General features: G+C 39.3%; 1 protein-coding gene across 1 annotated transcript; it reads left to right on the plus strand.

Moving 5' to 3' along the window:
* Positions 1 to 16,127: 16,127 nt before the first annotated feature.
* On the plus strand, positions 16,128 to 59,475 carry LOC108705433 (complement C1q tumor necrosis factor-related protein 3-like). The gene is made up of 6 exons (XM_041580601.1): positions 16,128 to 16,538; positions 23,736 to 23,841; positions 27,726 to 27,880; positions 47,328 to 47,457; positions 48,521 to 48,620; positions 59,174 to 59,475. Exons 1-6 carry the CDS (start codon positions 16,257 to 16,259, stop codon positions 59,331 to 59,333), a joined length of 933 nt encoding a protein of 310 aa, XP_041436535.1. The 5' UTR covers positions 16,128 to 16,256; the 3' UTR covers positions 59,334 to 59,475.
* The last annotated feature ends 8,274 nt before the right edge of the window (positions 59,476 to 67,749 follow it).

Below are 67,749 nucleotides of genomic sequence, written 5' to 3' on the forward strand. Positions count from 1 at the left end.
ACTTCCAAAAAGTCAGCAGTGTGGGATTTTTTTTAATGTGTGTGCCTCTGACAAAAGCATTGTAATTTGCAATGAGTGCAGTCAGAAACTGAGCCTTGGTAAGCCCAACAGCCACATAGGTACAACTTCTATGCGAAGGCACATGAGCGGCAAGCACAAAGCACTTTGGGAGCAACACCTCAAAGGCAACAGGCAAACTAAAAGCCACACTCCTTCTGGTCCAGCATCTTACTGCTCTACCTCTGCTCTCCTTGACCCGTCTGAACCACCCTCCACTCCGCCTTCCACCTTGACCACCTGTTCCCATTCCCAGTCATCTGCCACCAGCCAAGTTTCTGTGAAGGCCATGTTTGAGCGTAAGAAGCCAATGTCTGACTGTCACCCCCTTGCCCGGCGTCTGACAGCTGGCTTGTCTGCACTCTTAGCCCGCCAGCTTTTACCATACCAGCTGGTGGACTCTGAGGCCTTCCGCAAATTTGTAGCAATTGGGACACCGCAGTGGAAGGTACCCAGCCGCAATTTTTTTTCTAAAAAGGGAATACCACACCTGTACCAACATGTGCAGAGCCAAGTTACCGCATCTCTGTCACTTAGTGTTGGGCCAAAGGTCCATATGACTACTGACGCATGGTCCTCCAAGCATGGTCAGGGCAGGTATGTCACCTACACTGCCCACTGGGTGAACTTGGTAATGGCTGGGAAGCAGGGAATGGGTAGCTCAACAACAACAGTGGAGTTGGTGTCACCGCCACGGATTGCACGCGGTTCTGCCACCACCTCTACTCCTCCATCGCTCTCTACCTCGTCTTCTTCTTCTTCTTACTCTGCTGCTGGGTCCTCCTTCTCCTCCTCCACACCTGTGCACCCCCAGCTCCCCTAGGCTATTCGACGTGCCAGGTACGCCGTTGTCACGCTGTCTTGGGGATGACGTGCCTGGAAAGCAAAAACCATACCGGATCTGTACTCCTGTCATCTCTGCAGTCACAGGCCGATCGGTGGCTGACCCCACACCAACTGCAGATCGGAAAAGTGGTGTGTGACAATGGAAGCAATCTGTTGGCAGCGTTGAGACTAGGCAATTTAACACATGTGCCCTGCATGGCACATGTGTTAAATTTAATAGTCCAACGTTTTGTCTCCAAGTACCCAGGATTCCAGGACGTTCTCACCCAGTCCAGAAAGGTGTCGGCCCATTTCAGACGTTCCTACACAGCCATGGCACGCCTTGCTGACATTCAGCAGCGCTACAACATGCCAGTCAGGCGTTTGATTTCTGACAGCCAGACTCGCTGGAATTCAACGCTCCTTATGTTGGAACGTCTGCTGCAACAACAAAGGGCCGTCAACGAGTACCTTTTTGAACTGGGTGGTAGGACTGGATCTGCACAGCTGGGGATTTTTTTCCCCCGTTACTGGGTGCTTATGCGCGATGCCTGCAGGCTCATGCGACCTTTTGAAGAGGTGACAAATATGGTCAGTCGCACCGAAGGCACCATCAGCGACCTAATACCCTTCGCTTTCTTCCTGGAGCGTGCCGTGCGACGAGTGACAGATGAGGCTGTAGACCAGCGTGACGAGGAGCTGGAAGCGCACGATTTCTGGTCGGAATCACCAGAACGAACCCAGGCACCTGCTGCAACGCAGGGAGAGGTGCCAGAAGTGGAGTCAGAGGAGGAAGGTGGCTTTGTGGAGGAGGAGGAGGAGGACCAACAGGAGCAGGCTTCCCAGGGGGCTAGTGGTGACCTTTTGGGGACCCCTGGTCTTGTACGTGGCTGGGGGGAGGAGACCGTGGATGATGCAGTCCTTGATAATGAGGAAGCGGAGATGGATAGCTCTGCATCCAACCTTGTGAGAATGGGGTCTTTCATGCTGTCATGCCTGTTGAAGGACCCCCGTATCAAGAGGCTTAAGGAGAAGGACCTGTACTGGGTCGCAACGCTACTAGACCCTCGGTACAAGCATAAAGTGTCAGAAATGTTACCAACATACCACAAGTCCGAAAAGATGCGGCATTTACAAACCAGCCTGCAAAACATGTTGTACAATGCTTTTAAGGGTGATGTCACTTCAGGAACTCATCAACATTCCAGGGGCAGAGGTGCCAGTAATCCTGCCACGAGCACACCTGCAAGGACAAAGCCCTTTGGCCAGTCTGTAACGTCAGACATGCAAATGTTTTTCTGTCCAAGGCAGCGCCACAACCCTTCTGGATCCACCCTCAAAGAACGCCTCGACCGGCAGGTAGCGGACTACCTGGCATTAACTGCAGATATCGACACTCTGAGGAGCGATGAACCCCTGGACTACTGGGTGCGCAGGCTTGATCTGTGGCCAGAGCTGTCACAATTTGCCATGAACCTCTTGTCTTGCCCAGCCTCAAGTGTGCTCTCAGAAAGGACCTTCAGTGCAGCAGGAGGGATTGTAACTGAGAAGAGAACTCGCCTAGGTCACAAAAGTGTCGATTACCTGACCTTTATTAAAATGAATGAGGGGTGGATCTCGGAGGGTTACTGCACGCCGGAAGACTTGTTCTGACTTCTATGCAGCTGTCCTTCTCTTCAAGCCTCATGACTCCACACACAGCTGTCCTTTAGCGTCCTCCTCCTCCCTCCGCCACCGTTACAAACTAGGGTGCAAACCCTACTGGTTTAATTTTTTCTGGCCTCTGTGCTTCAGTGGCTGCAACCAAAAAAACTGGGCAAACAATGTCTACAAGGTCAACGTATGGCAAAAAATGACTATTTTCAGCATTTATATGGCATATTTTTTCTGGCAACTGTGCTTCAGTGGCTGCGTCCAAAAAAATGCATATTTTCTGCATTTATATGGCATAATTTTTCTGGCAACTGTGCTTCAGTGGCTGCGACCAAAAAAATGCATATTTTCTGCATTTATATGGCATAATTTTTCTGGCCTCTGTGCTTCAGTGGCTGCAACCAAAAAAATTTATATTTTCAGCATTTATATGGCATAATTTTTCTGGCCTCTGTGCTTCAGTGGCTGCAACCAAAAAAATTTATATTTTCAGCATTTATATGGCATAATTTTTCTGGCAACTGTGCTTCAGTGGCTGCGACCAAAAAAATTACTATTTTCAGCATTTATATGGCATATTTTTTCTGGCCTCTGTGCTTCAGTGGCTGCGGCCAAAAAAACTGGGCAAACAATGCCTACAAGGTCAACGACGTTGACCTTGTAGGCATTGTTTGCCCAGTTTTTTTGGCCGCAGCCACTGAAGCACAGAGGCCAGAAAAAATATGCCATATAAATGCTGAAAATAGTAATTTTTTGCCATACGTTGACTCAACGTATATGGCAAAAAATGACTATTTTCAGCATTTATATGGCATATTTTTTCTGGCAACTGTGCTTCAGTGGCTGCGACCAAAAAAATGCATATTTTCTGCATTTATATGGCATAATTTTTCTGGCCTCTGTGCTTCAGTGGCTGCAACCAAAAAAATTTATATTTTCAGCATTTATATGGCATAATTTTTCTGGCAACTGTGCTTCAGTGGCTGCGACCAAAAAAATGCATATTTTCTGCATTTATATGGCATAATTTTTCTGGCCTCTGTGCTTCAGTGGCTGCAACCAAAAAAATTTATATTTTCAGCATTTATATGGCATAATTTTTCTGGCAACTGTGCTTCAGTGGCTGCGTCCAAAAAAACTGGGCAAACAATGTCTACAAGGTCAACGTATGGCGAAAAATTACTATTTTCAGCATTTATATGGCATATTTTTTCTGGCAACTGTGCTTCAGTGGCTGCGTCCAAAAAAACTGGGCAAACAATGCCTACAAGGTCAACGTATGGCAGTTGTTTAAAGAGAACAGTAGATTACTAGCCAGCAAAGCTACCTAAGCTAAAATGTCCGTCAAATCCCTGCAGACTTCTGTCCCTCCAATACAGAGCAGTATCAAGCAGATTACTAGCCAGCAAGCTTACTATCATCTGTCCCTGAAATCACTAACAGCTCTCCCCCTACACTATCTCTTCCAAGCACACACAGGCAGATTTTTCAGATACATTTTTGCCCTTGATCCCCCTCTGGCATGCCACTGTCCAGGTCGTTGCACCCTTTAAACAACTTTAAAATCATTTTTCTGGCCAGAAATGTCTTTTCTAGATGTTAAAGTTCGCCTTCCCATTGAAGTCTATGGGGTTCGCGAACCGTTCGCGAACCGCTCGCATTTTTGCGCAAGTTCGCGAATATGTTCGCGAACTTTTTTTCCGACGTTCGCTACATCCCTATTGTGTATTAGATTGCCCAAGTTTTTTCACTACTGTTTATATAAAATTTATATCTGTTTCATTTGCAAACAATGGGGCTCATTTATCAACATTTGGCAAATTTGCCCATGGGCAGTTATCTATAGCAACCAATCAGTGATTAGCTGTAAATACCAGTTCCCAGTACTTTTCATATGCAAAAGAAACTCAGGGCCCCTGATTTGCCATGGGTTATTTCTATTTTCTAATTTGGTTACTGTCTATTTATACAGTAACCAAATTAGGGTTAAAACATCACAAGCCTTCTTCTCCCTCCTTCTCAGTTCAAGTTGCCACATCTAATCAAACCTCCCCTAGTTCTTACACCATTTATTTATCCCTCATACATGTATTCTTCCTCCATTCCAGTTAATTTGCAGTTTCCCATATATCTTCAGCCACTACTCACCAGAACCAGGTACAGAATTCATAGCAAAGTCAGAAAATAATCTCAAATGTGGATAAATTTATACTAGTGTTCTTCCATGTCTCACACTCCTATTGAGCTCAGTTTTGTTGTGCATTCAATGGCCACACAGGCAATATGTTTAATTTTCAATTCCCTATGCACACTTCTCAGAAGCCAATCGTGTGGGCTGTTTAGCTTGTAAGGGCAAGGGGAGCTTTGTATTAAGATTTAATCTGAAATAGCATTGGGTGGGCCATGGAAGTTGGTGCCTGTTCCAAATTTGTTGGTGAGACACAGTCCTGTTCTTCTACAGGTGTATTTCTGGTCATGCTTCTACATGTATGCATATGAGAATTTATTTTCCATATTTCCCCTCAACTAGGCCATCCTATGCACATGCAGTACACCCAAGCACTCCCAGCCCACTTTTGGGTTTGCCATACAGGAAACAATCACTTGGATGGAAAAAAGTGGAAAGCGATTGGTGAATTAACACAGAGTTAAACTTGAGGCAAATATAATGTGTTCTTGCTTAAAGGAGAAGGAAAGGTTAAAACTAAGTAAGCCTTATCAGAAAGGTCCATTTAAATATACCAGTAAATCCCCAAAGTAATGTTGCTCTGAGTCCCCTGTCAAAAGAAACACTGCATTTCTTTCCTTCTATTGTGTACACATGGGCTTCTGTATCAGACTTCCTGCCTTCAGCTTAAACCTCATTGCCCTGGGCAAGGGCATGCTCAGTTTGCTTCTCTCCCCCCCTCCCCTCCCTTCTCTACTGTAATCTGAGCCCAGAGCAGGGAGAGACTCAGGCAGGAAGTGATATCACACCACATTAATACTGCAGCTCCTATCCTAAACAAACAGAGAGTTTCTAGAGCTTTTTACTCAGGTATGGTAAAATATTCTACAGAATAAATATAGCATTCTAGCTTGCACTATTGCAGCTAATCTATTGGCAATAAAATGCCTCAGTAGCTTTCCTTCTCCTTTAAAACCAAAATAGAATAGTAATTCATTAATTATACTGCAAAACTAATTTTAACAGAAAGCTGATCATTACACAGTGTTCTTTAGACAGCACAAACTCTGTTATTGTGTTGATTATTCTCTGGATGGAATCCTGAAGTCTTAAGGTTCTATTATAATCTGCTAATGGGGACACAATAGGTGGTTACACTTGTTCTACTGTTGAAAAACGCCATGGTTTCATTGATGACATTACGCTAGTTACTTCTTATGTGTCAAGCTGTGGGGCTCCGAATACATAACACAAGAGGCTTGCTGACACACATATTGATCACTGCAATGAAATAGAAGGCTTTCTACGCCCATAAACTCAGCAATTCATTGCTGTACTGAATGTTTATTTACTCTAGCACATTCAAAATTCCTTCTTCAGCTACTTCTGCCAGGAGACTTCCAACAGTACAAAGTAGTTGAATTGCAATATAATTAATGACTGAATTTTATTTCTCTAATAAGATTTTGTCTTATAGGGCATATACAGGTAAATAACCATAGGAACCCAGAGGAAGGGTATATACAGGTACATAACCATAGGAAGACAGAGGAAGGGTATATACAGGTACACAACCATAGGAAGCCAGAGGAAAAGTATATACAGGTGCATAACCATAGGAAGCCAGAGGAAGGGTATATACACGTACATAACCATAGGAAGCCAGAGGAAGGGTATATACACGTACATAACCATAGGAAGCCAGAGGAAGGGTATATACACGTACATAACCATAGGAAGCCAGAGGAAGGGTATATACACGTACATAACCATAGGAAGCCAGAGGAAAAGTATATACAGGTGCATAACCATAGGAAGCCAGAGGAAGGGTATATACAGGTATATAACCATAGGAAGCCAGAGGAAGGGTATATACAGTTAAATACAGTAACCATAGGAAACCAGAGGTACGGTATACTCAGGTACAGAGGAAGGGTATATACAGGTATATAACCATAGGAAACCAGAGGAAGGGTATATACAGGTATATAACCATAGAAAACCAGAGGAAGGGTATATACAGGTATATAACCATAGGAAACCAGAGGAAGGGTATATAGAGATACCATTTTACCATTTAATTTTATTATTTTAATATTAGCTTCAGCATACTGAAATAAGAAACTTTCTAAAATACATTCAATTAAAAATGTACCGTTTCTGAAAGTTCACCTTCACAATACTTCTCTCAACATCTGTTTCTCTTCATTCTGTCTTCATTCAGCAGTTGGGTGTCAGATGAATAATCCAATATACCGTATAGGGGGCTCCTTTTGCCTAGAAGATGTATTAGAGCTCACTCTATTAAAATCACCAGACATCATGTCTCTCTACATGCAGGATTTGTGCAAAAGGCAGTTGTTTTGTTAGATTTTATCTGTACTGGAATCAGTTATTTGAGTTAGCTCTAATACATCTGCTAGGAAAGGAGCCCCCCTATAAGATATATTGGATCATTCATCTGACACCCAACTGCTGCATGAAGACAGAATGAGGAGAAACAGATGCTAATTATATTTATTTACTTGAGTATGAGAAAGCTTATATTAAATTTTAATTTTCGCGATAGTTCCCCTTTAACATCCCCTCACAAAGGACTGTAGTTCTCCTTATGCTACAGGTACCCACACATTTGACCATATTACTCCCTGGGTGATCACTGAACACAAGAATACTGGAAGCCAACATCTCATTTAAAAACCTTAAGTAAACATTTGGCATGGATTTCTGCAGCTTAGTTATCATGAAGTACAGGGCTGTATCTTATTACCCCAAATAAGTAAAAAATGAAGAAATGTTGGTTTAGATCAGACTCTATGACAATTGCCATCACTAACACAATGTTTACATTTATAGTCATAAACAGGTGTCTTTACTAATTCTTGAAACTGAATGCATGCATCCAAACAAATGGAAGTAAAATAATTTTTCTATTTTACTGCAATTTGAGGTACAGACAATGTAAATTAAAGGGATACGCTCATTGGAAAACATGTTTTTTTTCAAAATGCATCAGTTTATAGTGCTGCACCTGCAGAATTCTGCACTCAAATCTGTTTTTCAAAAGAGCAAACTGATTTTTTTTACATTTTTAAATCTGACATGGGGATAGACATATTGTTAATTTCCCAGGTGCCCCAGTCATGTGTCTTGAGCTCTGATACATTTCAGTCACTCTTTACTGTTGCACTGCATGTTGGAGTGATATTCCCTCCCTTCTACCCCTCAGCAGATCATCAGCAGACCAATGGGAAGGTAACCAGATGGTAGATATAGCTGCCTGGTAAATATAAGAACAGCAAAATCCATGTCCCACTGCGACTCCTTCAGTAACATTGAGTAGGTAGAAACAACAGCCTGCCAGAAAGCAGTTCCATCCTAAAGTGCTGGCTCTTTCTGAAAGCACATGAACAGGCAAAATAACTTAGAAAAACACAAATCACCCCACTGTCCCTTTGTTTTTATCCTTCTGCTTCAAGCAGAGGTCTGACTGCAGTCAGTATTTCAAAATTTCACAATATCAGGAAGGATAGAAAAGAACCCCCACTTGATCAGTTAGACTAAGGCAGTCACAATATAATTTTACCACACTTATTAATTGTCAGTTAAGTTGTAAGCACTTAGATAAACACCACTAATTAGTGCATAAAGTTGAATATATCACTTAGTAATAAGTTATAAAGTGCTGTGCAATAAGTTATAAAGTGCGGTGCAATAAGTTAATTAAAAAGAGCTCTGAAATCCAAAGGGATCTATATTACCTTAAACCATATAATTCGGACGGAATCCCTTCACACAGATTTATATCCTACCAATGTAAACTATAGTATTGAGCCAATTGATTAAGTGCTACCCCAAATGATCACTAATTCCTAATTAATTGTTTACAATGCTATAAATTGAATTGATTAATGTAGAGAATTACTAAGTTGAGAAATTTTAATTCATTAAATATAAAGTGCTACAGTGCTGTATAAATTAGTACACCTACGTGAATAGTAAGGTTCAATTGATAAAATTAAATAGACTGCCATTTGATAGGATAAAAACTAAAATCAATGTATTTCTGGTCATGCTTCTACATGTATGCATATGAGAATTTATTTTCCATATTTCCCCTCAACTAGGCCATCCTATGCACATGCAGTACACCCAAGCACTCCCAGCCCACTTTTGGGTTTGCCATACAGGAAACAATCACTTGGATGGAAAAAAGTGGAAAGCGATTGGTGAATTAACACAGAGTTAAACTTGAGGCAAATATAATGTGTTCTTGCTTAAAACCAAAATAGAATAGTAATTCATTAATTATACTGCAAAACTAATTTTAACAGAAAGCTGATCATTACACAGTGTTCTTTAGACAGCACAAACTCTGTTATTTTGTTGATTATTCTCTGGATGGAATCCTGAAGTCTTAAGGTTCTATTATAATCTGCTAATGGGGACACAATAGGTGGTTACACTTGTTCTACTGTTGAAAAACGCCATGGTTTCATTGATGACATTACGCTAGTTACTTCTTATGTGTCAAGCTGTGGGGCTCCGAATACATAACACAAGAGGCTTGCTGACACACATATTGATCACTGCAATGAAATAGAAGGCTTTCTACGCCCATAAACTCAGCAATTCATTGCTGTACTGAATGTTTATTTACTCTAGCACATTCAAAATTCCTTCTTCAGCTACTTCTGCCAGGAGACTTCCAACAGTACAAAGTAGTTGAATTGCAATATAATTAATGACTGAATTTTATTTCTCTAATAAGATTTTGTCTTATAGGGCATATACAGGTAAATAACCATAGGAACCCAGAGGAAGGGTATATACAGGTACATAACCATAGGAAGACAGAGGAAGGGTATATACACGTACATAACCATAGGAAGCCAGAGGAAAAGTATATACAGGTGCATAACCATAGGAAGCCAGAGGAAGGGTATATACAGGTATATAACCATAGGAAGCCAGAGGAAGGGTATATACAGTTAAATACAGTAACCATAGGAAACCAGAGGTACGGTATACTCAGGTACAGAGGAAGGGTATATACAGGTATATAACCATAGGAAACCAGAGGAAGGGTATATACAGGTATATAACCATAGGAAACCAGAGGAAGGGTATATAGAGGTACCATTTTACCATTTAATTTTATTATTTTAATATTAGCTTCAGCATACTGAAATAAGAAACTTTCTAAAATACATTCAATTATTAGTGCATAACCACTAATTAGTGCATAAAGTTGAATATATCACTTAGTAATAAGTTATAAAGTGCTGTGCAATAAGTTATAAAGTGCGGTGCAATAAGTTAATTAAAAAGAGCTCTGAAATCCAAAGGGATCTATATTACCTTAAACCATATAATTCGGACGGAATCCCTTCACACAGATTTATATCCTACCAATGTAAACTATAGTATTGAGCCAATTGATTAAGTGCTACCCCAAATGATCACTAATTCCTAATTAATTGTTTACAATGCTATAAATTGAATTGATTAATGTAGAGAATTACTAAGTTGAGAAATTTTAATTCATTAAATATAAAGTGCTACAGTGCTGTATAAATTAGTACACCTACGTGAATAGTAAGGTTCAATTGATAAAATTAAATAGACTGCCATTTGATAGGATAAAAACTAAAATCAATGCTCAAATTCATGAAAAAAGGAGGAAAATGAAATAAGAGGAGGTGGAGTTGTCCCAAAACTGCTGCCTGAATTTTTTCTATCCCTGGGACACCACAAAGATGGAGAAGGCAGAGTAACCGGGACTGTGGTCTCGTAGTTAGCTGAGCCCTAAGCTGGTTTGAGAGGCTAATATATCCTATAAAACCACAATTCCACGGTCTCCTGGGAGTTTAGTATACAGAGAAGGAGAAGGAGCTGAACCGAGCACCACCCCCAACGAAAATTGTTTAAGCCAAGGTTTTTAAATAAATTAAAAATAGCCAAAGATCAGGGAAAAGAACACCGACGCGCGTTTCGCAATGTTTGCTTTTTCAAGGCGCCTTTGCTTTTTTTTTTAGTTACGCCTTGACAAAGCAAACATTGCGAAACGCGCGTCTGCGTTCTTTTATATCTATCAGGGAGCTGTTATATGGTTAACTTCACATTGTTCTGCTGATGGGTTGCTGGGGGGGAGAGGGGGTGATACCACTCCAACTTGCAGTGCTGCAGTAAAGAGTGACTGAAGTTTATAAGAGCACAAGTCACATGACTGGGGCATCTGGGAAACTGGCAATATGTCTACCTCCATGTCAGATTTCAAAATTAAATATAAAAAAATCAGTTTGCTCTTTTGAAAAACAAATTTCAGTGCAGATGTCTGCTAGAGCAGCACTATTAATGCATTTTGGGGAAAAAAAAGTTTTCCCATGACAATATCCCTTTAAATTCACGGTGCATCATTGAATTTCCTCCATAACAAGAGAACAAGATTACCAGCCAGGCTGTCCTAAGCACTCCCACCTTTCCTCCTCTTTCTCACCTGGTGCACAAAGTCTTAGGGCAAACATCATGTTGGGATGTTATTAACTGTATCCTGATGCTGTAAATACAAAGGACACCTTGACTCGCCTTGTTTCATGTTATATCTGCCCTTTACATAAGGGAAATACCAACTTTCCCTGATGGGGAATTACGTGCTGTATATCTCCTGCACCCTTGGATTGATATATATATCATATTAATGATTTATGCAGTGGGAGCAATCACATTAACTTACAGTATATGAGAACTGTAAATTTATTACATTATGCACGTGTTTGTTCATGTGTGGGTATGATATAATACTTTATTGCTATAATATGGTAATGCAGTTGAATTGCCTTCTGTGTTTGATTTATTGAATTATTTGAATAGTGTAGAAATGTTGACTTTTTTTTTTTAACCTTCCTGACAGATCCCCAAGGAGTCCCCAGAGTTGTGTGGTTTGCTCTCCCTATAGTAATGCCACTGTTAATGGTGCTGCTGTTACCATTTTAGACTGTAGTAACCAATTATCAGCATATTTAGCTACTTTACCTGTTATCCCCTTACTCTTTGGGGGTTATTTACTAAACTCCGAATTCAAAAATCATGAAAATACCCGAAGTTTTCAGGCAAAAAAGGTTAAGAAACCTGAGTTTTCAGGTGAAAAAGCAAATTTTTGAGAAAACATAATAAAAAATTGATGGAGTTTGTAAGATTTGATGGAGTTTGAAGCAGAAAATGTTGCGATAAAATCGGACTTTGATGAATAACCCCCTTAGCTTCAGAGACACTGTGGGGGTTATTTATCAAACTCCGAATCCAAAAATCACAAAAGATTCCGATTTTTTTTGACCAAAAAAGTCAGTGGCAAAAGGTTCCATGGACCGCACCATCTAAAAATCTGTTTTTTTTTCTGATTTTGGCGGGAAAATTGAACTTTTTGGCTGGAAAACCCAATTTTTTTTGAAGGTCCAATCGCCAATTCAGATTTGGTTGGACTGTTTTAATAGAAATAATAAGATACATTCAGATAAAAAAAAACCCTGTGTGTGTGATCCAAATGTGAAGTGACATATTTGCTGGGTGCCTTAGGGAGACTGTGCTGATCCGTAAAACACTTCAGTTATCATAGTATAAAATCTGAGCTTTCATCTCCTTAGGCAGTCATTAGGAGATTCGTACTAGGACTATTATATTTTACAGCAGAAGGACGTGTTAGGACTAAATGTACATTAAATTCCCCCCCCTAAAAATGTCATATTTGCATTAAGATTATTAACAACCGCCTCATCGTTGTGACGTTATGCTGTGACAGTTTTGGGGAGGAAGAGGTTAGTGTCAGACCGAGGGTTTAGAAGACACAAACCAGCGAGACATGACAAATAATGTTATTGGAACGCAAGAGTTGATTTTCAGTGTCTAAAAACTGCAGTGGAGTAAAAACGCCCTGCTGATGTGTAAGGGCAGTAATGCGTGAGGGCACTCAATTAGCTCACTATGGACTTCATTTAATATATATAAATACATTTAAATAGGCAGACTCTGGGTTCAGGCTATAAATATCTGTAAAATGTAATGGAATGTAAAATGTAACCGTATTTCATAATTAACTATAAATCCAGATGATGGCACAAAAGTCATGTTAGATGCCAGGAGGAGGGCTCATGGCTCACACGTTTCCTGGGTTCCCATATGAATCACCCATGCAGAAACCCTCTTGGCATTTGGTAGGACCCTTTATATTTCTTAAGAAATTGTCAGTTTTCTTCAGAAGTCTGGTTTTTGTTTCCAGTTATTCAGATAATTAGATTCTTAAAATGCTTTAATAATATTCTGACCCTTAAAGGAGAAGGAAAGGCTAGGAGCAGTTGGGGGTGCCAAATGTTAGACACCCCAAGTGATTGTATCGACTTACCTGTAACCCCGGGCCGGTGCTCCTATCAGCAGAAAACTGCACCAGCCCGGGGTTATACCAGTGAGCACCACGGAACGATCCACTTCCGTCTTCTTCTTTCTTCGAATTTTCCGGGGAAACCACATGCGCAGTAGAACAAAATAGCAGACTTTTTAGTTAAAGTTCGGCTTTTCGGTCTACTGTGCATGTGCGAAAGACAGAAGTAGATCGCTCCGTGGTGCTCACTGGTATAACTCCGGGCCGGTGCAGTTTTCTGCTGATAGGAGCACTGGCCCGAGGTTTCAGGTAAGTCGAATAAATTTGCAAACTGCAGCGAAAATTTGGCGGGGTCAAAAAATTTTGGACACGTGTCGGAAAAGTCGATCGCGTCAAAACTGTTGCGCATCAACAGTATTACGCCAGTGTCAGAATTGACGCGTGAAACGCGACAAATTCGCCCATCACTAGTGCCAAATTACCTCCAAACAGTGTGGAATCCTTAACTGCGCATCTTACTATTTATTGATTTCTTCTTCTTGATTTTGCTATTAACACAGCTGATAACATCCTGAACCTGCCAGGTTATTGTTGACTTTGTGACTGCAAGTTCTACCAGAGTATTTTTGATCCTTGCATTTAACATTTTTTTCTCACCACTATTTTTTTATAATTATCAATTCAATTTTTTATTTAATATAGAGTTGGGACAATTTTTAACACATTTTATGTGTTCAAGGCCTAATTTAGTGGGAGATGTTGTGTGTTGAACTTCCAATTTATGTCTAGGGTAAAGAATTCCGGAAAACAGGCCAATTCCACTTGGTAAACGTGGGATCCATGTTTTTCACTGACCAACCATCAGAAGCTAAATTGAAATCCCTGGATATGAAACTCACAATGAAATCATCCTTGTAATTCTGAAAAAAAACATAAAAGACTTGCTACTTCGTTAAATGAATTAATTGTAATATGTATTCCTTCTCTTTTATATTTTTATTATGGGCTTTGAGTCTACCTAAGGGAAGAACATTGTGTTTAATATTATTTATATTCTGAACCTATAAATAATTAAATATTGTTTTATTTCACTACTTTACAACTGTCTCTTTTTTTTGGCAGCCCTCAGTCACAGTCACAACTAAACAAATTTGTTCCTAACAGGCTGCTGCATTGTGAGATTCTCTACGGATAGTTGCTGTCTGCATTGGAAGTCTGTTTCTTGACCTTGATTGAGTACAGGGCTTCCTGAAACATAAATAAAGCCCTCTACGATACCCACATTTGATTTGTGGAAGACTCAGAGAAAAGTTTTTGTTGGAGCCAAAAATCCAACAAAATACTAAGGACATTTATTAAAATTTGAGATTGCATGGTTTCCTCAGTTCAAAAATTTTTTTTATAAGTTTTAAAAAAGTTTTCTGACTGTCAATTTTTATGAAGTGTCGGGTTTATGAATAAAAAAAAAAAACCTCAAAAATGTTTTGCAACTAAAACTTGACAAACTGCTGAAGAAGTCAATGGGATGAGTATTTTGTATGTTCATCGTTATTTTTGAGATTGATTCATAAAAAAATAATTAAAAAATATGCTAGTTATCAAGAAGAAATCGAATTTCCAAAATAAAGTCATATCTAGTTTAATGGCATTTTTTTAATTAAAATTTGATCACAATTTGAGTTGTCTTGAATTTGAAAATGAATATTTTTTTTAAACAATATGCATTGAATTTCTAAAAAACAATTCGATTAAGTTTTACCAGAACTTTATTAATCTAATTAAAAATATATAAAATGCCCTTTAAATGGGTTTTAAATGAAAGAATTTACTCCATTTATTATTAACTTTATTATTAGGTATTAATTATTAAAAATCATATGTTGTGGATAGAGTTGTGTAAAAATTGGTCAATTTAAAGAATTCTAATCCAGTTTTGGAGTTGAAAGATTTAGTTTCTAATTCTCAAGAATTTAAAAAGAAAAATTTCTATATTTAGAGGAAAAGGTTGTTTTTAAACTGCTCCCTTTTGTTATTATCCAACACTGAAATATTACCAACAACGATAAAAACATTATATCCACAGAATATTCACATTCATCGTCTCCTTTAATGACCCATTTCTGAATTCCTGTCAATTCCTCTTTTGACGTTTTGAACTGGGCTATTACATGTTCTCAATGTTCCCAATTTTCGACAAGTAATGGGCGAATAAATTCACCAGGCACAAATTTGCGCCGAATTTCCTAGTTTAGCCGCTGGCGAATAAATACGTGAAACTGCGGGGAAAATTCACAAGCGAAAAATTCGCCGCAACAAAAAAAAAGTTGTGTGCATAAAATTGTCTTTATTTGACTTTAATGCATTAGAACAAAGTAGTCGCGCGTATACAAACTATCGCTCGCGTCAAAATTGTCGCGCATCAAAATTATTTAGACGTCCATTGCGTTTCGCAAATTTTTCAGAAAAGCGAAAAGGCAAAGATTCGCCCCTTAACTATTTTCCACTGTATAAATCTTATAATGCTGTACTATCAGCAAATAACATTTCCAATCTTCAGTACGTATATATATTATATATAAACAATAATCCAGTGCTAGTTCTAGCAGTTTGCATCTGAGGCTTGATTAAATGCAATTGTAAAAGTGTTATTTCAATTTAAAAAAAAAACTGCATTGCTGTATATATTATACATTTTGAAAGCTTTCTTTAGTTTTAATACATTATTATTGTTGGAATTACTGTGTGGATGAGCTAGCGCTAGAGTTTGTTGGCAGGAATATGAGGTGGCTGCTTCTAGGGCAATGTTACTGAGCCGCTTCATTTGTGTTCTTAATAATGGGCAGACTTTTCTTGGACACATGCTCCTGGTTTCCCATGGTTTCCTTTTTCACACTTTGACAAAACATATGTCAGAGGGAGAGGTGTCATGTTGGTAAAATCCCTAAAGAGAGAGAGGCATCTCAGTCTTACAAGTGTGTAGCCCATAGAAGCGTAGAAATCAATTTTACTGGTAATAGTAAAGAAATGACTAATACTTTCCCTCAGACATGGCTAATTTTGCATTAAGAGTTTTCACTTGCTGTTCCAGCTGGCTTCACTGGTATAAAAATCAGAACAAAACCATTCTGGAAAAAACACAGTGAGCAGTCAACATCTGCGAGAATTTTGCTTAACATCTCCATGGCTTCCACGCGTATCAGCATCTGGTGGCTGCTGGCCCTTATTATTCTCCAATTTTGCCTTTGTCAAGATGAGCACACGGAGGTGAGGAGAAGATTTAATAAACCGGTGGCCAGAGTAGTTGAAAGTCGTCATCAACAGAAGAGCAATAATGCTCCCAGCAGGGAAGTGGTAGGACAACTGGACCAACTTGTTGAGGCTTTTGCCAATAATTCTTCAGCAGACACAGTGTTGATGAGACAAGAGGTAGATGATCTAGAGCAGCCTTCACACAGAGTCCAGGTACTCTGAATTCATATTCTCAGTGTAATATTCTATGAAAATGGGTTAAACTGAGTTTGGGAAAGGCTCTCAAGATATGTACCACATACATCAAGTAATGGTTTCCTTTTTCTCTGTTCGGCATGATGCAGTTTTAATGTTCTTGGCTGTTAATGTTGAATTTTTAATTTTTTTTTCCCTTCGTACTTGTTTAAAGAGAAGAAAAGGCCTATTTACTTGGGGGTGCCAAAAGTTAGGCAGAAAACTGCAGCGGTCCAGGGGCTTCTTCCAGCGAGCACTACGGAGCAATCGGCTTTCTTCTTCTTTCTTCACATTTTCTGGGGCAGACAGTAGAACAAAATAGTAGACTTCTTTGTTAAAGTTCAGCGTTTCTCGCTACTGTGCATGAACACCGACACAAAGAAAAGAAAAAGCCGGAAGCAGATCTCTCCGTGATGCTCGCTGGAAGAACCCAGGACCGGTGCAGTTTTCTGCTGATAGCTCGGAGTTTCAGGTAAGTACAGTATATACAATCACTTGGGGTGCCTAAATTTTGGCACCCCCAAATAAATACAGCTTTTCCTTCTCCTTTAAAAGCTGGAACTCATTTTTGATTATAATCTGTTATAACTTGTACTGTAGCCTATGTGCTTCTTGTAGAGCTGAAGTTCTGAATATACTGAGATGCTGACCTTAAAAAAAGACTGCAATAAGGAAAGTTACTGGTATTGCTCTGCTAGCTGAAGTTGTTGTTTTTCTTTTACTAGATATATGTATACTATGTATATATATATATATATACACACACTGTGACCCATCTCAAGGGCACAAACCTAGTGGTCAATTATAAAAATCTATCTTGAAGTAAAGAAGGTCACTTAGGTGTAGAATGTTATGTCGCCTGGTGCTGGATAAATAATTATACAATGTGTAGGATAGATAGTTTCACAGTTCATGAATGATGATGTACTGTATTACAAGCAGGTTACGTTTGTGTTACCCATAACGTTGGAATGTTTGAAAATGAAGATGTATATGTTTGAGACATTCAAGTGCTTTCTCATTGTTCTCTCTTTTTCTCTTTGTACTCTTTCTCTCTTTATCTGTCTCTAGATATATATGTATATCAAAGTGTCCTGTAGAGGAGTCCTGCTCTGACATTTTAATCCATCTTTGTTTCTTTCTCAAGGACAAATGACAGTGAATTAATTCATACTGTTACTTTATATCAAAAATTGCAATGCCATTATCAATGACATCTAATCCGAGATAAGAGTTTGAAGGGCTGATGCAAGGAATACAAAGATACAATTTTACAGATAGATCGAATGATGGAAAGTAGATATAAATATCAACTGCTCTGGCATTTCTTTTACTCCAGACATATTCCCATATACCCAGCATGTCAAACTCCGACCCCTCGGAATTGCTTATCAATTCCCAGCTGAGTTGTGTTTCTCGCTGGCTCTGACATTCCTGCCACAGCAAACAGTTGAGATCAAATCGGAGATTTCCTAAAAGAATGTAGCTGTGCAAAAGCTCCATGGTAATTCAGAAAAATGTGTTTAGCATTATTGAGTATGAAAGGCATGTTGGGTACAAGGTTGCTTTTCTGAATACAGCAGCTGTTGATACCAGATAGTGATTTATGCAGCTTGTCTGCTGTATGTGTTTTATATTTACATTGTTAATATATTTACAATCCTAATATGTTCTTATGTAGGACTTATCAATATTTATAGAAAAATGGCACTTTGGATGTTTCTGCGTGTAATAGTGGTGTAAATAGATTGCGCCAGGTCCCCTGCAAAAAAATCTTCAGAGGGGCCCAGCACACTCCGATCCCCATCCTTCCGCCCACTTCCTGTCCAACCTCAGCCCCGCCCACATCCCACCCACTTCCCGCCCAGACTCTGCTCGGTCCCGCCAGACTAGCGTCCCCTTCTTCGCCACCGATAAGAAAGCGGCTGGGAAGGAGGATTTTTTTTTATTAGCTATAGAGGAAGCAGACCCACAGTCCGAGCCCCCCTGCGGCTGCGGGGTCTGCTTCCTCTATACTTACATCGTTGATTTGAAGGTACAAAAGTCCTGTGCAGGTATACAGGTATGGGATCCATTATCAGGAAACCCGTTATCCATAAAGCAACAAATTATGGGAACGCTATCTCTCTAGGCAAAGGTATAGGCAATAAGGATAACAAATGAGCCCTAAATACAGCTATGGGAACTGTTATCGAGAATGCTCAGGACTTGGGGTTTTCCATATAAGGAAATGTTCTGTAATTTGGATCTCCATACCTTAATATTCTAAAAGATCATTTAAACATAAATTAAACCCAAAGGGGTCATTTAACCACCGATAAAGATTCATTTTATCTTAGTTGGGATTAAGTACAATATACTCTTTTATTATTAGAGAGAAAAAATACGTTTTAAAAAGCTGAATTATTTAATTCAAATGGAGTGCTTTCATTCGGGGCTTTCTAGATAATAGATCCCATACCTGTAAATCAAGGGTGACTCAAAGTGGTTTGATTATAACTTCTGACTCTATAAAGCCCTTCAAACCTGTTTGTTTACAGAAGTCCCGACCAACATATTTTATATTTCATTCAAAGTGTAAAGAGTTAAAGGGATACTGTCATGGGAAAAAAATGTTTTTTTTTTTCCAAAACGCATCAGTTAATAGTGCAGCTCCAGCAGAATTCTGCACTGAAATTCGTTTCTCAAAAGAGGAAACAGATTTTTTTAAATTTCATTTTGAAATCTGACATGGAGCTAGACATATTGTCAGTTTCCCAGCTGCCCCCACTCATGTGACTTGTGCTCTGATAAACTTCAGTCACTCTTTACTGCTGTACTGCAAGTTGGAGTGATATCACCCCCCTTCATTTCCCTCCAGCAGCCTAACAAATATAACTAAATGATATAGAAAATGACACTCTAAAGATGACTGTACACTGGCAGATTTATTCTGCCAACATGGGCCCTTTAGGCTGAATCACCAGTTTATCTGCCATGAATGGAGACCTCCAATAGGGACACCTGACCGATTTCTCCCCAAAAATCTCCCAGATGTCTCTCAGGCTTGATTTTCAAATCGGATCAGGGACTGCATCAGCTAGTTAATTGGCCCCTTTATACCAAGAGACTATATGCAATATACTATGTAGTGTATGGCCACCTTAAGCTTGAAGTCTCATCTAATCTGTGATATGATCACTAGAATCCTACTAGCAGCCAAGTACACAAAAGCATTGACTTCTTATTCTAATAACTTGAAGTCTACTAATGTATATATTAGAACCCATGAGTTATGGATAAGCATTGATTACTGAGGTAGACATACTCCAACAGGCAATAATTAAATATAAAAAAGTGTCATTTTTCCTGCAACTAGGGAAATCAAATTGCAATTTAAAACAGTAATTTGCAAGTTGATTTGCGCATCCTTCATTATAGAATCGCTTTAGGAAAAAAGAAACTATTGTCTTTTGTAGACAGCTCTCAGATTGCCTTGTCAGAAATCAAATTCACATTAAAATGTGCTTTCAATCTAAACAAAGGTAAAAAATTATGTAATTCTGTTATGGTTTCTAAGCAGCAAGCTCCATATGATATGTTTATTTGAGGTTAGCCTTAGTCTCTTCCCGTGCAGCCAGTTTGTAAAAAGAATGATGTCTTATGCAGTGTAATATTTTGGAGATATATGAAGATTAGATGCAACTAGGTAGAACTTTCCTGTGATTTTAAGCTTTATAGTAGCACTGTGAGAAAGCAGGTTGCCAAATGCCTTCCTGGTCCACATTATGAAGTTTGTACATAAAACTTAATTCTGTCCCAGATTAGTACTTTAGGGTACAGTATGCAGTTACATTGGGCTCACATACTCTGCAGGATGGGAGAAGAAGGCAAACAATCACATGTTTTCATTAATAATTTTGCCACCAAAGAACCCAAATGGTGTGTCTTAACACATGAACCTCAACCAGAGAATCGCACTGACTGACAAAAAGCTCTTCTTCAGCAACATTTTTTTTTTACACAAACTCAGTACCTTAACTAAAGAAAAGAGCCATTTACCATATGTCTCTTCAGTGGAGCTCATCTCCAGACCTTACTACCAAGGACTATCTAAAGTCCACAAACTCAGCACCATAACTAGAGAAAAGAGTCTCTTATCAGTGGAGCTCATCTCTCTTTTCGGTGGAGCTTATCTCCAGACTCATCTCCAGACCTTACTATGAAGGACTATCAAAAGTCCCCAAACTCAGCACCATAACTAGAGAAAAGAGCCATCTACCATATGACTGCTCAGTGGATCTCATCTCCAGATCTTACTACCAAGGACTATCTAAAGTCCACAAACTCAGCACCATAACTAGAGAAAAGAGTCTCTTATCAGTGGAGCTCATCTCTCTTTTCGGTGGAGCTCATCTCCAGACTCATCTCCAGACCTTACTATGAAGGACTATCTAAAGTCCCCAAACTCAGCACCATAACTAGAGAAAAGAGCCATCTACCATATGACTGCTCAGTGGATCTCATCTCCAGATCTTACTACCAAGGACTATCTAAAGTCCACAAACTCAGCACCATAACTAGAGAAAAGAGTCATCTTCCATTTGCCTTAAGACTGATATTAATAAAAATAACACACTGAGGTTATTAAGCCCTTATACTAGCTGTCTTATAAACATTCTGTTCCCTAGCATATAGTATAATTACACCACATGCTAGTCCAGAACTGCACTTAATAATTTAAGTAACCACTGAAATATACTGTATCTCAATGTAGTTTCAATACATTCCATACTGCAGTGTTTACAGAATTATGGGGCTCCCTCCCTAGGGCGACAATCGATATAAGATCTGTTGGCAAATTCTTATTAAAGGAGAAAGGAATGTTAAAACTTTATCAAAAAAGGTCTATATAAATACACCAGTAAACTCTCAAAGTAACACTGCTCTGAGTCCTCTGTCAAAAGAAACACAGCATGTCTTTCCTTCTATTGTGTACACATGGGCTTCTGTATCAGACTTCCTGTTTTCAGTTCAAACCTCCAGGGCACGGCTTGAGCATGCTCAGTTTGCTCCTCATCCCTTCCCTGCTGTAATCTGAGCCCAGAGCTATGAGTGAGCAGGGAGAGACTCAGGCAGGAACTGATGTCACACCACCATAGTATGGCAGCTGCTATACTAAACAAACAGAGAGCTTCTAGAGTTGTTTACTCCAGTATGGTAAAGCATTCTACAGAATAAATATAGTGTTATAGTTTGCACCATTGTGGCTAATCTATTGGCAATAAAATGTCTCTGTAGCTTTCCTTCCTATTTAACTGCCTTGGATAACTTTGTTAAGATAGGCTGTCATAAACAATATTTACATACTGTATGTCTCTATTCATATTTTGAAATAGAGGCTCGGGGTCTGAAATTTTGTGTCTTGTGAGGTTTTGTTTACAATCAATATTATATTGGAAACCCTATACTCCTTTATTTAAAGATTTCCTCAGTAATTGCTGAGAGAACAAGCAGCACAGACAATGAGGAAAGAGCTCATTAGACACGGGTCACTTTTTTTTCATAAAGAATGCATCTAAATTGTTCATCTTTTACTGTTTTAACGCTTAGAGGTCAGTTAAGGGGAACAATAAATGGACTATAGTGTATCTACAATACTGGACTATAGTATATAATAATGGACTAAAGTGTATCTACAATACTGTCCAAATGAAATCATTTTTTCTATGCAGGAAATTGTTGTTCTCAGTTTTCTGACTGCAGTGTGGCTGAACAATTTGTTCTGCATTGTTTGCTAGCCAACCTGGTAATAACCTAAATATAATTAAGCACTAAACATTCTAATGTATTAGGGTACAGTCTGAATCCATGTGAGGCCCAGTGAGCAGTTGGCAATACACATCACATCATTTTGCTTAATGTTAATGGGAACATTATTAACTGGTTAGTTAATCACGAATCACCTAGAAAAGTCACAGCTTTATATATCTTTGTACCTGCTGACTTGATCATAGCCAAATCCCAATAGAAAACCAATATAATTAATGTCGTTATTGAACAATATTTCCAAGTGAGTTAAACGTGTATGTCTGAAACAAAAAAGTCTTGGCCCCAGCACCAGATCACGTTTTTTTCTTGTACTTTGATATGATAAAGACCACTGACAGTCTAATTAATTTTATTATAAAAGCGCAACCAGGCATAAAGAGACAGTGTCACAATTAATTAACTTGTGCTCAATTTAATTGGTCATTTATTTGAAGTATTAGGTGATGCTCAAACTACAACAGGTTTTGCATATGGCTTACTATAATGTGCCAACTCATCTCAGATAGGCCCTCAGTGATTGGATCTACCTAATGTTTTATTGGCGGCTACCATTCATTTTAGAGCAAAATCAAAAGTTTTCACATACAATTTTTTTGAATTATTTGAAAAGCTTTCTGGTGAGACAATAGTGGAATCAATATCAAGTACGTACTGTTTCTCTTGGACAGTTTAATGGAAGTCCTTCAAGATGCCTATCTCGCGTTATGTCCCAGCTGAAGGTTCCAAAGATCAAGGTATTCACCAGAGCAGGTCTGTGCATCCTACAGAGTCTAGCTTGGTATACCTTATAAACTGCTAATCATTAAAGAACTTGGTAAGGTGTCCTATTCAGGAAAAATCATGTGATTTTGGAGCAACCAACCAACACTTAAACGGAAAACATCTTGATGTTGATGTGCCTTATTTTTTGCTATGTAAAGAGAAGACTTCTACAGCAAATTTAGTATGATAATAAATGTCAACTGCAACATCAAAAGAAATATCTGTCATGTATACCTGTCCTAGGCATTTGGCTTCATTTGTAACCTGTTTCATATGAAAATGGTCAAAACTGGATGAACCAAGATTTGTGTAAAGTTGTGTCAATCTTTCAAGTTATAATTTATCATTTTTTTTACTGAGGCTTAAATAAAGAACAAGTCCAGAAGCCTGGTTGCCCCTATAGCCCATCAGTAGTTTTCTATAAACTGCAGTTCAAGAGACATTTGGAAATGCTTCTTTGTATGGCATAATAATTTAAATATATGCTGTTATCCAACAGGACGACTGCAGGTTTGAGAGCATTGAGTTAGTGTTAAACAACACTGATATTATAAAGTTGCATACACAAACCCAATGAAAGTAATGTCTTTCCATATTTTTTAGACACCACAACAGACTGAATGTAGCTGCTGCAGAGGTGAATTTGGACATCGATATCAACAACCAGTTCCTGGACCTCCTGGATTAACTGGACCTCCTGGTATACCAGGTATTTCAATAATTTGTTACTTCTTCAGTCTGAAAGTTATTGTACTGTTACAATAACTTTATTAATTCATGATTGCAAACGCTCAACCGAATATAACTCTGGTTATTGTCTTACATCATTTTTCAAAAAGACTTGAACTTGATAGTTGATAAACCGACTGCTAACTTTTCAGTGCAGCTATCTTGGGAAGGGTTATGTATAGTTTGACAGCTATAACCTCCACCAAGAAGGTGTGTTTTTTTTGGGTTGTGTTACTACTGTGGACTAAAGTCACAGCCCAAGGAAATATTCTACTAGCTCCAACCCCAAAGTCAAAGCTGTAGGGATGAAGTTTATGCATAGATACTGATAACTATGGAGGCAGTAGACTCTACTGAGGGTTCCAGAAGCATGGGGGAGGCTGGTGCACAGTTTCATCTTCCAAATGATTTCAACCTACTGTATGCTGCTCCGTTAATAATGAGAATGTCGAGCCGGCAGCATAAACATTTCTATGTAATAAAGTACCGTATATACTCGAGTATAAGCCGATTTTTTCAGCCCCCAAAATATGCTGAAAAACTCTACCTTGGCTTATACTCGGGTCAAGTGAAAAAACGGTCGACGGCGTCTAAGAATGGTCGCCGGCGTCTAAGAATAGTTGCTGGCGTCCAAGAATAGTCACCGGCATCCAAGAATAGTCTCCAAGAATATTCACCGGCGTCCAAGAATGGTCGCCGGCATCCAAAAATGAGACGCCGGCACCTCCAATGGGAGCAGAAACCCTCAATTTTTTGATTGAAACTTACCAGAAGCTGCTGCATTTCTCACCCTAGGCTTATACTCGAGTCAATAAGCTTTCCCAGTTTTTGGAGGTAAAATTAGGTACCTCGGCTTATACTCGGGACGGCTTATACTCAAGTATATACGGTAATTATACTAAACTCTTACTAATGGCCCAAATTTTTGTCAAGTTGGTCCTACTTTTAAAGGGCTACATGATGATACTGTTTTATTACCTTACGCAAACACAAACTAAGCTAAATTAATGAACTAAACTGCATTTTCTCTTCTTTGGCTAAACAGTAATACCATGAAAATCATATTATATTGTATTTGATATCATTAGCTAGGTTACAGGTGTTTCCTATTTATCCATTACTGAGGCTAAAATTCAGAAATATGAATTACGCAGAAATGGCATTATCTGATCTGACCACTGGTAAAGTAAGGAAAGTCAAAAATCAAGTTCAGCTCTAAGTGTTGTCAATAAAGAGACTATATCTGTAACACCAAACATTCCCTCATTAGTTTCTTCCTCAATATTAGTGCTGCAATAGTTTCAAAAAAAAGTTTAAACATTTATATAAAATCATATCCTGCTTGCAGTCCAAAAATCTCTCTGAATAGGGCATACACATGCGCAATAGTTAGCAGCAGTGTCCTGTGCATGCGCACTAGAATCAGGTGGGTTCCCTGTGTAGCAATGACGATGCGAGTAAGATGACGTCACAGGGTCATGTAGAAGGTACATGCGCAGTAACGCAGGGAGCGCAGGGCAGAAATGCACTTATTTGAAAATGGTGGCACCAAACTTTAAACTGCGGGAAAACTTTGAGACTCTGGTGCGCAAAAGCTGTTATGAAATTACAGTTTTTAATGGGGTAGGTTATATATTTTTTTATATTTAAGCAGTTTCCTTCTCCTTTAAGATTCAGACATTTACTGAAAAGTATTTCTCTTGCAGATTACAATTTTTTCTTCTCTGTTTCTCACTTAAACATCTTGGAAAATTCATGAAAACGCTTTATTCGATAGGCAGACCAGTATTTCATGTACCGACCAGTGATGGGCGAATTTCTCCCGTTTCGATTCACCACAAAATTCGCGATTTTCCCGCAAAATTTGGACGCGTGTTCAAAAAGTCACTACAATATTGACGCTGGCGTTAAAATCAATAGGTGGCGATTTTGATGCCAGCGACTTTTTGGACACAATTTTGTGACACCAATGAATTTTCGCCAGCAAATTTTCGTGGGAGATACGCAAATTTATTCGCCGGTGGCAAAATGAGGAAATTCCCTGCAAATTTATGACAGGCGAATATATTCGCCCATCACTAGTACTGATGACTTTAGGAGAAAAAATGTAAGTAATAAATGCATTCAGTGGGAGCCTATAAGAACCTTATAAGAAGAATTTTCTGGACTGTCTTTGGGTCTCACATAAAGTAATGATGACAAATGACACCCGCATTTGCCTAAGAGCGTTTGAAAGGCATCATTTTGAGTCAATGAATCTTTCCTACCACTGAATTTTCTCTTACACATGATTCAGTCACATGTTCAGTGTTATACTATAGATACCCAGCAGACCACATCAAAACACTGGTGCAGTCAATGCCTAGTGCAATTTAAAAACCTGCTTGATAGATATCTGCTCATTCTCCAGCTAGAAAGGGCAGGGCCAAGGTATTTTGGCACCCCAGGCAAGGGCTTCAATCAGTTCCCCCACCCGGTCCTGCATTACCATTTCCTACCTTGCCATTCATATTGCTCCTTGTACCTGTGCCAGCAGCCATCGTGTTGCCTCCATTTGTACCTGTGCCAATGGCAGTCAATTAATCAGATTGCCCCCAAGCCCCTTATCTGTACCTGTGCCAGCATAACCAAAATATCCATCATAATGTAAATAAGACACTGCAATTGTTATCATTATTGTATTCCTGTTCTATATCTTGAGTCTCCAAAACCAGTTTGGAGATGCCTCATTTTACAACTTTGCATTTTTGTTAAATTCCTACTTGTTTTGATTTTAAAACTCAATAAAAACATTTACATGAGGGAACTTTTGTCACTGGTCAATTTGAGACAAGGCATGACATGCACAGGGGATCTTTTCTTTTTCTTTATAATGGGGCATTACCATTGCTTGGCTTGCGGACTTGTCTAGGGCAGTGGCTACCAAAGAATGTCTCCACACAATCCACACATTTACAAAAAAAGGATATTTTAACCCCATCAAACATCTCCTTTCATTATTCTGACCTGTAGTAAAGTGATAAAAACTGCCAATGGATTAGCAAGGGTTATTGTACAATTTTGGCCTATGTTGTATATAGAAGATCAATCATTCTGTTTCTGTTTCTGCCTGGAATAAGTGATTCACTTTTGATTTAAGCTTCCCCAACTAATCTGAATACTGTCAATTAAAAGTATCTGGAGATGCCCACTCAATCCCTGAGGGCCTTTTAACATTTAGAATGAATAAAGCTTTTAGCTTCCCTCTCTTCAATCACATCCTCTTCTTTTGGCACTTTTCATTTAACACCCATTAGTCTCTTGGCCTCTATATACCATCTTCCCATCAGACACCTCTCTCTTATGACATTCTTTTATATCAGCCCCCAGAGGTATAGCTATTAGCTTCTATTTCGCACCAGTTTAAGTAATTTAATATATTTGTGTTATATCAACAGGGATGAAACGTGACTGTAGATATTATCTCCTGAGCTGTTCAGGTTTCTTTTCTTGGGAAATAACTGAACATTTCATGAATATGTATTTATATTAGTAGTAACAATGTTTTCTAACATAATGGTACTCAGCCATACCTATTTTATTCATCTGGAGATGCCCTCCAAGCACACAATTTACATATGCTCACACACAAGCTCATATACACACATATTCACAGGCATTCATGTTGACATTTAATACAACTTGTTTATTCCACAACCAGGTTTTAGAATCCATTTATTTCCTTCTTTCCTCTAGCAGGATTAAACTGATTTGAGTTTAATCCATTGGACTATGTTGACTTTGGTCAACAATGTGTGTGATCAAAGTTGCATTTCATTAGTTAAAAAGTAATTGATAATCATCTCTTGTTAAAACCATTTGTAGGAAATCATGGGAACAATGGAAACAATGGAGCTACAGGACAGGAAGGGGCAAAGGGAGAAAAGGGGGACAAAGGAGATATGGGACCAAGGGGTGAACGTGGCCATATTGGTGGAAAAGGAGAAAAAGGTTATCCTGGAGTCCCACCAGAGCTTCAGGTAAGTGAAACAACTGCATGAGAGACATTTTATGTTTTTAGTTCAGGATTGTTAACCTCAAGAAACATAAATTAATCTGTTGTGTTCAATCTGGGATCTGATCAGGGCAACTGGTAGGTGAAGAACTCATTCACACCTTGGGGCAAATTTACTAAAGGTAGAAGTGGCCATCAGTAGCGAAAATTCGCCAGAAATCCTATTCACAGGGTCATTGCCTATTTACTAACAGGCGTAGATGACAATTCGCTAGAGAAAGAGACTGGGGCTCATTTATAAACTTCGCGCAGGGCAGATTGGTTCGCAAGTGAATATATTTGCCCTGCGCATGGTTATATTTATAAAGCCAAATAAGATGTGAATGTCTAAAGGAGCTTTTTAGATATGTCACAATTCGCAAATTGTGAATCTCTATGCGCACACTCGGCGACTCAATTACGCCACAACTTTGGTGGCGGTTAAAATATTCGCAAAAACAGTTTTGCAAATTTAAGTTACTGTTAACGCTATTTTCGCGCACAACAAACTCACACATTGGGTGCGCAAACTCCCGTCTCACTTGCGTGCCATTTGCAAAAAAAACGGAAAGACGGGCAGAGCAGCACAATATATAAGCGTTCAGGAAAAAACATGCGCAATACAACCATTTGACAAAAATATGCGCTGCGCGAACTTTATAAATGACCCCCACTGTCGCTAGCGTAGTTTTGCACCATATTCGCCCAGGCAAACGATCGTTACTCTGCAAATTCACTAAAGTGTGAATTTTACACAACGTTACCTCTTTCTCCAGAATTTCCTTTGCCACCTTAGACCTCCTCCTCCTCCTCAATCTTATGTCAGTGACATCATATCCTGTATGCCGAAAAGTTATAAAAATGATAAAAAAAAACACTGGGTTTTTTCATATTTTAAAACACAATGGTCTTTAAAAGTTACAACTCTTACAAATTTTTGTTTTAACCTTTTTTTTAACCATTTGAGGGGCATGCCACATTTGTTTTAGGGTGGGCTTATGTCTAGGACATTAGAGGACCTCTTTTATCTTTATTTTGCTTCCTAGGACATGTGTAACAATAAGTGGCCAGTTCAAGCATTTGCATTACTAATAAAGACATATATATGACCTATATGTACCCGCCCTTTTCAAATTGACCTAAGCGTACTAACGAAGTTTCGTTAGGCAGAAATGAACTCTAGCGAAAGTTCACTGTGAAATGCTCATGCTGATGAATTAACGCTAGCGAAACTTCATTATCGTTCGGCTGCTGAGATGCAACTTCACATTCTAGTGAATTAGGATAGTGGTAACGAATTTGCACCTGGCAAAGTGGCGTGAAGTGTGACGAAACCTTCACATGGGGAAAAATTTGTGCTTTAGTGATTTTACATAGAAATCAAGGTCTGCCATTAACACAACAAATGATTTTCATAGTCATTCACAACTGGAATTCACTTATTCATAAATATGTTAATAGAAATGAATGCATCTAATTATCTCTAAATATAATACCTATGTGAGGTACAGTGAATACTGTACTATATTAATGTTAAGTACACTATAATTATTAGAAGGTTGGTCCTCCAGGGTCAGTGCTCCTCAATGTATACAATAAACAAGACTGCAATCTAATTATTTTTCAATAAATAAAGTTGACATTGAAAACTTTCCTGTTCAAGCCCTTGGCATTTCAGAACCATTGTTTTGCGAAAGAGAAAATGTTCATGTACAGTACATTCCCCTTCCTTGTTAAACCTGCTCTATAGTGAACTCATCTGTAATTGTGAGATGCAGCAATTAGGAAGGAAGATGCTCATAATGCAGAGTTGATTATTTTTCTTTTAACGTATTGTGATGATTGCAGAGGTAGGTAATAAGGATAAAAAGGATCCCTTCTTCATGTTTCATTGTATAAGGAGCAAGAATACATAATAAGGATTTGTTTTTTTTAAGTTAACAGGCGATATGGGACATTTATAGAGACCCTTGACAGGTCCTTAGTGCTCATTCAAAGAGCTTGCACTTGATAATTGACCCATCCTATGTTCACTACAAACCCTATTTATTGGACTTTAGTCAGGCAGTGATTGTTGATGCTGTATATGTTCTATTTACTTTACCCAAAAGGCCACATTTTTCTAGGCTGTTTTATAGCAAGGTATGAATGTGAAATGCTTTAGGAAAACATTCTGAGCTCATAATTCCTGTCTAACAAAATAGTTGGGTTGCGCCTAAACTGCTATACACCTTAGGCCAGTGATCCCCAACCAGTGGCTTGTGAGCAACACGTTGCTCTCCAACCCTTTGAATGTTGCTCCCAGTGGCCTCAAAGCAGGTGCTTATTTTGGAAATCCAGGCTTGGAGGCAAGTTTTGGTTGCATAAAAACCAGATGTACTGCCAAACAGAGTCTCCTGTAGGCTGTCAGTCACATAGAGGCTACCAATAGCCAATCACAGCACTTATTTTGTATCACCCAGGAAAATTTTTCATGATTGTGCTGCTCCCTTTCTCTTTTTACATCTGAATGTTGCTCATGGGTAAAAAAGGTTGGGGACCCTTGGCATAAGGTGCCCATACACTGAGAGATCCGCTCGTTTGGCAATGTCGCCAAATGTGCGGATCTCCCTCCGATATGCCCACCTTGAGGTGAGCAATATCAGGCTGATCCGATCGTGGGCCCTAGGGCCCAACGATCGGATCCTAACGATGCCTAACGGGCGGTCGGTTCGCGGGACCGCATCAACGAATAGATGCGGCCGCGATCCGACGGGATTTTTTGTCCCATCCGATCGAGATCTGCCCGACTTTCGGCCAGATCTCGATTGGTGAAGCCCGTCGGGGGGCCCCATACACGGGCCAATAAGCTCCCGACATGGTCTGTCGGCAGTAGTGATGGGCGAATTTATTCGCCAGGCACGAATTCGCGGCAAATTTGCGCGATTCGCCGCCAGCGAATAAATTCGCAAAACGCCCATGAAAATTTGCGTAAAAAATTCGCCGGCGTCAAAATTTTTTTTTCGAAAAAACGGACGCCGGCGCCAAAAACGGACGCAGGCGCAAAAAAACGGGCGCCGGCATCAAAAAACGGGCGCCGGCGTCGAAAAAACGGGCGCCGGCGTCAAAAACGAGACGCCGGCGCGATTTCGCGAATTCGCCCATCACTAGTCGGCAGCTTTTATTGGCCCGTGTATGGCCACCTATAGACAACCCAACTGGCCACCTTGCCTTCCCCACTGTGTCTGAATGTGCCATGAGCACTATCAGTGTGTCCAAAAGTGTTTACCAAAGAAAGGAAACACATGCACAACTTCACTGCAAGGGCTTACCAATAAGCGGGTGGTGGAATAGAAGGGCTCAGACTAGGGGTAGGTGGCTGAAGAGGTACATGCCCAACGCCCTCCAGCATGCACCGTAGGCACGTGTATCTTCTGTCTACCCCTAGTTGAAATTGGCATTTCAGTAGTAAACTAGCTTTTTGGCAAAATCCAAAACATTGCTTAACAAAAAAATTGTATTATCTTAATTATTTTTAGAAACTGGTAATTCCTATTGATATCAATATGAAACACACGCAGACTTTACTTTTTTTAATCTCGTTATTCTAAAACATTAGTGCTTGCTTTCTTTGTATTCATTATTATTCTTTCAGCTCCCTATATAGAGGAATACACAGGAAAAAACCACTCATAGAATATAACATTAATGCAATTAGACATAAATAATCCAATATATTTTGTACAATAAAATGTGCTGGAAAAAATGCTGGTAAAATAAAAGGAGTTGAGAAACATCGTTATTATTTTGATTAATCATTTTTTCAAGGCACAGATAATTTCTATACAATTAAGACTGTGTGCGCAGAGAAATAAAATATTTACCAACTATGTTTGTTACAAGGGACCAAATGAAATAATCATCTGTTTCATTATCATTCACTGTGCAAAAGAACCCAGGGTGGGATACAAAGAAATATGAATTCTACATGATATTTATTCAGGAGAACCTGCAAAAAAATAGTTTCATAGCCATATAGCTAGGGATAGGGAAAATTAATTCTCAGCGAGAGATAATAATGACGAGATGTTACACAATTTTTATATCTTTGATTTACCCGTCGGTCTAACAATTATGGTGATTGTGTTTTTCCAAGCAAAATAGATTTGATTATGGAGATGTTTGATGAGATATGAAGCAAGTTTTTTTTTTTTGTATGATTTGATGGCACTGGCAATTTACTGTAATCAAATCAATATTCCATGGGGATATATATATATACCTGTATATATAACGGAGGACGCCAATTATATGATATCTACCTAAAGCTGCTGTTGAAGAGTAAGGTTGGATTGGGTTGGTGGGCCACCGTGGGACACCTGCCTGCCTCCTGACCCCACCCCCAATCATGGCCACAAGGAGAGAAGGGGGGTTGTGGCTGGGGCTAATCCAAGTAAGGCAGAAACTAGGGTTATCGAGAGAGAATTCAATTCTCTGTAGGCAGATTCTCCCTGGAGCCACCCTCACTTGAATGGATTCTGTTCTCACGCTAGTATTGGTAATTAGTCATCTGTTTAAACATCTGTTTGGTTATGTGAGCAGTTCTTTGTTTTCTGTGTTGTAAAGAGAATTTTTTATGCTCTCACAATGATAGCGCCATTTTCCACCTATAAGTTCTTATGTCATATGTCCCCAAGTTTATAAAAATTGTGTGATTCCTTTATTTGGGGCGCTGACTCTTTGTGAGTTCAAAATCCACAGAGCTTGTGTCAAATAAAATCAAATCTCTTTTTACCTCAAGTGATCTGTGAAATTCCACAGCAGTATTTATCCATGAGTCCCTAAGTAGAGCACATTCAGTTGGATGTTTATAATACACAAGAGCCATGAATATTCTGTAAATTATATCCTCGATGTCATCGGTTAAAATTGGTGCTCAGTGATGCAATTTCTGTCACATGACTCACTGAAACTTCTGTATTATATCAAATAATGTACCCCCTGTTTAAAAACACGAGGCCAGTTGGGGGTACATTATTCTCTATACAAAATAGAGTATCCAAAAACCTAGGAAGTTTGTATTTGAGATTAAAGAAGCTGTCAGGGTGAGGAAAAGATCTCTAATGTATCTGTGAGCAAATCTGATGTTTCTAGTTTAGACTCGAATCCAGGATCAGATGCTAGTGGGTTAAACATTATATCAACTAAGTTACAAAACAAACTTAGTCACCACTTTGATTTTAATTTTAATTCCCACAGGCTTTTTTGTTGTTGTTGTTGTTGTTGTTGTTATCACAAATGAACATTTTCAAAAAAACAGAATGGTGTGAATTACAACCCCAAACGATTGCTTGGGGGACGGGGTCGAGAGTAGAGTTTCATAATTACCAGCTTGTCTGACACCTACGTTTCAAAAGCAGAAACTGCCATTAAAATAAATTGGCTTCTGAGAAAGTCACTATGGTTATCAGGAGCACAACAGCAACATTTGGTTATGTATACCCTCCCGCTTCATTGCCAGTGAGTTAGAATTGATAGAATTCTTTAGAATAGTTATCTTATCAGTAGGGCAGGCTTTTCATTCATATATTCATTTTCAAAAGTGGAAATACACTAAGGGGCAAATTCATCAAGGGTCGAATATCGAGGGTTAATTAACCCTCGATATTCCACTGGGGAATGAAAATCCTTCGACTGGGGAATGAAAATCCTTCGACTTCGAATATCGAAGTCGAAGGATTTTGCGCAAATACTTTGGTCAAACGATCGAAGGAATAATCGTTCAATCGAACGATTAAATCCTTTCGAATCGAACAATTCGAAGGATTTTAATCCAACGATCGAAGGATTATCCTTCGACCAAAAAAAGTTAGCCAAGCCTATGGGGACCTTCCCCATAGGCTAACATCGAGTTCGGTAGCTTTTAGGTGGCGAACTAGGGGGTCGAAGTTTTTTCTTAAAGATGCAGTACTTCGACTATCAAATGGTCGAATAGTCGAACAATTTTTAGTTCGAATCATTCAATTCGAAGTCGTAGTTGAAGGTCGAAGTAGCCCATTCGATGGTTGAAGTAGCCAAAAAAACACTTCGAAATTCGAAGTATTTTTTTCTTCTATTCCTTCACTCGAACTTAGTGAATGGGCCCCTAACTGTGAAGGAGGATACAATTACGTCTTCCACATATATAGATTAATCATGAACCATCAACAGCTAATGAATATGTCTATTATTCAAACAGCAATAGAAATGCAGACGGAACAATATACAGTACAAAGATGGTTGATTTGAGTTTCAATTCTGTAAATAGCAAAACCATTTTCAAGTTCTGTTTTAATTGGGGGACGTTTTATATCCGCTCTCCTCCAGCCATCTTTTTCAGTTGTGTGAACAAAGCAATACCCAGCTCATTGTGCCTCAGTGGAGCCTTAGTTATACATGAATTGAACCCAAAATATAATTAGCAGTATTTTCAAATTAAAGTTGTACAAAATATTGCAAGTTTTTGATCAACTGCTGGAGGGAGATTAAAGATGAGTAACCTGAGAACCTCTTGTCCAGTTTGCTGTCTTCTAAGTAAAATCCAGGTATCTTTCTTTGTACAATGGGGACATTTCATTGACTTGTGTTCTGCTCATATTGGGCGATTCATCTCCTGTTTCTCTGGATAGATGATCTATTTATATTTGGACATATTCTAATCATTTCAAGTTATAATATTAACAAATGCCAATGACCCTTTACCTGGGCAATTACCTTACATTCTGAAGGAGAAAAGAGTTGTATTGACTTCAGCTTTATGATGTCTGCAGCAGGTGGCAAAAATTCATTAAGAGGTGAAACACTGATGATGTAAGTGACAGTTAAACATCTGCTGTAGTTCTATCACACAGTCAACCCAACAATAGGGAATACATATACTGTATATATCAAACTAAAGTATGTATCAAACAGCATGTTCTAGCACACCCACACTGATGCTGCCACCACTTGAATAATGTGAAGGTTTTCTGTACTATTGTCAGTTTAGTGGTGGGTCATAGTTGAAGCTCGTGACTTACCTTCAATACAGAGAAGTGGAAGTCCCACCAGACAGGTGCAAACCTTAAGGTGGGCATAAAGTACAGCAGTGTTGTATGGCTCTGCAAATTGAATTTGAAAGAATATACTATTCAGGAGACAGAAGGGGAACTTGTGGATTTGGAAAGACATGATGGGATAACATTCCTGCATGCCATGGAGGCATTAAATAAGCAGTGAGATCAATGTACTATTGCACTTGGCCTGTAACCCATGGCGACCAATCAAATTGTTACTGTACAAAACTGATCACCAATTGATTGCTATGGGTTAGTGTATTGCAAATTTGTCAAGTGTTCCTAAATGAACCCCATTTGTGAAACTTGCATCCTCCAGTACCCAACTATATTGGTGTACTTGTTGTCTACAACAATTTAAACCCAGAAGCTGGAGATATTATCTGCCTAAGACAGATACTATCTCCCTTGTTGAAGCCTTGTGAAGAGGAGTTGTTTGCTAGTTTTTGTTTCTTGACCTCTACCTTGATATAATCTCCAATTTAACCTGACCTCCTGTCTGATCCTGGACTTGCTTTATCTACAACTTACCCTGACCTCCTGATTTGTTCTAGACTTGCTAAGGTGACCTCCTGGCTGGTCCTGGACTTGCTTTGTCTGCAACTTACCCTGACCTCCTGATTTGTTCTAGACTTGCTAAGCTGACCTCCTGGCTGGTCCTAGACTTGCTTTGTCTGCAACTTACCCTGACCTCCTGATCTGTTCTAGACTTGCTAACTTGACCTCCCGGCTAGTCCTGGACTTTCTTTGTCTGTCACCTGCCATTGCCTGTTTTCAGATTTGCTTTTCCCCCAACGTTACATGACATCTGTAAAAGATTCATGTTCCAGGGCACTGCATAGTGTTACAGTTGGTACAGTCAAGAAATAGATGAAGGCTACAAGGTGTAAAAAAACAAAGGAGCAAGTATTGCACAAGTACCTTTGTTGGGTGGATGAAATGTCCTCTGCATACTAGAGTCTATCTATTCTGTGGATGCAGAATGTTACAACAAATTTAAAATAACCATATATAATATACAATTTTAAACAAAGAGTCATTTTTAACATTTAAATCACAGGGTGCTCTAAAAGATTGAGCTGTTGCTGTGAATTCAGTCTCAGTTATAATACACAGGCAGAGTTAAAGTGTACCCTAAGGATTGGGGGAACCTACAACTAAAGGTATAGGACCTGTTATCCAGAAAGCTCGGGACTTGGGGCTTCCCACACAACTGATCTTTCTGTAATTTGGATCTTCATACTTTAAGTCTACTAGAAAATCATGTAAACATTAAATTAACCCAGTAGGCTGGTTTTGCCTCCAATAAGGATTAATTATATCTTAGTTGGGATCAAGTACAAGCTACTGTTTTATTATTACAGAGAAAAAGGTAATCATTTTTCCAAATATGGATTATTTGGATAAAATGGGAGACAATCATTCTGAGCTTTCTGAACAACGGGTTTTAAGATAACAGATCCCATACCTGTACAATCGATAGATTATAAAAGTACTATTGACATCAATAACTAAGTTGGATTCATTAAACATATTCTTCTTGATTCCATTAAGTATGGTGCCATTTGCAACACTGGGTTTACTCACTCCAATCCATTGTCATTGCAATACATGCTGAATCAACGGGACTGTACTGCCTGTTATTCATTTCTTAAAATCCTTCATATTCATTTTTATAACCATCTACCCAGTATTGACTGGCTGTTGGGGTTGGACATTGATTATTACATAGAAACTCTGAAATACTCCACAGTTATTTTAAAGAGGGATATTCTGCCTCCATTATTTGTTGTTAAAAAAGCAGAACTTGCATATTCTGGAAAAAGGAAGTTTTCCATTACGAAGAACAAACTCTTGTTAGTGTACGGTATCCTGGTCCTGGATTGTGTGCGCAAGATGGGAACTGGGGGCTTTTCCAGAAGTCTATGTGATCTTGCTTCAGCTTCTGGACCGCAGTATTTCCAAGTGTCTTACTGGTGGCTCAGGTAACTTGGTTGCCCCCTGGCCTGTGATGTATAAAACTACAGGTTGAGATGAGACATTTTGTAAAGGTTTATTATTATAAATCTGTCAATTTACCAAGCTGAACATGTAGCAGCAAAACAGATTCTGGGATACCCTGTCTCTCCAGCTTTATCGTGATGACATTTAAAGTGGCATTTTGAAATATTACACATATTTATGTAAATGTGAAAGATGCTTATCTGCATTTGAGTAAGGACCCCTTTCAAGCACTGGGAAATCTCTCCCAAGACTGTATTATAATGTCTGACTATATCAAAAGAAATACAGAACATTTCTGCTACTGCCACTGTGGTTTTAAATGAATATCTGTAAAGGTAAAATGGACAGTACAAGGATTAATTAATGGTGTATTCAGTTATTCAGAAAGTATACAATTTATTTATCATTAAAAAAATCTTAAAATCTGGCCGGCCACTTATTTATTGTGTTTCTGGCTGGCCAGATTTTAAGATTTTTTGAATCTTTCTGAATAACTTGGTCTGAAAATAAACCTTTAATTAATCGTTGTAATTCTGCATTATCCTCAATAGGACCTTGTGGATTCAAGATGATTCTCAGAGCAGTGAATACGTTTTTCCTTAATGCCACATTACCTCAAGCACTCCTGTAAAACGGACAGTATCATCCATCACAGTTAGGTATTTATTGATAACAAGGAACAAACTGTCTGAGATCCTTAAACTGATTGTTGGATGTCCATTTAATGAACAAAACTCTAAGCATTTGGGTCAGGGGTTTCCAGCCGCTCTTGATATTTTATGAAAAGGGCTGCATTCAGATGAGGCTCATTTACGTCTGGAAATGACATGGATGGACAATCCATCAATGGTATTAGGCTTGGGCCAGACGATGTTGGATCTCGCCCTGTGTTTCTCCGCAGGCCAAGAATCCACTTCCCGCTGCTCTTCCACTCCAGCTCTGCCTGCTCCTGGAAGCATAGTTTCTGATCAGGTGAAGGCAGATTTAGGATTTTACTCCAAAATTTGTCTGCAGTTGAAAAGGCAAGGGGAGCAGCAGGGCAATGGATTCTCTGCCTGAGTCTCTCCCTGTTCACTCATAGCTCTGGGCTCAGATTACAAGAGAGAGTCGAGGTGGGAGGGGGAGAGGGAGAGAGGAGCAAGCTGAGCATGCTCAAGCCCTAGCCCTGGAGGTTTATGCTGAAAGAAGGAAGTCTAATACAGTCCATGTGTACACAATAGAAGGAAAGAAATGTGATTAGTTATGGGTGAATCTGACCCATTTCAGTTCACAAAAATTCACGAAACATGAAAATTGACCAAAATGCATTGAAGTCTATGGACAACAAATCTTTTTTTGAACAAATTTTTGTCGCGCAGCAATTTTTTTCACCCATTATTTCTATGGGCATAATTTTTGATGGGAAACTTGGCAAAATATTTAGTTCATTACTGAATGTGGTGTCCCTTTTGATGGAGGATGGAGTTTACTGGTGTTTTTATATAGACTCTTAGTTATAACCTTTCCTTCTCATTTAATAAACGGGCTACGTTGTAGTGGAATGAATTCTTTATGGTTTGGATTTAGTCTGACTAGTTTGAATGAAACCCAAATCCTGCAAAAAAAATGTTCAATGTTCCTTTAATATGCCAATACTGTTGTCTGTTCCTCGGCTGCATCTGTAGTTTATCATTTGATTCATTTATCATTGCATGTGAACTGGATGATTTATTTGGTTTATTTTCCAGCTGGGACACTGCATAAATGTGCCCCCAGTGGCGTAACTATTGAGGAACCAGACCCCGCAGTCGCAGGGGGGCCTAGGGAAAAGGTCTACTTCCTCCATAGCCAAAAAGGACCCATTCCCTAGCTGCTCTCTTACCTGCCATGGGGAAGCAGAGCATATCAGTGTGGGGCAGGTAGTGGGCGGAGTCTGGATGGGTGGGTTCTGGATGGGGTGTGGGAGGAGTCCAGGCTGGTGGGAGGATGGAGATTGGAGTGCGCTGGGCCCCTCTCAAGATTTTTAGGGGGGGGCTGGCACATTCTAGTTACACCACTGTGTGCCCCTCCACCCATTATAAGCAGTTTGGGGGCTCACTGATACAGTAGCAATGTCTGGGGCACTGTCCAAATAATCATCTTATTAAGACATCTTATTAACAGCTCCAATAGTAATTTATAGTACGCTTACATTATTCATTATTGTTTCCAATAATCATCCATCTACCATTAAAATAGAAAATTAACATTCAGTTCTTTATTTGTTTTGCTTTTCACAGATAAAAGAATGTAAATACGGGGGAATGCAATTATCAAATGTAGTCGTTCCCATAAAAGCTCCTTGATGAAAAGCCGTTGTTTGTTTTTCTGAACAATTAAATCAGCTACTTTTCCAAGTAAATGATATTGTTTGGTAAAGTCATAAACACGGGTTTGGCTCTAACAGAATAAATTAATTTAAATACTAGAATTGCCCGAATGACTTACATCTCAATGACTAGATATTTTTTAAAGGGGAATTTATGCAGCAATAATGAAGCATTCTCTCCATCATTCACACCAGTCACTGCTCCAGTTGAGCTTACAATCTAATTCCCTAGCACATTTGCAAGGGTCAGTTTTATCAGGATCTAATTAAACTGTATGTTTTTGGACAGTGGAAGAACACCCAGAGTACCAAGAGGAAACACATCCTGACAAAGGAAGGACACACAAACTCTTCCATGTTGTGCCCAGTTCAGAGTCACCAACAGGCCACACAATCCAGTCATACTTATACAAGTAAAACTGCAGCAAACACTAATTTATATCCAAATTGGTTGGTTCTCAGTGTGTGGGATTTTCCATACATTTTGCAAATCCAAAAAAAGGAATTAGGGTCCCACCTGAGTTTGATACTTGCCTGCACCCAGTGGCAGAATAATGCACAGACTTATCTAGGCTATAGCCTAGGGGTCTAATGTGATCAGGGGCCCAACTAGCTTTTTTAAATTATTCCGAATATTTTAATATTTATTTTTATTTGCACCGGGTCTGGAGTTTACCTGAGAGAAACCAGGGACCTGTTGTTTTCCTGCCACTGCTCCTCCCACTTGAGCCACAGGAGTCAGTGTGGCTGTAGCCTAACTCTTATAGAATATCTTCTGTGCAGCTGCCTCCAATTCCATGTTCCCTTAGTCACGCTGCTGGCAATAGCTCATTATTGGCCTATTAAAGCCCGCTTCCCAGACTCCCCCATGCTGGATCATTGGCCAACATACCTTATCCTAGCCTTGTGTCCTGTTGATTGTGTTCCTGATCGCAATTTTCTTTAGTTCCTGTGATTTTGTTCCTGATCCGGTAACCCTGTTCCTGTCCTGTTCCTATATTGTCCCTGTTCCCTCTGATATTTGATCTCCCTGTTTTGACCTTAGCCGTTAAGTGACTCTACAAGTCCTCTGCCTGTTCTGACCTTGGCCTTTTCCTCTTTACGTTTGTTTGCCACCCACCCTTGACCCTCGGCCTGAACTTGGACTTGTTTTTGTCCTGCCCTCATTTGTGCTTATCTCCAGAGGTGTGTATGTTTATTCTTTATTTTTTATTTATTAAAGCACAGCATTTGTGTTTAATCACCAGCAATATTCCTAACAGCAGGCAAAGTGTGTGCCCCAGGAATGCTGCAGATCCATGCAAGAGTACGTCTGAGGTCTCTACGCCAAGACGGGTTCAGCACATGCCAGTGTCATACACGCTGAACTCGAGCCAGTGTAGAGAGCCTGCATACCTGGATCTGCATGCAACTGGGAGCATTGGAGTAAGAAATAGAGATGTCGCGAACTGTTCGCCGGCGAACTTGTTCGCGCGAACATCGGGTGTTCGCGCTCGCCGGAAGTTCGCGAACGTCGCGCGACGTTCGCCATTTTGGGTTCGCCATTGTTGGCGCTTTTTTTTGCCCTCTCACCCCAGACCAGCAGGTACATGGCAGCCAATCAGGAAGCTCTCCCCTGGACCACTCCCCTTCCCTATAAAAACCGAAGCCCTGCAGCGTTTTTTCACTCTGCCTGTGTGTGCTGAAGAGATAGTGTAGGGAGAGAGCTGCTGCCTGTTAGTGATTTCAGGGACAGTTGAAAGTTTGCTGGCTAGTAATCGTTTTGATACTGCTCTGTTATTGGAGGGACAGAAGTCTGCAGGGGTTTGAGGGACATTTAAGCTTAGGTAGCTTTGCTGGCTAGTAATCTACCTTCTACTGGCAGTGCTCTGTATGTAGCTGCAGTGGGCAGCTGTCCTGCTTCTGATCTCATCTGCTGACTGCTGCAATAACAGTAGTCCTTGTAAGGACTGCTTTTATTTATTTTTTTGTTGTTTTACTACTACTACTACTACTACTACTATAAGAGCCCAGTGCTATTAGTCTAGCAGTGTTGGGGAGTGGGACTGGTGTGCTAATCTGCTGCTCCTAGTAGTTCAGCAGCACCAACTTTAATTTTTTTTTTCATCTGTCCCTGAAATCACTAACAGCTCTCCCCCTACACTATCTCTTCCAAGCACACACAGGCAGATTTTTCAGATACATTTTTGCCCTTGATCCCCCTCTGGCATGCCACTGTCCAGGTCGTTGCACCCTTTAAACAACTTTAAAATCATTTTTCTGGCCAGAAATGTCTTTTCTAGATGTTAAAGTTCGCCTTCCCATTGAAGTCTATGGGGTTCGCGAACCGTTCGCGAACCGCTCGCATTTTTGCGCAAGTTCGCGAATATGTTCGCGAACTTTTTTTCCGACGTTCGCTACATCCCTAGTAAGAAAGCCGCTGCCTGAGCCCCAATGAGTGAAAACTAATAGGAAATACAGGGCTGCATTTTCTTTGAGTTTCCCTATGGTAGAACAAATGAAATATCCACCAAAAGCAGGTAAGAATGTATAAGAGTCTTAAGAGAATAATCTGCACACAAAGGAAAGATTAAATCAGTGCACAGGGTTTGTAATATAACCCCTAATTTGGCCTTACACCAACAGATCTACTCAAGGTAACCAAATGAGCAGACTCTAAGAATAGGGACATTTACATCTGCAAGTGCAGTGAACTTAAGATGGCCATACACGGAGAGATCTGTTCGTTTGGCAATGTCGCCAAACGAGCGGATCTCTCCCCGATATGCCCACCTTGAGGTGGGCAATATCGGGCTGATCCGGTCGTGGGCCCAACGATTGGATCCTAACGATGGCTAACGGGCGGTCGGATCGCGGGACCACATCAACGAACAGATGCTGCCGCAATCCGACGGGATTTTTAGTCCCGTCCGATCGACATCTGGCCGACTTTTGGCCAGATATTGATCGGGGAAGCCTGTCGGAGGGCCCCATACACGGACAATAAGCTGCCGACTCAGTCTGTCGGCAGCTTTTATCGGCACGTGTATGGCCACCTTAAGTGTAATTTCATGCACAATTGCCATGTTTTTTTACCCACCATGCAGCAATTTTGTTCATGGTTCTAGCACCAAAGCTGCAGGCAGTACGAATCAAAATTGATTCATACTTCAAACAAATAAAACAAATTAGCACTGAAAATGTTCCAAATCAGTGTTTGGTATGAGAGTGACTTGTGACTTGTGTTCTTTCAGCATAACTTTGCTTTGGTCTAGATTATGAAAATTTGCACGAATAAAGGGGAGGGGACAGGGGCAACGAATGGAAGTAGGCTTTGGGGCGTCCACTATGTAAATCCGGCCATGCCCATTTATTTTTATATATATTTTTGAAGATGTATTGATCACAATTACATATTTTTTCACACTTATGATATAACATTGCAAAAAGTCTTTTGAATATGACTGGAATAAAAATGCCATGCCATGGGCAGTTCCTTTACAACAATATAATAATTATATAAACAGTCTTGTCTCGTATATAACAACTGAGGAGTATTAATTATTAATACCTCCCTCGTGCCAGTGCTAATACAACAAGGCTATTGTGTTCAGCTCATGTTAGTGATTAAAATGCAGAAGTTATGATTCCGTAAGTGCTCTCTCTTATTGTGCTGAGACAATGGATATGTAAATGAATATGCTACAGATAAACAGCCAATATCTTTCTGGTGACTGGCTTTACAACTCTAACCAGTATTTGTATGTCTTGAATATAATGAGCAGAACTGTGTTTATTTACAAAAGCAGTATTTATGCTTGCATATTTCAGTGAGGTTTAATGTTTGGGTGAGGGCAATTTTTAAGGCAACAATATATTAAGGTTTATTTTCTGCAGTTCTATAAAAGAATGTGTTGCTATGTCATCATATAAAAATCCCATGGTTGCAAAATCGGACCTACCCATGAAGCACTAGCTCCTATCCAATTTCAATGCAGCCTACCTGCTTTTTGCACCTTTTGCTGAACCTGATTGTGCAAAGTACAGAGCTGTGGGTGCAAGGAAGGAGCTGTGGGTGCAAGGAGCTGTGGGTGCAAGTCGTGTGCCAACTGAGTTCAGATGGGCATCCAAGAGACACCCGCTTGTCTCCCACTAGCCATCCATTTTTAATACAGCTGTGTTCATAGGAAGGTACAGTTGCTTGTTCTATATTCTGGGATAAAAGCAATTGGCTGTGGCTTCAGATACAGGCCAACACCCACCTAAAATTTACAACTTAGTGGAACCTGATAGAAAGGGAGGTGGTGGGGGGAAGTGATTTCTCTTCAGGCCACATGTGCTAAACAGTAGAGCATTGTTAAATTGTGACCTTCATTCTGAGCTGGAAATGTTTGGAGGAAAGATGTTGTGGCTGTAGCAGGGTTGACAAATTAGTGATTCTGGACACCATTCACTGGAAGTTCTTTCACTTCCTCAACCGCTCGTCCTTTAACATTTTTACCCCCTGGTTAGGTAAAGTCCAAAGAAAGGAAGTAGAAAGGATCCTCTCCCCTTTTATACATGAGGTAACAGAAAATACCCACACTACACCTTGGGGCTTTGGGTAATACCCAAGGACTGACTGTAAGGTGAGGGAAACTAAAGATTATGAAGAAAGTGTTGGTTGCTTTTACAAGCAAAGTCATGGATTTGAGTAGTGCTAGTGGTCTCATGGAGCTGACACTTCTTTTGGGCTAGTGGACAGGGCATCAGGCACATGCCACTTGTCCAATCAGTTTGCATGGGCCATTGCCCACAATGAACAGATCAGTATTATAGTATTCAGCCAGTTGTGTGGAAGATGAAATCTAAGCATTTGACACTGGAGGCCAATCGTTCAGAGGTAAAGTAACAGCCCATGCAAAGGGTATACCAGAAAGGGAATACCAACACAAAAACAGTTAATATTTTCTTCTTTAATTTGCCTGTGAAAGTGGTACATAGTGCTGTTTAGACAAAAAGGACAGTTCATTGATCACTGCTTAATCCCAACTTGAAACATAAATAAAGAGCAATGCAATGAACCCATGTTCTGCAATATCATTCACACGTGGGCGGAAAAGTCAATAAATATGAAAATCCCTGTGAGTTATTATCTTGGAACTGAGCCTTTCTGCCACGAAGAAGAAAGTTAGAATGAGGAATAATTAGATGTAAATAGAACTAACACTGCAAAGTGACATGATCAGTAAGATGGGCAATTAGGGCAACCGTTTAAGTCAATAGGAAGTAGAATAGAATTAAAATATCATGACAACATGACAGCACTGGAATCCTCTCTAGGAAAATTCTGATTGACATATTCCCTAGTTCTACTAAATCCATACAAATACAATTGCCTTTCATAATAGTATCCTATAGGGCTGGAAAATTTACATTTAATGGGTATATATAAAATTTTCAATGACTGTGATTCCATCACTTTATGTTATTGTTTAAACAGTTGATCACACTACACAGAAATGCTTGAAATAAATCTTCAAAACATGGTGTTCTAACTTAACACAAAAATTCATTTGCAATGTGTTCTCTTAGCACTGAGAATAACTATACAGGTGAATGTTAATTTTTCATGGTATGGATGGGCTGAAATGCATTATGCCATTTCATATTGTTAAGGGGTAGATTTATTAAGGGTCAAATTGAAAATTCGAATTGAAATTCACATTTTTTTATGGTTAAAACTTTCAAATTCGAATTGTGGATTATACAAACTCAATTTGAGTTTTAAGTTGAATTTCAAGATTTATCACACTCTGGCCCTTTAAAAATTAAAATTTGACTATTTATCACTTGATGGTATTTTTTGTAGTACCATTTTGACCTCGTGTAAGACAAAACTCAGTAAAGGAAAACCTTTAGAAATAGTCAGGCAATTTATTCTTACATAATACAACATAACAGTTTTGTCTGGGTAAGCTGTTGGAGTAACACACAGAATGTCAGCCAAGGACTTACCAAAGACCCACCTCTTGGTCCAGGCATTATATAGCTTTCAGAAGGCTTTTACAATAAGTGTGACAAGGGTTTCACGGAAATACCATACATAGTCTGTCTCCTCCTTGTACAATTAATGTCTAAATGATTTACTTAGTCTTACATGTTATCAAAGGAATGTTGTAACATACTGTGCCTAGCTCCAACAGTCCACAGCCTCGCAATCAGCTATCGGCTAACCAAGGCCATTGTGGTATTTCAAGTAATTTGAGCAGCACTTCAGCAGTAAGGGGCCCCAACAGACAGACAAGCGTTATGCTAACACTCTGGAATTTAAGTAACAGAGTGATGATCTTTTGTTTGTATGGCCTAGTATAAGCTATATGAGTGACCATTGTCCACAGTAGACCATTAGTCCATCCTGCCTTGGGCCCTATAGCGTTATGGCGTCATAGAGGGTGGGGGTGACAAATATCAACCCTCTGACACTAGCCATTCGTCCGTCATAGGAATTGGACCGTTCCAGATATTTTTATATTTACACACTTAAGGGTGATGGTAGATGGGAAGATTAGTCGCAATCCCCATTTGCCACCACCTTAAAACCTGACAAGTTCATGTATAAGTCAATGGGAGAGGTCCAGGGACAAATTTGGACAGCCTTCCTAACATTTGCGTTTTTTATCGGAGAAAAAGCTAGAATCGATTTTAGTTGAATTTGATTAGAGTTTTCAAGCCAGTAAAATTAGTGCGATTTTAAGATATTCGATTTTTTTTATTAAATAACCCCCCAATCAAATTTCGAGTCTATTCAAATGTAATAGAGTTAAAAAAAACTCACATGAATTTGAAATTCGACCTTTAATAAATGTGCCTCCCTGTGTCGCCAAGAAAAAACACAAAAAATTAAGACAATCGTTTGATTTATCTTGGCATGTCCAAGTTAATGGTTCACTAGCTTCATTTTGGATGGTGACTGCGGTTTTTGTGACTTGTTCCTTACCGGGAGATTCAACTTTGGGTGGGGAAGGGCCAGAGCAGAGTGTTCAGAAGCTGTGTTAACCATAGGACATAAGACACAAATAGACCTTCTACCTCAGAAGAGAAGAGGCCAATGTCAAACCTATAGCTTAATCCACCGTGTCACATTTAAGACTTTTACGTAGAGAAAGTTTCCACGTGCACTGTAGAAGCCATCAACCTTTGCAAGGTAGTGAATCACTAGCTGGATTTTGGTTGGTGACTGTGGATCAAAGAGCCCCAGACAAACCATGTTCCTTTTCAGGAGATGCCACCTCGAGTGATAAAGGGCTAGAAAAGCAGGATATTTAAAAACTGTAACAACCATAGGGCATAAGGGGACAATAGACCAAAAATTCTTGCTGAGTTTGAAGGAAATGTTTGAATGGAGGGTCTGAGGTTAAAGAACACCCTAATCCACATTACTAGAACTCAGCCTCAGTCTAATGTACATTTCCTATTAAACTTTAGAACTTCTACGTTAAGGTCTTGATGTGCACTGTTCTTACTGAGGGACCCATCAACCTTCACAAGAGTACAAATAATACTTTGTTCTATGGAAACCCACTACACCTGACTGCACACTGCATGTATTGCATGAGAACATGTGATAATATGCGATAAAAGGGCTAGGCACACTAACACTTTTCAGCTACACACAGATGGCCTTATCTAACCTGTTTGTCATGGATTTCTATTCTAATAAATGATTTGTAAAATTAAATACTCACCAGAACATTGCTGCCCTTTGAGATATGACCTCTCCCTACAGGGAATCCACATCTGTTTTAATCTATTGGCCTTAACATTATTCACTTATAGTTTCTTCATCATAACAACAGTTCCTAGAGCACCAAGGGTCAGAGAATGGAAAGGAATTATAATCTGAGCACTCTATACATGTACATCGCCTGCTCGAGGTATTTAGCTTTTCCAAGAAGCTGTGCCATATAACATAGGCGGCTTGATTTATTCCACTAAATGGAGCACCGAGTACCACATAAAGAGTAAATTCATGTTCATTTATTTCACAGGTAGCGTTTATGGCCTCCATGGCGACCCACTTCAGCAACATAAATAGTGGAATCATTTTCAGCAGTGTCGAAACCAATATTGGAAACTTTTTTGATGTGATGACTGGCAGATTCTCAGCCCCAGTCACAGGTGAGTGACAAAAATAGGAAGAAATAAAGTGACTGTCACTACTTATAAAACAGAAGAAAGGAATGAGAAAGTAAGAACTGGCTGAGTAGAAGGATCATCATTTAAAAATGTATATGCCACATTCTCAGACTATTGGGCAATTTTTGATATCTGGCTGATGTCTGACTAAGCCATTTCTTAAACGGATGGTCAGATCACCCTGTAAATGTAAGCTCCTGTTTCCGACCTCTGAGTAACATGTGGCTGTCAGCTTTCATCAGTGTAAATACACATTCAGTCATTTCCAGCTTATACTCAAGCATGATATAGATTTCTATAGGACCATATATTTGGTCTGTATTTCTCCTTTTATACCTCATTCCAAACCTCCATTGAAGCACAAGAACCTTTAAATGTGCAGTTTGTTTCTTTTAAAATTCTAAATTTACTGTAGGTGTGAAACTTACATCTGCAGCCCCGTCTTCTCTGTGAATTCCAGAGAATCGGGCCAAGGCATGGACAGGACTTGCTCTTGTGCTGGTGGAACCCACTCACTAATGTAATGAGGAACACAGAAAGAAGCATCTGTAAAACTAAATCCCATTCATCAAGTGAATGTATGGATAAAGAAACATTTTACAAGTCTTTCTACAGACTACTCACTACAATGGGTCAGTAATAACAAATGAGTTGACCAATGACTTACACTTGCACATGGGCAGTAGGGTTGCCAACTTTTCTGGAAAGAAATACCAGCCTTCCTATATATTTAGCTTTTTTCCCTATTAATAACATTGGGATCAACCATAATTTTTACCGGCTAGGCCGGGTGGCAACCCTAGTGGGCAGCCATTCATTGACCTAGATATAGCAGACACAGTTTTCCTTCTAGCCCTGAGGAGCCAATGTCTATATGAGCGCAGTTAGGCATAAGTGATCATATATCCTGCATGTCCAGGTGAGGGAATGTGATGGTGCATATATGTTATATATGTTATATATGTAATATACTTTATTATTGCCTTAGTTACTTAGTCTAACTCTGTTTCTTGCTTGTTACTTACTTCCATCTATCCTCATACAGGTATATATTTCTTCACGTTTAGTATACTGAAGCATGAAGAGGTTGAAGATGTATATGTGTATCTCATGCATAATGGGAACACCATCGTGAGCATGTACAGGTACAACCCTATTATATATTTATTATAAAATAAAAAAAAGTTGTAACCCATCGAGCAGTGATCCCCACCCAGTGGCTTACCCCTTGGATGTTGCTCCCAGTGACCTCAAAGCAAATGATTATTTTTGAATTCCAGGCTTGGTTGTATAAAAACCAGGTGCACTGCCAAACAGAGTCTCCTAAAGTCTGCCAGTTCACATAGGGACTAACCAATAGCCAATCACAGCCCTTATTTGGCAGCCCCAGGAATGTTTTGTGTCCTTGTGTGGCTGCAACTCTTTTTACATTTGAATGTAGCTCATGAGTAAAAAAGTTGGGGATCCCTGCTACAGTGGGTGCCATATTCATAAAGATCTCCCACTGACACTACAGATTCAGTGGTTGGAACAGGGATTACTAAGGCAATAAAGTTTAGTTATACATACTCAAATCTTTGTTTAACTTTGCCACCACCTTGTGGATGAGTCTGATTCAGTCATTTGGCCCCTAGATCAAGAACAATTTATATGGGTGACAGGGGTCTTTCAGGTCCACTGGGAAACAGGCTAATCTGGCAGCCCCGTGCATCCCCAAAATTCCTTCTACTTTGCATGAAAATATTTTCTCACTCTAAATATTCTTCATGAGAACTCTATCTATGAAATTAATTTTTTTTTGTTCTTTCTTTTTGTGCATCATTAATAAATCTGTGACCACAAAAACATTGGTAAAAACAAAAATACATATTAAATATAAACTAGATCAAGTAGGCAAAACTCATTCCCCATAGATGTGATTGAAGGTGCCTTTAATATGAGAAGGCATTTCCTTCACATGCATTAGACCTCCATTTTCTAAAAATTCCCATTCCATTACCACAGTCAAATAGGAGCCATAAACTGTGGAACCTTTATAATAGAGGGTCCAGCCTACAAAGCTTCTGCGCAACTGCCCTCTATTTACACTTTCTGCAGTTTCTGAAACACTGCTCGATTCTCTACTTAACCAGCAGATGGGCAGCTTCATAAATCTGCTCTTCAAACAAGTTATAGTATATGTTACATGTATAGTGTACCATTATGGGCCTCATGTACTGAGAGATGATGTAGTCCTGCATAAGGTGCAAAAATGTGTGCAAACATAATCTTGTGAACGTACAATAAAGAAAGTACTTTTGCCCTGTCAGCCATTGTAACTTCTACCCTCAATACTTTGCAATATTTATTGTGGCCTATGTTCCAGTAGCATCACACAGTGCTATAGATACAATGAAACTGTAGCAACAACTTTCCATGAAAACACAAGTCTTCTTTACTGCCATTATTAACTCTGTTGTTTGCTAAATACATTTTCATGTTCAGTAGTACCCTCTGCCCCAGTCTGTGGGTGAATACAGTAGGTAACCCTACTTGCTGCTTCCCATGTAGCAAAGGCTGCTTTAGAGTCTACTGTGATCCATTGTTCCCATCACAATTTCTATGAACGGGGTTGTGAGAAACCGAACCTGGCTAGGGTGAGAAGGGCTAAAAGGAGCCAAAAAGCCCTTCACTAGCAATTTACATGCAAAGTGATGCCTTCTGAAAGGTATTTACTAGTCTCATGCTGTACACACAGCACTGCCTAGATACCAAAATAAGAGTTTTGATTCTCCCATAAGGCATCATGGGCAGAAACATGCCAATCACTCATTTATGTCCCTTTGGCCAGCTATGCATCCAGAACTGCTGTTTTATAGCACAGATACAGCCTAATGGTTCAGAACCATATATCCAAACTTGCAGACAGCCTGTTTCCATCTTGTTGTATGAATGGGGTTGTAAGAGTACCTGGTGGTTTAGTGCGGCATATCCGCCTGCCTCTTCGTCAGGTAGCTCCTGAATGCCGTTTTCGGGTTTCGCGCGGCTTGGGGATTTTCAGCTTTCTTCCGTGCGCCACTTGTCGTCATCTCGGTTGGTGCAAAATTCAAATATTTTTAGGGGCAAATGTACTATTTCCAAATTCCCAACGTAAAGTTCTATTCCTATAGTTCTTGAGCGCTTCTCTAAGTCTGTTCTTGTTCCTGACTCTTGTCTGTTCCATTCTGCCACCTGTACCAACCTCTGCCTGTGACCCCGACTACTCTTCTGTTATCTGATGTGGCACTGCATTGCCTGTCTGGTATTGACCGTGCCTGTTCCACATCTCGCTGACTGCTCCCCCATCCCTTCTGCATATGTTTGGCTCCCTAGCCTGCTCAGAACGCTCTCCTTGCCTGGCAGCATCTGAATACTGGAGGGCTCTTCCCGAAGCCAAAGGTGGCTGCTATAGGCAGAAGACGGGTCCTTGGAGTTAGTTCTGAGTTTGGGATACCTTACGTTACAGGGGTGTTTTGTTTTTAAGCTGCATCATGGTATAATGGAAGAACAGAACACTTAACATTTTCGTATGATGTCGACAGTGTTACACCCAAATCTACACCCCTCCTTCCTCATGTTTCTTCTTTCTGTCTGCATTATTACCTTGGCATGTATGCTTCATCTATACTGATAATGAGGAATTTCTATATCCAAACTCAATATTTTCTCCCTTAACATCTGCTACAGCGGTGATCCCCAACCAGTAGCTCGTGAGCAACATGTTGCTCTCCAACCCCTTGGATGTTGCTCTCAAGGTCCTCAAAGAACATGATTATTTTTGAATTCCAAGCTTGAAAGCAAGTTTTAATTGCATAAAACTAAGTATAGTGCCAAGTAGAGCTTCTTGTACACTGCCACTCCACATAGGGGCTACCAAATAGCCCATCACATCCATTATTTGGCACCCCAAGGGACTTTTTCATGCTTGTGTTGCTCCCCAACTCTTTTTATATTTGAATGTGGCTCACGGTTTAAAAAGGTTGGGGACCCCTGTGCTACAGTAACAGATGCATCCATCATTATAGCTAAATGCCACTAACATTCCAAACGCCCAGGCTCACTGCCGAGATTTAGTCATTGATTTCATCTACTCCGCATCACTGGACACAGTCTGTCTCTCTATAGCATCTACCTGTCCATCATCATCAAGACTCAACATTGTCAATTATACACCGTTGTGATTCATTTTAATTCTCAATGCTTTTTGCCATGTTCTTTCACATTCCACATGATCCTACAGTGCGACTATGGTCTCCTGTCCCTCAGCTTACTGCCTTTGTCTTTACTTTCCTGCAACTTAAAGGGATCCTGTCATCGGAAAACATGTTTTTTTCAAAACGCATTTTTTTATATTTAATTTTGAAATCTGACACGGAGCTAGACATTTTGTCAATTTCCCAGCTGCCCCTGGTCATGTGACTTGTGCCTGCACTTTAGGAGAGAAATGCTTTCTGGCAGGCTGCTGTTTTTCCTTCTCAATGTAACTGAATGTGTCTCAGTGGGAAATGGATTTTTACTATTGAGTGCTGTTCTTAGATCTACCAGGCAGCTGTTATCTTGTGTTAGGGAGCTGTTATCTGGTTACCTTCCCATTGTTCTATTGTTTGGCTGCTGGGGGGGGGAAAGGGAGGGGGTGATATCAGTCTAACTTGCAGTACAGCAGTAAAGAGTGATTGAAGTTTATCAGAGCACAAGTAACATGACTTGGGGTAGCTGGGAAATTGACAATATGTCTAGCCCCATGTCAGATTTCAAAATTGAATATAAAAAATCGATTTGCTCTTTTGAGAAATGGATTTCAGTGCAGAATTCTGCTGGAGCAGCACTATTAACTGATTCATTTTGAATTTTTTTTTCTCATGACAGTATCCCTTTAAACTATGATAAAGCTGACCATACATTGTGGGATTTGCTTGTTTGGTAAGGTCAATAATGTAGTGAATCTCAGCCTGATTTGGTCAAATGTGCCCTGGGTCAAGCTGGGCTGATCATACAGCGGGCTTATAAAGACCTGTTGGCAACCACTCAACATGCCAATGTAGTCCTACATATCTACCTGCCCATTCTCCCAAATTCTCACACCTTCAGGCTAAGACAAGCTGTCACTGCTTTAGGCCCCCCAAAGCAGGTAAGCCTTAGAGTGTAGTAACCACTGACATGAAGCATTCTGAACCTTGAATCTACTGTTATGGCATTTCAAATGCCCTTAAAGGGCATGTAAAGTCTAAAATAGAATAAGGCTAGAAATGCTGTATTTTGTATACTAAATATAAACATGAACTTACTGCACCACAAGAAAAATCAAACAAAGAAAAATCAAACAATTAATTTATGCTTTCAAAGTTGGCTACAGGGGATCACCATCTTGTAACTTTGTTATACATCTTTGCAAGACTAAGACTGTGCACATGCTCAGTGTGGTCTGGGCTGCTTAGGGATCGTCATAAACAAAGCTGCTTGAGTTCTGCATGGCTGGGAAGTAAGGCGGGGGCTCCCCCTGCTGTTCATAAGTATGATTGTTTCCCTGCTCAGCAGTTAGGGACCGTCTGACAATTCCTATCCACAGCAGTAAATGAAGGAAGAATTTCACTACATACAGTCAGGTTTCTTATAAAAACGGTACATATTTTTTAAATAAAGTATATAGGAGATAGGTTTCTTTTTCATTAAAGAAAGTAAAAATGGAATTTTATTTTTATGCCTTTACATGCCCTTTAAGTTTTGTTTATTTGAAAGAATTAGATTAGGTTATTGCATGCAATATTTCCCTACATATTATCTTAGGACTTGATCTGCTTTTAGGTTTATTCCTTAACAACATGGGGTGATGACATCACATATTTTATTCCGCTTGTCGTTGTTCTACAGTAGGAATGTCAAGATATCAGTATACTTAGATATGTCCATTACTTTTGTTATTACTTGGCTCTTATCTAAATCCTCTTTAAATAGTGTACAGTCTCCTTTTAATAACTTGCTTGAGTAATTTCTTTTTGACTTCAGATATTCTCTGTGGAAATATCTATTTTTGTGCATGCAGAAGTCCATTTCAGCGTGTTCCTGCAAAATAATTGAATAAGTCTTTCTCAATACTCAATAAAAAATGTGAAATTGCCAAAGTTAATACTTCTGAGGATTAATTCTGTTTATATTGGATTAACATAGGCAGGGCCGGATTTAGGGAGAGGCCCCCTAGGCCCGGGCCTAGGGCGGCAAGATGTTTAGGGGCGGCAAGCAGGTGCCCCTAACATCTTTATAACTGTGACCTAAAAGGAAAAAGAGCGCAAACAACTTATTCCTTTAGCGCGCGTAATGACATCATCGCGCGACTGCACCGCGCATGTGCACACACCGGCGCAATGCCCGTGGTCGTGCAGTTCTCATTTGTAAGGTTGGAGTGAGCGAGCCATTGGTCTTGGGGGGCGCCACAGCAGCTGTGCCTAGGGGAGCACAAAAGGTAAATCCGGCCCTGAACATAGGATACGCTGGTGAGGAGGTCCTGGTTCAATCACCTGTGCCCTCTAGGAGGATGGTTTTCAAAATGGCCCAGGACTTTTGTGACTATGTCCTGCCCTTAGTCTGTATAATGGGATGGAGCATATGGCTCTTACTTTCTTTCTGGACTCTATTCTAATAGGAGGTGCATCTACCAGAAGGCCTTAGGCAGAAGTAAGCCTCCAGTAATGTACTGTTGCCCTGCACTGGCAAAACTCAAGTGTTTGGTTCAGAAACACAACTATACTACTATAGTTTATATAAACAAGCTGCTGTGTAGCCATGGGGGCAGCCATTCAAGCACATGATACACAGTAGATAACAGATAAGTACTACTATAGTTTATATAAACAAGCTTCTGTGTAGCCATGGGGGCAGCCATTCAAGCACAGGATAACAGATAAGATAACAGATAAGTACTACTATAGTTTATATAGACAAGCTGCTGTGTAGCCATGGGGGCAGCCATTCAAGCACAGGATACACAGTAGATAACAGATAAGTACTACTATAGTTTATATAAACAAGCTGCTGTGTAGCCATGGGAGCAGCCATTCAAGCACATGATACACAGTAGATAACAGATAAGTACTACTATAGTTTATATAAAAAAGCTTCTGTGTAGCCATGGGGGCAGCCATTCAAGCACAGGATAACAGATAAGATAACAGATAAGTACTACAATAGTTTATATAAACAAGCTGCTGTGTAGCCATGGGGGCAGCCATTCAAGCACAGGATACACAGTAGATAACAGATAAATACTACTATAGTTTATATAAACAAGTTGCTGTGTAGCCATGGGGGCAGCCATTCAAGCACAGGATACACAGTAGATAACAGATAAGTACTACTATAGTTTATATAAACAAGTTGCTGTGTAGCCATGTACACCTGTTTACACCTGAATGTTGCTCATGGGTAAAATGTCCCAGGCAATTTAAATCTATTCAAGTATGTCATACTGTATTCCATTAAGTTGCTTGCACAATCTTTCAAGGCTAGTAGTACAACAAAAAGGACTCTAAAATGTTTGTACAACTCATGGGTTAAAAAGGTTGGGGACCCCTGCTCTAAACCATTCCCCTAAAATCTCCATACAAAAAGATGGAAAGCAAATACATATAGGAGGGGACTCCTTTCTTTACAACCATCCCACCTTAAAATGATTGCCAAACGACCATGTTAGGGGAAAGATCTTTGCCTTATCGTACAAGTTTCCAGCCAAACTGAAAATATACCCGCATAGCCCAAAAGTACTCGTGGTTTACCCAACTAAAATACAGGTCTGGTCCAGACATAAAACAATTTTGCTTATTTCTTAACATTGGATCACTCTAAGGCCTCTCTTAGTTTGAGGGACTGCCCCCAAAAATACCCTGTGCCATACAGAATTCAACAATGATGACTGAAGATTGGCTGTTATAAGTATATGAGGCTTTTCTGTGAAAAAGTGGAGACAGCAGGGCTAGATTTTCAGAATTGTTAGGTTCAGGGTCTACATCGCTTTTCAGCAGGCCTCCCCACCCCAGTGTAACATTAGCATTGCTCTAGGTCCATGAGTATCCAAAACACCAAATAATCATCCAACCTAAATCAAATCCAAGGTTTTAAGAGTCCACTTTCCATCCACTACTTTGCCGCCCCCTTCATAATTGGATGTCCCATGCATTTGCAATTAGAAATTGCCTTGTTTATCCCTTTAACTTCCCACAGTTTGAGCTGTGGTGCTACTGATTGTAAGAATCAACTTACCTTGGATTTATTACACATTCCACAAGCTTCATATGCAGAAAAATAAACAAATGTAATTCCTTTTATAAATATACTTTACGACGACTATGATTAATATTTCAGCTTATTTCACTTGTTAAGTCAATACCTGGGTTCTAATTCTCTGCTGTGTATGAGGCTTGTGACTTGGTGATTCAATTTAGTTATAATTTATTCAGACTTGAAATTCAATGTGTATTTTTAGAGGACAATTGACTGAATGCTGCTGATGCTATTCTGGATTTACATGACTTGCAGATATCTTTCTAATTGTCCTTGTAGATATTTCTGTGTGCATTAGCAATGCAATTTTTTGCTGTATCTCACACAGCTCTGGCGCAGTTTAATATATGGGTACAGCAGGGAAAATAAGTATTGAAATGTCAACGTTTTTCTCAGTAAATATATTTATAATGGGGCAATTGACATGAAATTGACACCAGATTTCGGTAACAACCCAAGAAATCCACACATACAAAGAACTCAAAACAAAAGAGTCCATACATTGAGTTATGGAATGACACAGGGAATAAGTATTGGACACCCTTACTGAAATGTATTTAACACTTAGTAGAAAAGCCTTTGTTGTTGGTAATGACAGCTTCAAGACACCTCCTGTATGGAGTTGCATCCATTGCTCTGGTGTGCTTTTGGCCCATTCTTCAAATCTTGAAGGCTCTGGGGGTCTCTTCTATGAACTCTGATCTTCAGTTCTTTCCATGGATGTTCAATTGGATTCAAGTCGGGTGATTGACTGGGCCATTCTAGAAGCTTTATTTTCTTTCTCTGAACCCAATGAGAGTTTCCTTGTCTGTGTGTTTGGGATCATTATCTTGCTGAAATGTCCACACTCGTTTCATCTCCAGCATCCTGGTGTATGACGGCAGATTCTTATCAAGAATCATCCTTTCTTCAATTATATAAGTCTGCCAGTACCATATTCTGAAGAACAGCCCTACACCACCTCCAAACTTCACTGTTGCTATTGTGTTTTTTTGGTGATGTGCAGTGCTATTTCTCCTCCAAACATGGTTTGTGTAATGACATCCAAAGAGTTCAGTTTTGGTCTCATCTGACCAGACTATATTCTCCCAGAATTTCACTGGTTTGTCCAAATGCTGTGCAGAAAATTTTAAACGAGTTTCAACATGCTTTTTTCTTCAGCACTGGAGTCTTGAGGTGAGCGTGCATAGAGGCCATGTCAGTTGAGTGCATTGCTTATTATTTTCTTTGAAACAACTGTACCTGCTAATTGAAGGTCTTTCTGAAGCTCTCCATGAGTTATCCTTGGCTCTTGGACAACTCTTCTGAATGTTATTTTAACTCGTCTGTCAGAAATCTTGCCAGGAGCACCTGGCCGTGACCGGATTAGGGTGAATATTAATTTTTTTTCATTTCAGGATTATGTCCCCAATGGTGCTCACTGGAATATTCGGAAGCTTAGAAATACATCTGTAACTAATACCATCAGTTTGTTTTGCAACAATAAGGTTGCAGAGCAGGGCTCTTTACTTTTACCCATCATGAGATATTTCTTGTGTGATACCTTGTATGAGAAACCATTTATAGGCCATCAATTAGGACTGGAGGTCTCATAGATTGATTTGTTATGAGTTTTTTGTATGAATTGATTAACTGTGTTGTTACCGACATCTGGTTTTAATCTCATGTCAATAGCCCCATTGGAAATATATTTACTAAGAAAAACATTGACGCTTCAATACTTATTTTCCCAGCTGAATAACTGTGTGTTCTTTACTCAGTTTTTATATAATATATATATATAATTTTGTGCAAGACATTTTAATTCTCAGTGCTTATTTATCATGCTCTCAGTACAGTAGTGTTTTCAAATAAACTGTAGTGTTTTCAAGTAAAAGGCAAACACACATCACTTTCATCCTACTTCAAATTATTCTACCATACAAACTAAACCATACTGAAGTGTCTAACATAAGAAACCAAATACAGCTGGGCATACATGTTAAGATCTGCTTATCTGACAAGATCACAAATCAGCACCGTCTGATCCGTAGGCCCTGGGTGAATGATTGTAAGATAATAGAGGCCCTCAGAGACCTCAGGAGAGGACATTAGTGCATTGGAATGGTCCTTGCCTGATGGGATTCAAATCTGCCCCTGGCCAGATATAGAACAATAAGCTGCTAACTTGCTCTGGAGGAGGGGTTACATATATGTTTTTTATTCTTTTATGCTCAGTTCTTAACCTGTTGTTCCAGGATTTTTCATTAAGCTCTTCTACATTATCTTAATTTCTGAAGCAGCTTTATTAATTAGCAACATCTTCAAAATCCACCTCTACTTATCTCAAACTACAAAATTGATGAAAAATATGGCTCAGACTTGCTGAAATGGGTGGAGGATCATCTTACCTAGTCAATAAAATAGAGGATATCAGCTATAAAGCTAAATTGGTTTTGTTGGGAATGTTTACATTGGAGAATAACATTTGCAGATATTGGCCCTTTATGAGGCACAGATAAGTACTTCTAAAGTGCTATGGTGGTTTCAACACTAGGCTGTTAAAGAGAAAGGTTTAATATTTTGGTTTTATTCTTTGTTGAGGTTTAGTCCTCCTTTTAGGCACAATGGGGCAAATTCACTATGCGCCGAAGCGCCTAACGCTAGCGTCAATTCGCTAGCATTGGACATTTTCGTTACTTCGCAAATTCACTAACGGATGCTGGCGTAACTTCGCATCCTTACGCCTGGCGAATTTGCACAACGGACATAACTATGCAAATTCACTAACGCGCGCATTGTTCTGAACGCTACCTTTTACGCTAGACTTCCTTCGCAAACTCAGACCAGGCAAAGCGCAATAGAGTAGATAGGGATTTCTTCAAAAAAAGTTAACATTTTTTCTAAGTCCCAAAAAACGCTGGCGTTTTTTCTATATTATGGGTGATAGGCTGAAAAAGATCGAAAAAAATTTTTGGGGCTCCCCTCCTTCCCCCCTACATTTCCTAACTCATGGCAACTTAACTATACAGTGGGCACATGTGTAGGGCAAAATAAAAATTTTATTTGATGTTTTGAAGGTTTCCCAGGCATTTGTAGTGCTGCTACATATTCCTCCATTGAAATTTGAATTTGGCGCCATATGCAAATTAACCATTGCTAGCGTAACTTCGCTTCGCTTAGCGAATCAACGCTAGCGCAACTTTGCAACCTTACTCTACCCCTGAGTGCAACTTCGGATTTTAGTGAATTTGCAAAGCGCTGGCGAAACTACGCCTGGCGAAGTGCGGCGAAGTTACGCCTGGCGCAACTACGAATCTTAGTGAATGTCCCACTATAAGTCTTCCGGAGATTTTGTTGGAGATTTTGTTTCCTTGGAAAGAAAATGCAATATAATACATATAAAATGTTAATTTACTTTTAATTGCAGCTATGAGACCAAAGGGAAGCAGGACACCTCCGGAAACAGTGCCGTGTTAAAACTGGCAAAAGAAGATGAGGTTTGGCTCCGTATGGGGACGGGTGCCTTACATGGGGATCATCAACGCTACTGCACATTTTGTGGATTTCTGCTCTTTGAGACTAAATAAGAAAATCTGGGGATAATGACATTCGCCATATTACTGCTTTGTGGTCTTTCTGTATTTACACAAAGTCAATTGAATAATGCTGAGCATGATAAGTATATATGGAAATGATGTCTTGAACAATAAAAATGTACATTTTTTCATAGCCTTATGTTGAATTTTTTTCAGGAATTTCATTTTTTATTAATGTGCTTTGTGACAAATGAACTGAGAGAATGATTGTAGAAAAAACCCACAGCCAACCTGTACCTATAACATTGAATAATGAATCTAGTTACACAGCTATACACAGGTTCATTATAGTCTGTATAACACACACACACACTAATATTGTTTTCCCCAGAAAAACATAACTAGAAAACTAGAACTAGAACTAGAAAAACAAAATGTACAAAGCAATTTTATGTTAATTTTATTAAAGGGTTTACATTTCCTTTAAAGGAAAACTATACCCCCAAAATGAATACTTAAGCAACAGATAGTTTATATCAAATTGAATGACATATTAAAGAATCTTACCAAATTGGAATATATATTTACATAAATATTGCCCTTTTACATCTCTTGCCTTGAACCACCATTTCGTGACTCTATCTGTGCTGCCTCAGAGATCACCTGACCAGAAATACTACAACACTAATTGTAACAGGAAGAAGTGAGGAAGCAAAAGGCAGAACTCTGTCTGTTAATTGGCTCATGTGACCTTACATGTGGTGTGTTTGTGTACACAGTGAATCTTACGATCTCAGGGGGCGGCCGTTATTTTTTAAAATGGCAATTTTCTATTTGATTATGATTATGATTACCCAATGGCACATACTACTAGAAAAGTATATTATTATGATAATGGTTCATTTACATGAAGCAGGGTTTTACACATGAGCTGTTTTACTCAGTATCTTTTAATAGAGACCTACATTGTTTGGGGGGTATAGTTTTCCTTTAATAGTCAAATATGTTGATTATTATGTACTGGAGAACTATAGAAAAAATGTATTCATTTTAAGAAAACCATGAGGGGCAACTGGTGGTAAGTATACTGGTATGGGATCCGTTATCCAGAATGCTGGAGACCTGGGGCTTTCCAGATGATGGATCTTTCTGATCTTTCAGTAATGTGGATCTTCATACTTTAAGTCTACTAGAAAATCATGTAAACATTAAATAAACCCAATAGGCTGGTTTTGCTTCCAATAAGGATTAATTATATCTTAGTTTGGATCAAATACAAACTACTGTTTTATTATTACAGAGAAAAAGGAAATCAGTGTTTAAAATTTGGATTATTTGGACAAAATAATGTCTATGGGAGACAGCATTTCTGTAATTCGGAGCTTTCTGGATAACGGGTTTCCAGATAATGTATCCCATACCTGTATTAGTGATTCAGAACCCCAATATTTAGGGCGTTATTTACTAAAACGAATTTGTTCTCACTTTATTCAACCAAACTCCCAAACCCAATTCCTATCAATTTACCAATAAAAATCTGCAACAAAAAGTTGCGACGAAATCAAGCGTCAATTCGAATCGTGTGACTTGATTGAATTGTCACTCTGAAAACTTGATGTTATCCAACTGCCACCCTGAAAACTTCAATTGATCACATTACTGAATGAAAACCAGAGAAACTATCAAGAATCATGTTCCATTTTTTTTAAACGGACCATCTGCCATTCACTTCTACCCAATTTCGACAGGTTTTAGCTGGAGTATTTACGGATTAAAATCTTTATCAGCTTCTTTTAAAAAATCAAGATTTTTTCCGCTCTAAAAATCCGACTACAGATGAACAGAAAATTTTGAGGTTTAATATATAGGCCACTAGGTATTGATTGGGATGACAAAAAATGGGGCTTAATTTGTAGCATTTGTACAGGGTATCAGAGTAATGGGTTTCTGGTGGAAGCCCTTCTCATTGATGATGAAACATGAGATTTTTGATGCAATAAAACACTATTTTAGCAGCAAATAACAGAAAACTGTTCTGAAGATTTAATGCAATGTCAAAATGTTTATCCACGTAATATTCCAGATGACAAGAGCTGCCAATCGGATTGATTACTGTGTTATTACCATTTTAGAAAGCAAGAAACTATGATAAAACAATACAAATAAAAAATAAAATATATCCTCTATTTACATTAAATCAAAATGCATATACCAATATAATTGGTTCCCTTTAGCCTACCATTGCATTTCCATGGGTTATGATATCACACTCCACACTGTTGGATGGCTACAGCCCTGTCCTGATGCCATTTGGTTTCAATGGATTTGCCTGTTGCTGTTCACATGGGACAAACTTCGACCTTCAAAGTTGCACATTTTCAGGCTGCCCCATTTGTGCAGTAAACGATAAATGGAAATGAAGTGAATGGCAAGAGGCTGGACTAGTGATCAAAGGATCTTCTTTTAGTCTTGGAGGGAAGTGATTGTCGAAAATGATTGTTTCTGTGAAAAATTCACCAAATGCATAGATTTCTTTTCACCGATTGGAGTCAATGGGAGTTTTTTTTAGTGGTGAAACTTGGTGAAAAATTTCACTCATCACTATTGGGGGGTTAATGCAACCTGCTGATTGGTTGATATTGGTTTGTAGAACTGATGTAAACTTTGGGACTCATTACATTATCCCTATAAACTCCATCATTTTAAAGGAGAAGTAAAGGTCTTTTTTACTTAGGGTGCCAAAAGTTAGGCACCCCAAGTGATCACATTTACTTACCTGAAACTCATGTATGTGTAATATTGAATAAACTTATTTTTATTTTTAAATTTTATTGAACATCGATGTTGAGATTTTTGAAGTGCCTACTCAATGTTTGTTGATATGGTCTAATTGGCTGTAGGTTTGGGGCAGGGCACAGAAACAGAAAACGTTTTTACTGGTGAGTTATACATTGTCACATCTTTGGGACCACATTCTATCATTATGTTTAATGCTCATGGCACACATGGTGGTTTCTCCACTGGTGGCTTGTGCACATTTCAAGATAATATTTGCTCATTTATATGTAGAGACCCTGAGATTTGGGTGTATTTATCTCAGGCATTCCTCTTTAGTATTTGGACACCTAAGGGTCCTTTAGTTAACTAAAGGCAGCTATGTCCCTTGCTGGGTCCAAATAAGTTCATGGAGATTGTCCACTAGATGGCACTGTTTGTCAAAATAAAAGGGTTTAGCACCATGCGGTCTGGGTCTGTCCTGGGACTTTGCCTCAGTGTGAGGTACTACAGGTCCAGGTCTGCCGGAAAAGTTAGTGAAGCATGAGATAGGGATAGTACTACAGTAATAGTCGCTCTAGGAGTGAAAGTTAGCCTAGGGTAGCTAGAGAGCAGACGTGGCTCCAACGAGGAGAAATAGTGGGGTTAGGACCCCGTGGTATTTGAACCACTAGTGCAGGGACTACAGTGGGTGAGTTGAGGACCAGATAGGATACCAAGACCCAAGATCCCAGGCTGAATACAGTGGGTGAGGTGAGGATCAAGTCCGGTGCCAAGATACAAGACCCCAGGCTGAGAAACCCATGCCTTAGTGTTCAACCATAAGGATAGTGCCAGTGAGAGTGGTAACTATTTCCCAAGTCTATTGTTACTGATCTATATTGATTTCTACTCCGTCTGTTGCATCTTCTACCCCCCCTGGAGGGAATATTGTTGTTGGAGGCTACGCTATAACTGCCGTAAACATCAAAGTGCTGTAACTTATGATCTTGCCGGTGCTCTGTTAATAAACCAGTTATAATTTACTGCAAAGGACTTGTCTGGCTGAATATCCTGCTGCATTGATCTACTCCAGGTACCGGGAGTTGCAGGGAGTTGCACGGGTACACTGGGGGTCTGGAGCACACTACAAGAAGTGTTAGCCTGGTCACACACAGCCTTAATACACAGCAAAAGTACACTCAAGGGTGTGCTACATATATATGCATGGAAAGGATTGGGTGTTTTCTTTTTCCTACACATAGTAGTGGGCTCTTACACTGCTTGATAAGTCTCCAATGCATTACCCTAATTAAATTGCGTTCTATATTTAACCCTGTTACTAAAACCTGACAAAAGGAATAGGATATTTAAAAAGCTTCCTACAATGCGCAATTCCTATGTGCTTGAAGGTTCTCCTGATCCCCATCCACCCAGTTTTCCAGGTGCCAAAGATATTCCAAGTTCAGGTAACGCCTCTCTTTTTTAATTGAATTTAGATTTGGTAGATCCAATTGGCCCTGTTTAGGATTACAGAAGGGAAGTGATAGGGAAAAAGTTGAAAAATCTCTTGTTTGACAAACTTTCTTGATGCTCTTCTTCTGTTACATGTAGAAGAGGAACACAAAGGGATCAAATTATTAAGGCTGGGTCAGTGTTTCAACCCTTAAATTTATACTTCCGAACCAAATTGGGTGCGCTCAAACCCTACTTAGCTTATGAACTAATATTCAATGTGCAAGCTTTACACCCCACACAGCGCTCACCCTTTACTTGGGTGGGTCAGGGTGCAAATGCCCCGAACCAGTCGCTTTAGTGATTTTTCAAAGATTTTTTTAGAGATTTTAATACATTTTTTTTTCAAGTTTTTAAACAGTGCCACTGTGACTCCCAGCCTGATCCACATTGTTTCCCGGGATCCTCAGAATTCAGACTAACATGTTAATCAATTCATTATTAACTCCTTAAAATTAATTAAAAAATATATTATTAATTATAATTTAATTTGTTTAACTATTTTATGATAACACCCATTGGAATTGAGTAATCACATTTATACATAACAGCTGATATCCCATTTTTTTTGTTTATCCAGTTGGGTTCCCGGGTTGCCAATTTAAAGATCCATTTTAACTTCAATCATAATAACTTATGTAACGCTATAGTAAATTGAGTGCACCGTTCTCTTTCTATGAGCTCCACTCCCAATATTATGCTCCAGATGAGACCTTAAATCTTAGGGAGTAACCCCTCGCAAACAGTGTGGAGGCAGGGTGTAGTGTAACTGTAACTTGATGCAGGGTGTAATAATTGGGCGCCAGTGGTTCTTATAACTTAACCATGAACATATTTATTGAACGATACAATCCTCCATGGAGTGTACAATAGAGAAAACAGGATCATACATCAACAGTGGATCGGCATATATTCACAGCACCTTTGGTCAATATTAATCCCCACAGGGAAGAGAACATAAACAGCAGCAATGAAGGTACACCCAGCTTCCAGCCTTTCCAGGGGAATCACTACATCCCTAGGTCTGTACACTTAGTCCCTACTTCTGGGCAATTAGTACCCGGGGTCTTAATCCCTCTGACTCTCCTCATAGGAGCCTTAAGCTGCTTGACTAGATAACCTGTCTATCTGTCACTCCTAGAGTGACCTCTTAAGGTGAGTAACCTAATCCTTACTAGGCCTGGCTCATTTAGGTTCCACAGGAGCTCTGCCTGCCTGCTAAGGCTAGAGCTAGCACAAAATGGACCCTGAGAGCATGGTTACAAAGGGTTTTATATTTTAGCACAGTGCCATCTACAGGTCACTATTGAGAATCTCAGGGGCATAGCTTAAAGCAGAGCATTGACACAAGTCCCCATTAGGAACCATTTAGGTGTCTAAACACTAAGGGGGTTATTTATCAAAGTCTGAATTTATCTGAATATTTTTGGAAAAAATCAGAAAAAAACCCAGAAAAATCAATTTTTTGGGTTTTTCATCCGATTTTTTTCGGATTTTCACCCGAAAACTCAGAATTTTGCTCGAAAACTGCAAAAACTTTGGGGTGCAGATCAAAAAATCATTGGGACTTCTCCCATTGACTTATATGCAACCTCGACAGGTCTGAGATGCTCGAATTTCAGATTTGGACTTTTGCATCCACTGGGTTTAATAAATTCTGAAAAATTCATGATTTTTTTTAAAGTCTGATTTTATAAAAAAATAATCATGAATTTTTCGTGATTTTTGCATTCGGAGTTTAGTAAATAACCCCTTTAGGATTTGCCTGGGGTGCTATTTTACATATCCCTACACTTATTTAATTAATTTCCTCCTCTGTTTTGATGTTTGATCCTATCTATTCCCTGTATACGAAGCAAGGACACATCTCCTGTTGTTGTACTTTCACTCTTAGCAGATATTTGATTCATATGCTCTCGCATCAGATTTTTGAGGGGACAATTTGTGTAACCTACATATTGTATGTCACAGGACATACACATCAGTAGGTACACCACTAATGTCACATTACAATTTATGAAACATTTGATTTTCATGTGGGATCACACGATGCGCATTAGGAGTGATGTTCGGGAAATAAAGATTGCTTTTTAACATTAACCTCTTCCTGCTGATCCGTTAAGTGCGCACTGATGTGGAAGTGCGCGGTTCTTAAAGGGATACTGTCATCGGAAAACATGTTTTTTTCAAAATCAGTTAATAGTACTACTCCAGCAGAATTCTGCACTGAAATCCATTTCTCAAAAGAGCAAACAGATTTTTTTATATTCAATTTTGAAATCTGACATGGGGCTAGACATTTTGTCAATTTCCCAGCTGCCCCCAGTCATGTGACTTGTGCCTGCACTTTAGGAGAGAAATGCTTTCTGGCAGGCTGTTGTTTTTCCTTCTCAATGTAACTGAATGTGTCTCAGTGGGACATGGGTTTTTACTATTGAATGCTGTTCTTAGATCTACCAGTCAGCTGTTATCTTGTGTTAGGGAGCTGTTATCTGTTACCTTCCCATTGTTCTTTTGTTTGGCTGCTGGGGGGAAAAGGGAGGGGGTGATATCACTCTAACTTGCAGTACAGCAGTAAAGAATGATTGAAGTTTATCAGAGCACAAGTCACATGACTTGGGGCAGCTGGGAAATTGACAATATGTCTAGCCCCATGTCAGATTTCAAAATTGAATATAAATAAATCTGTTTGCTCTTTTGAGGAATGGATTTCAGTGCAGTATTCTGCTGGAGCAGCACTATTAACTGATTCATTCTGAAATTTTTTTTTCCCCATGACAGTATCCCTTTAAATTTATACAACTGAAAATTAGAGCAATTGACAGAGAGCAAGGACCCGTCTCAGTGTCTACAGTCATAGAAGACACAAGGGCACTGACTTAAATGTGCTCTATGTTGATTTCGCTAGAGCTATTAATGCATTCAGGAATTTATGGACAAGTGTGTTTATTGATAAACTGGCATGAGAAGGATACAACATTGCCTGTAAAATAGAAATATAACTAACTGATTTGTAAGTGCTCCAAAACAAGTCTCTAGATCAGAACTAGATAAAGCCATAAGCTGTTCCTGGAGGATGTGTCATAAATACTTAATATAAACCTCTCCCAAGATTACAGAAAAGTATAATATAAAACATGATTTGTTCCTCTGAAAGAACTAAATTGCAAGTGGCAAACCTCCATTGTTATGGAATTGCCACATTAATCTTTGGTCCTTCGGCAGAAAGAATCATGTGAAGAAACCAATGCAGACACATCATTCCTCTATGAAGCTTAATAAAGCCGACGAGAAGAAAAAGGAAAATACGACACTTTTGTAAGTTGTAATGGATGGTTGTGTCACTGAACCAGTACAGCTTTTGCACTAAAGCACAAAGTTAAATCCTTCTGACAAAATTCTACTTGACGTATGTTTAGACTTGAGTGCCTTTTTATTCACATTGAAGCTCTTTTGTAGAGGCGCAATATTAGACACGTTCTTCCTCTTAGTTTCTTCAGTACAGGAGACAAGGTTTAATGCAATGTGAGCAGGTATTGGTTTAATCAATCATCAACTGATTCAGGGTGTTCCAAGCAAATGGGATTCTGCCTGTCCAGTTAGACATCAACTCTTAGCAAACTGTAATGGAAGCCATATATTAAAACAGCACAGAAGCTTAATGAAGGTTTTCTCTGAGTATCTCAGAGTTAAGTTTGCCTGCATGGCACCAATTGCATATAGATCATTGCAGTAGAATTGGGTTAGTGTCCTGCATATCCATTGTTCTTTTTCTCTGTAGAACACTGAGTCTCTCTGTTCTTTCCATTATCTTTTAGGCCCAACTCAAAGGGCTTACATTACTGGAAATGAAAGTAGCATATTCACATTATTATCTGAGTTGTATTGATTTTGTAGACTAAATTTACACTTCATTGAGGTAGAAGCAGTTTATTGCCAATAGATTAGCCACAATAGTGCAAGTTATAACACTATATTTATTTTGTAGAATACTTTACCATACCTGAGTAAACAGCTCTAGAAGCTCTCTCTGTTTGTTTAGGATAGCAGCTGCCATATTAGCTTTGTGTGACATCACTTCCTGCCTGAGTCTCTCCCTGCTCACTCATAGCTCTGTGCTCAGATTACAGCAAGGAGGGAAGGAGGGAGGGGGAAAGGGAGGGGGAAGGAAACTGAGCATGTTCAAGCCCTAGCCCTG

This window comes from Xenopus laevis, chromosome 1S, assembly GCF_017654675.1.
Source record: "Xenopus laevis strain J_2021 chromosome 1S, Xenopus_laevis_v10.1, whole genome shotgun sequence".
NCBI lineage: Eukaryota > Metazoa > Chordata > Amphibia > Anura > Pipidae > Xenopus > Xenopus laevis.

Coding starts and splice junctions, on each gene's coding strand:
- LOC108705433 (XM_041580601.1), top strand. CDS start 16,257: ATGGCTTCCACGCGTATCAGCATCTGGTGGCTGCTGGCCCTTATTATT. Junction 27,881..47,327: donor GAGTCCCACCAGAGCTTCAG/GTAAGTGAAACA, acceptor TTTATTTCACAG/GTAGCGTTTATGGCCTCCAT. Junction 47,458..48,520: donor ATTCTCAGCCCCAGTCACAG/GTGAGTGACAAA, acceptor ATCCTCATACAG/GTATATATTTCTTCACGTTT.